This window comes from Apium graveolens, chromosome 8 (assembly GCF_009905375.1).
Source record: "Apium graveolens cultivar Ventura chromosome 8, ASM990537v1, whole genome shotgun sequence".
NCBI lineage: Eukaryota > Viridiplantae > Streptophyta > Magnoliopsida > Apiales > Apiaceae > Apium > Apium graveolens.
Genome location: NC_133654.1, coordinates 225655753 through 225727841, shown reverse-complemented (window position 1 = coordinate 225727841; position 72089 = coordinate 225655753). Strand labels below are relative to the sequence as shown.

The 72089-nt window shown below is 36.3% G+C and overlaps 3 protein-coding genes across 3 annotated transcripts; 2 read left to right on the top strand and 1 right to left on the bottom strand.

The window, feature by feature from the left end:
- The first annotated feature begins 18928 nt into the window (after positions 1 to 18928).
- LOC141679156 (ribonucleoside-diphosphate reductase small chain A) lies at positions 18929 to 24364 on the top strand. The gene is given in 10 exon segments (XM_074485664.1): positions 18929 to 19294; positions 19342 to 19415; positions 21169 to 21329; positions 22243 to 22308; positions 22389 to 22501; positions 23007 to 23072; positions 23181 to 23297; positions 23448 to 23610; positions 23694 to 23764; positions 24018 to 24364. Coding segments are annotated over 10 exon segments (1041 nt in total). The 5' UTR covers positions 18929 to 19199; the 3' UTR covers positions 24133 to 24364.
- A 3431-nt stretch (positions 24365 to 27795) lies between these two features.
- LOC141678975 (small polypeptide DEVIL 21-like) lies at positions 27796 to 28317 on the top strand. Its single transcript, XM_074485447.1, has one exon. It carries the CDS (start codon positions 28062 to 28064, stop codon positions 28251 to 28253), a length of 192 nt encoding a protein of 63 aa, XP_074341548.1. The 5' UTR covers positions 27796 to 28061; the 3' UTR covers positions 28254 to 28317.
- Positions 28318 to 30745: 2428 nt separating this feature from the next.
- Positions 30746 to 37753, bottom strand: LOC141678275 (DUF21 domain-containing protein At4g14240-like). Its single transcript, XM_074484554.1, has 13 exons — positions 37383 to 37753; positions 36059 to 36135; positions 35192 to 35275; positions 34975 to 35088; positions 34668 to 34751; positions 34443 to 34514; positions 34153 to 34220; positions 33289 to 33376; positions 32741 to 32814; positions 32293 to 32656; positions 32146 to 32192; positions 31958 to 32039; positions 30746 to 31133 (listed from the first exon to the last, which is right to left on the bottom strand). Exons 1-13 carry the CDS (start codon positions 37615 to 37617, stop codon positions 31035 to 31037), a joined length of 1488 nt encoding a protein of 495 aa, XP_074340655.1. The 5' UTR covers positions 37618 to 37753; the 3' UTR covers positions 30746 to 31034.
- Between the last annotated feature and the right edge of the window lie 34336 nt (positions 37754 to 72089).

Below are 72089 nucleotides of genomic sequence, written 5' to 3'. Positions count from 1 at the left end.
GTGCCCCACTTGGCAACATTATAATTACGTCATATTTCCTTTATCAACATTTCTATTCTTGAAAATTTCGAATATTTCCTTTCTCCTTGTAAAACCTCTAAGGTTATCCTTCAATCGTTCCTCCTGTATTCCCTAGATACAGGGCATATCACAATACCATTTACTAATAGTAGAACCATTGTCTATATACTTCTGCAAAATTTCTCCACTGATTCTTAAAGGTTGTTGTTACCTTAACCCTTTCCCAATCATACTGTCAAAACTCATACTGTCCCTATTAAGGGTGACATGCCAACCTTTATGCAGTCCCCTAGGATTCATTTTAAGTTACCAATGTTCTATCCTTAATTCCACCTTTAAAAGGTACCTGCATCCTTCCATGGATAAATCAAGTCATATATCCCTGATAAGGGTGTCTTATTCAATCATTCCCACCTCGATAGTATATGTCTAATTTCACAATAACATTTGTATTCAAAATGGGGTCAATCAATATGGCCTCCAAAAGATAACAACGGTTATCCGCTTGTCTTGCCTAATTTGGTAACGATAACAAGGATGTTCTGGAAGATATTGGTCATGTTCAATGTGAACTTCTTCTTAATAATTCCTCATTTACTTTTGTTGTTTATCTCAACAGTCACCTCAATGTTGGGATATCTTTCATACCTGGCGTCTCCCTTTCTGGGTATCATGCCACCGGTCTTACACTTCACATTCTTGAAGGTCACTTCCTTCATCCAATTTTCCTAGTTTCTTACTTCCTTGTCTCCTCAGTCTATCCGCGTCTCATTGTTTATCCTTCGAACTATCTCAATGTTTCCTCGAATCCTCCCAACTTAAAGGGGATAAAATATATGCATCTCTTATGCCTTCAACCGTCAACTTTAACTCATGGTGAATCACCCTCATCCTGACGATCATATACTTTTCTATTTCTATTAATAGGAGTCTTTAGGGTTTCCTCATACCCAACTCCCTTATCATTCCTCAAACTCTGTTGCCTTTTTATTCCTTTCCACTTCAATTCCTTTTTATTTTCCTTTCTCTTATCATTATTTCATGAACCAACACAACATAAGCATTGATTTCAAATATCCCGTCATTCTGGATTCGCGTCTTCAGAACGAATCTTAACGACTTTTACAACTTAAATTCACAATTCATCATACTCGTCTGCCTTTGTTCTGGCTCTAAAGCTTTTACACTCTCTCCATAACCTTGGGAATTACTTTCCCGAAAACAATTGGCTGAACTTTAATCAGTTTATCATAACCTCTGGCTCCGTGCCTTTCTTGGTCTTTCACCAGCGGGTGGTCTCTCTCTTAGGAGGGTAAGTGACAAAACAGTCTTTTGTGATTCGTCAATCATTTAGAATCTCAAATGATTCCTATATTTCCTTTAGCCAGGCTCTTGCCTCGGCTGGGTCAGCTTGTTCCATGGAACTCTGAGAGCTTAGCGACTTAAAGGTCCTGAAAGAATTTCTCACCGCACTGTCTCCTCAGGGTGGTGGTTGGGGATAATAGTCTAAGTTCTTTTTAGACAGGTCCATGAATTGCCGTATAGGAGTACCGTCTCGGGTCTCCTTTCCTTACTCGACTTTCTGTTTCCTTAGTATGAAATGTTTCATCCTACTCCCCATAATTGGGGTCATCTTTTAATTTAAAATCCTCATTTTCCACTCCATTATGTCATGGGTTCCTTCTATCTTGATGGCGACCTCCCTGATTATCACGTTCAGGGTTTTCTCTAAATCTTATTCCTCAAACTAGCTTTCATCTAAGATTTCATCTTTAAGCTCTTAAACCTTTGGAACCCAAATTCTATAGGAATACCTCATTATTCCCTTATCATCTTTCTCGATATTAATCTTTTATCTAATTGTTGGCTCTCTGCCTTTATTCATAACTTTTTCTGGTACAATATGATCTTTTCCAATAATTCGGGCTGTATTGCAATCTCAAACAGCTTTTCGGTACCGGCTCCGGTTACCTTCACTTCTATTTCCATTTTCTCAAAATCTCTTATAAACTCTCCAAAAGACATTATCATCTTGAGTCCCTCCTTTTTACTAAGGGCATCAGCCACCATATTGGCTTTCCCCGAATGATAAAGAATCTCCCAATCATTATTCTTGATTAGCTCTAACTGCCTCCTCTGGCATATGTTGAGCTCTTTCTGCGTGAAAATGTACTAGAGCACTTATGGCTTAGGTAATTCTCGCACTTCTCTCCATACAAGTAGTGCCTTCAATCCTTAGGGTAAAACTATTGCCACGAGCCTAAGCTCATGAGCGGGGATATCGAATTTCATATTACCTTAATTGGCTTGACATGTACGCGATTACCTTACCGTGCTGTATAAGCACGCACCCTAAGCCCTTGTGCGAAGCGTCACTACACTTCACAAAATCTCCTTTTCCATCCGGCAATGCCAGCATAGGGGCCATCACCAACCTCTGCTTCAGTTCTTGAAAGCTGTTCTTGCATTTCTCTGTCCATTCGAACTTCTCAGTCTTACGAGTAAGCCGCGTTAAAGGGGTTACTATCTTTACAAACTTGAACGAACCTCCGGTAGTGACCGGCCAATCCTACCTCTGGTAGTCGACCTAACCATGGTCATCAATTCATCAGTGGTCCTTTATCCAATCTTGTCAGGATCCTCCATGGGATCCTCCTCAACAACTATCCCTTCTAGGACAACATCCTCAACCACTACATCCTCAATATCAACATCATCCGGTCCTGCATTAGGACACTCTATCGGATCCACAATCCGATCTCCAATTAGTAATAAAACATCATCGCGCTGTTGCTCCTCAACCTCAGGGTTCGGAGTCCCGCTACCATATACGATAACGAACTACGCTCCTATCACGATATTTATAAGGGTTCCCATAAGGGTTTTAACTGTCAGTACTACGTTAGGTAGCCCGACTATGAACTTGGCAAGAGTTCTTATTATCTTTGTGAACTTATTATCTTAACGTCACATCATCTCTGAGGTTTATAACGCTTAGCTCTAATACCATTTCTGTAACACCCCCAGATCCGGGGTCGGGGATCCGGGTCGTCACGAGTTCCATTTCCCTTAACAACACCCAATCTTAATAAATAATCAACTACTCTGTACTTTGACCCCAAAATAAACACACACACCACAAGTTATAGACTCAGAGATGAATATCCAAAAATAATCACAAATCGTTTTATTCCACAATTATATGCCAATACACCTTAAACAGGTTTCTGAATAAATTTACATTTCTTTGCCATTATTACAATTCATAAATATACATAATCTGATACATCAAAAGTTGAAAGCCTAGCCTATTGGTAGTTCCTACCTCAGCTATGGCGGCATCAGTGCTTCTAGAAAATTGCGGAACGTCTCCTAACCTCTTGCGAATCGGAAGCTTGGTCTGGTTCATCTTGTCTATCTGATGTTGTGTGATGAAAGAAGAAAGCAAGGGTGAGCAGCAAGCCCACCAAAATAATATGTATAATGATTAATAGTATATGAGCCTACTCATAATACTCATGAAAGTCTTGGTCAAAAGAAATGAACCAAGTTGATATCTTAATGCGATGAAGTCGCAAAATATTCAGTATATATATACATATATACTTTTCAAAATATTGGAAGTCCTCTTCCATGCATAATACACATAACGTTCCAGTTTATAACTGTATAAAAATATCGTTGCAAGGTGATCTAATATATCTAACCTTGTCTCAACGTTTTTCTGAAAATCTTTGTCATACAAGATAATCATTTACTAGATATAAGTTTAAAAGATGAAGTTACAAGATACTCCAATATACTTATATCTTTTCCAAATACTACTTGAACTACCACCGTTCAAGTTATAAATAGTTCAAAAGTTCATCACATAGATGAGACTACAAGATAATACTTGAATAGATTCAACCTTTAAAATATCATCAAAATAAAATGAAGTTATGAGATACTTCATTTGATGCAAACATCATTTTGAAAACTTGACCCTGCCAACACTCAACAATCGCCCAACCGTAGCCTTTCTATCGAAGTGCTCTAGGTAGTGTTGCAGAAATATCCAATTGGATGATGAACTCATTACGGGAGTTTGCCGCGCCAGGAAGACCACTTACGATGATCAGTCGTAGTAGTGCAACCCCACCATTTTCTACATGTAGAGGAGAACCTGTCGGATTTACTTGTCAACCGAACACTGAACTCCTAAGGAATGGACCGCCTTAGCGGAACTTCCAGGCCATTTGGGCCAATATAATAAGGCTGGGCCGGCGCTACTCGGCCACTTACGCCACTCCTAGTTCAGATGAAATCCATGACTCTGAAACGTAAAGCTCGTCCCCACTTTCCCCAAGTAGAAACTTGTTGATACGGCTTCACCAAGAAGTCGTATCTAGTTGGAAAGGAGAACTCACAGATATTTCCCAAGCGATGCCTGTTAATGGATTAACTTGTTCCAAGAATTTTACTTCCCGAGTGTTGGGTAAGTAATCGATTCATTTAACAAAACAGCAACCTTGTTGCGAATATAAAACACACCACAGAGCCGGATCCCTCAGGTTTTGAGCGAGTATTTAAATCCCCTTCGAAAGGAGGATCTTAAATATAAAAATGAGTTTTGGGATCTGCTCTAACTTTTAAAAATCATTTTGAAGACTCGCAAAACATTTTTAAGAATGTTTGGAGTGATGCTGATTTAACAAAATAAATCAGTCCCAATATATTAGAAAATATCTGAATATTATTATTTAAATAATATTTCCATAAAGAATAATCTTTATAAAAATAATTGAAGTAGAAGTTTTGAAACTTATACTTGAAATGAATATTAAATAACCAAAGATATACCTATACGAAAGTACTATCTTTATTTGAATAATCAAAAGTGAGTTTGATTATCGACACCTTATTCTTTAATAAAATAAAGAATATATCTCAGCAAATAATCGGAGTCATAGATCCTCAAATGAATATTCAAATAATATTCAATAAATAAAATAAGCTGAGTCATAAGCCCTCGAATGAATATTATAAATAATATTCATTAAATAAAATAAAGGAGTCATACATCCTCAAATGAATATCCAAGTAATATTCAATATATAATATAAAGGAGTCATACGCCTTCGAATAATATTCGAAATAATATTCAATAATAAAATAAAGTTAAAGTTATCGAATAAACCTTATTCGATTAATAGTTTTGAAAACTATGACCATATATATATATAAGTATATATATATATATATTTATATTTATATCCATATATACAAAATCTACTCGGGATCCTCGACTCCCGGTTTTAGAAAATATTTCCACCTTTGGGTCCCTATACTAAGGGTATATGCAAATTACCGCTATCAGCATAGGTATTATCAACAATTATATATGGAAAGAATACGAAACAGGAATACATATATATTCCATATCAGCATGCTTCAATATATCGCAAAATTTGCTAATTTAACCATCATGCATCTATCACAAGATAATGCATATACAAGTGTATACATCACAACAACAGTATAACGGATAGAAAACTTGCCTGAGCGACTGGGGGTTACGAATGGCTCGGGACGAGTCTGGTAACCTATAAGCAACAAGTAAGTTGGAATTAAACCAAAGTCACTTTTAAATCTATACTTTAACTAACTTAGCCTCTAATGCTTGTTTTGCGCTCACTGATTCGCTTAAGTCACTAGGGTACCCTCGGCTCCACCATTTTTAATAATTTAACCTTTACGAGTTTTAAGGCGATTCCTTCGCGAGTGTCTTACTAACTGCCTAACACACTTACCATAAATGTTTCATACATTAATTAACCCTTTTTGGTCTTTAACCTATGTTTCAAAGTAAGGCGAGGGAAAAAGTTTCGTTCGCGAAACGCCGTTACTTGAAACGGTCGTTTCTCCTAAACCGTGCATCGGAATCGAACGAACTACATATCAAAACGAAGCTCGTAACATGAGCTATATAATCATGGCAGTGGTCATAATCTAGCAGGGGGTTCTCGGGTCCTAATGCTATGCACAAAAACAGTCCAAAGAAAATCGGACGTTACGACGGCTATGTTTACGCGATTTCCCAATTTTAAACCATACAAAACCAACCCCAAACCAACCTCAAATCCAACACACAACAAACATCCATCCTTATCACATCATAACAACCCCAACCAATTCAATTTAATCATTCATACTTATGCTTAAACTTAACTTTAATCATACTTAAGTTCCTTTAAATCAAAACCACAACAATTACCATTCCATTTCACTACCATTCCAAATCCCAAACTCTAAATCATAACAACAAACTACAATATCAACCCACTAATCAAAATCATCTTATAATATATAGGATTCTAGGGTTTGGAGATGGTATACCTTCCTTGAAGTGGTGGGTGGAGCTAGGAAGCCTTAAGAAGCTTTGAGAAGTCTTAAGAATGCTTGGATCTTCAAGAAAAACAAGAAAAAGTTCAAGTTAAAAACTTGAAAACACTATTCATTGTCTTCTTCTTTGATTAAATGAAGAAGATTGAGAAAGAATTAATGGCTTAAACTCATGATATAGTCCTAACTAAGCATGAAGATGATTAGGGAATTATCTTACCAATTTAGGAAGCTTGGATCTTTGATTTTGAAATTCTTGCCTTTAAAAAAACAAGAAAGCCGAGAGCAATGAAGAACTAAGGCCTTGGTTGCTTTTGATTTTTGATGAGAATGATTTTTACTTGGCTTGGTTGACTTGTTTTGTATTTGATTTAGTCAATTACTTTCTTGCCCTTGAAATTGTGTGGTTACAAAGCTACCACACCTCCTTCCTTCCCATGTCATGCTTATGTCATCCTCATGATGTCATCCTCCCTTCCTTGTCCTCTTTCTATTGGTTGGATGACATCATTCCCACTAATCCCTTTGATTAACTTCCTAATCGTTTGCCTAATGACCGCTGATCTGTTATACGGTTCGCTTAACTTTCGTTTTCGTTTATCGTTTGAGGGATCATACCCGGGATCTTATTACTTAGGTTCCCTTAACCTTTCTCAATATATTATATTCCTTTTATGATCCTCTCCTATAATCCTTTAATTTAAATCCTTTTTTATCCTGTTACCTTATACTCAATTCTCTCCGTATCTAGTGGATTTCCGGGAAAAATCAAAGTGTTCGGATTTGGATTCTGACGATCTTTACATACACTTATATCCCATATAAAGTACTAATAAAATCTCAGAATATCCATATCAGAACCCCTACATAGTGTGGCATGAAAAGTTTTCTCATTCAGCAAAAACACTATTCATAAGGGTTTCAAAAATTTTCCAAAAATTGGGGTTATTACACGAAGCCTTGTTGGCTGGATTAAGCTTGGCGAAGAACCTCAAACTAAAACATTTAAGGGTATTTATTGACTCCATGTTGGTAGTGAAACACTTCTCGGGTGCGAACAAATGGAGCCAATAACTCGAGCCTATGCATCCAAAGGGAGCCTGCGAGCCAATATAGACCTCTTGGACGAAGAAAGGGAGGCGGCCCATCAAAAATATATGAAATACCAGCTACAAGCCGCCCAATACTATGACTCGAGAGTGAAAAAGCGAAGCTTCTTTGTGCGTGATTTAGTACTAAGAGAACTAGCCACATTTATGCCCACTAAGCAAGGTAAGCTTTAGCCTAACTGGGAAGGCCTTTATGCAGTTTCCGAAGTGATAAGGCCAGGGACATATAAGTTGAAGACCATGACTGGGGAACCAATCAAAAATACTTGGCACGCTTCTAGACTCAGAAAGTATTTACAGTAAGCAGTTTGAAGCCCCTTTTTAGCTCATTTCAGTCTATTTAATTCTATCATTTAATTCCGTACTGTAATTTTAATTCCACAAATGAGAAACATGTATGAACAATCATTTTTTAATGAAAATTATGTGTTTCCAGTTTCCTTTTTAATTTAGAAATGAATGATAGATTCCTATTTATATATTGTGGAACTTGAATTACAACCTTCAGATAGGGGAAATAAACAGGCCAGTATAGTGTTTATCCGCAGGCATGCACTAGGCTTTTAATAATTTACTAAGGCCCAATATGAGACCGAAGAAGTAAAAGTTCTAAAATTTTATCAAGGCCAAATTTGAGGCCGAAGACGTAAAAGTTCTAAAATTTTACCAAGACCAATTTTGAGGCCGAAGACGTAAAAGTTCTAAAATTTTACCAAGGCCAAATTTGAGGTCGAAGACGTAAAAGTTCTAAAATTTTACCAAGGCCAAATTTGAGGCCGAAGATGTAGAAGTTCTAAAATTTCACCAAGGCCAAATGTGAGGCCGAATAAGTAAAATTTCTAAAATTTTACCAAGGCCAAATGTGAGGATGAAGAAGTAAAGGTTTTAATAATTTACCAAGGCCCAATGTGAGGCCAAAGAAGTAAAAGTTTTAATAATTTACCAAGGCCCAATATGAGGCCGAAGAAGTAAAAGTTCTAAAATTTAACCAAAGCCAATTTGAGGCCGAAGACGTAAAAGTTCTAAAATTTTACCAAGGCCAAATTTGAGGCCGAAGATGTAAAAGTTCTAAACTTTACTAAAGCCAAATTTGAGGCCGAAGAAGTAAAATTTCTAAAATTTTATCAAGGCCAAATTGGAGGCTGAAGGAGTAAAAGTTTTAAACATTTACTAAGGCCCCATAGGAAGCCGAAGAAGTAGAGAATTTTAAAAATTTACTAAGGCCCAATATGAGGCCGAAGAAGTAAAAAAGAAATACGGGAAATAATGACAAATTTAAATGGAAACGAAGATACACCAAGGGTAAATATTACATAAACAGCCTAAAGGCAATAAAATATCCAGCCCGAAGTAACAAATATGCAAGCCCGAAGGCATTTAGTTCGTATAAATTTTTAAAATAATTAAAAAATTTAGATCAGTCCGATATGTCTTTATCGGGGCCAGAATAAGCAAGAAGATGCTCATCAGCAGCAGCTTTCCTGACGGGGTCATCCATGCTTGGGTCAAGCAAGGCTTTATAATCCCAGCCCTGGTCGTGAGCCCGAACAACCGCCTCGTCGAACCCCATCTGGAAGCACCTCTCCTCGGTAACCTCCAGTTTCTTCTTTTCCTTCCAGAGGCTTTTCTTGCAGCTTTTAGTTGAATCTTCCTCCTGGTGACCTTCGTCTTCAGTTGGGAGAGCTCTTCTTCCAGGTTCTATCTGTCTTTTGACAAAGCTGAGGCCTGCCCCTCGGACACCTCAAGAGCCTTCGAAGCCCTCTTCAACTCCTCCTTCGCCTTGGTTGCCATGACCTCTGTCTGCTTAACCTCGTACATCCTCGCCTGCGCATCCTGGACTTTGTCAGCCACAGCAGCCGCCCAGGGAACAGCCTGAAGCAAAGTAGCAGAAGGGTGTTCAGTTAAACAAAAAATAAAAAAAGCATGAAATAAAAAGACTAAAGTAAAAGATAAACCATGGAGAGGCGAGCCATAAGCCCAGTACAGGTGTCCAACAGATCAACCATGGAATAAATCGGTTGGTCCTTCGGAAGCATCAGACCCCTGTATAGGTCAGCGTCGATCTCTCTGGCGGTGACAGGAGCTCTCGAGATAATATAATCGGAAGATAGCACACCTCACTTCGGAGTGTATGTTTTGATGACATGGCCATCGGGAGCCCGAAGCCATTTGCGAGGGTCAGGGGAAGCCTTAGAGGCCACCGGTCGATTCTCCCATGTCAGCTCTAGAGGAGGAGTGGGAGAATAGGGAGGCGAGATGATTGGCTCCCGAGTGTCAACATCCTCGGGGTGAGAAGAGCCAGCGGCCGCCCTCTCCAAGGCCAACTTCTCTTCGGCCTTCTTCCTTTTCCTCTCTAATATTGCTTGTCGGGTAGATACTGCAAAGAACAAAACAGACAAAGGAAATGTCAGACACCGAAGAAACATCAATAAATATATAGACGGAGAAAAAAAAATTGAAAAACATATAAGGAAAGGGTGTTACCACTACCTCATAGAGCGAAGAGCCAATCCTAGTCCTGACTACTAGTTAGCAGGACTTTGGCCATCTTCAGAGATACCAAGGCATTATAATTTGCTGCCTCTTCGGGTGACAGCTCCGGCATCACTAAACGGCTCGGTTCGACTTCGCACCAAACCCCGAACTCCTCCAGGTAAAGGCCGGAGATGTAGCACTAGTGTGTGTGGATCTTCTTATTGCTGGAGTTGGTGAAACACCAATCCCCACGTCCAGACCTATGGTCGATAGTGTAGAACCCCGCACTCTTCTCGTTCCGTCGAAAATCATAGTGGAACTAGAATAGACGGGAAGAGGGTTCGGTGTTTGCCGCCATGTAACAACAATGTAAGGTATTAATGTGGATGAATCCGTTTGATCCATCTGGGCAAGTACTATCTTCATTTGCCAAAAAATATTCTTTAGCAACTTCACAAGAGGAACCCGAAAGCTGCATTTAAAAGCAGCTTCTGATATCCCGATTGCACGGCCACCACAACTTGAAGGCACGGGAGGGCAATTGTAGATGTGATCCGAGCATTTTGGCTGGTAAAGGTGGTAATCCCCCTCGGGATCTGGTATTTAGCATAAAAGTCCTCTATATCTGAAGACTTTAACTGCGTCGAAATGTTCGCAGCTGGAAAGGAAGCAATATTGCTGAAGTGGGTCGGACCACTCGGTACCGAAGGCCCTCTGACATGTAACTGATCCATAACCCTACATCCGAAAAGGAGGAAAGATTAGGCGTGTACTCGGACCACATAAGCGAAGATAAAAGAAAAGATGGAATGAAGGCGGCCGAGTACAATAGGCCAGGATCGGTTCGGGAAGAGACGAAGCATTTTCTAGGGGACTCGAGGGATCGGCTCCCAAAGTGTATTACCGCCTTCTCCTGACATGACAAAGAAATACCGGTTTAGCGATTCTGGAGCATCCCGAAGGACACCCAAGACTCACAGTACACCTGCATTCCATCTTTAAATCCCAACGAGACCCTAAGTGAAAAAAAGAAGAAAGAAGAAAAGAAAAAGAAGAAGAAAAAACAGAATAAATCCCAAAGATAGTTCTACGGGCCGAAGAATTTTCTAGAAGATTGAACACTCCAAAGAACGTTCAAGACCCACAAACAGTCTGCTTTGACCTCCCCTAAAAACCCTAAAGCAAAATGCAGAAGAAAAGAAGAGAAAGGACAGAAAGACACATCCTGATAACCCCCTACACTACCACAGAGGATGCATGCAAAGCATATACCCAAAAAGAAAAAAAAAATATATATATATATAAAACATCACATTACATTAAGGTAAAGGGGGATCTGCTTACTTGTAATAAGGTAGTGTGGAGGCTGTTGAAGGAACTGTGATATCGCATTACCCGTAACTGGTTTCCTGGAAGTAATGCCTTTCTTTGTGTAGAGAGTTTTAAAGTCGCGGAGAAATGTAAAGTGAATAGTTGTAATAAAAGGAAGCTATATATAGGGGAAAAAGGGGAATGACCCTTGAGATCTCTGGTCCCAAAGACGTTGGTTTTGAAACCAACGGGTGAGATCCAACCGTTTGGAATTCAACGGTCAAGATGAGATTTACATGTTTCGAGACAGGACAACTGTCATTATTAAGACAGCTGTCATCATTAAGACAGGCGTAGTTTCCCAAGCGACTCTTACCACTGAAGATAGCTCGTGGGCCGAAGCGTTTGGACTTCACCTCATAAATCCATTCTTAGTCGAAGCCCAAGGACATATTGGAGGCCCACTACGTTAGGCCCATGTTCCAAGTTGGGCCGAAGTATAGATGGGCCAAAGATCTAGAGAAGCCCATTAACCAAGACGAAGAGGTCTCCTGTCCACAACGTCCACTATCCCCAAAAGGTGGAACAGGCCGAAGATAGTGGGGAAGGACGTTAACTCAGTCGGGAGGATATATACATAGAAGAGAGGTTCAGTTTTCATACACACAGACATCAGTACTCTCGTATTCTAAATTACGCACTCCTAAAACCGATTAACATATTCTCATACCGGAGGTGAATCGGGGGTATCATCCCTCGCATTTGCAAAGTCTCTTTGCAGGCCGAAGTCTACTTCTCTGGACGAAGAAAAGATCGGCAAAAATTAGGTTATAACAGATCCATTTTTTGTTGAGTATACAACAACGAAAGCAAAACCCAAAGCGAATAAACAAGAACAAGAAAATAAACGACAATCATAAAAGACAAAGATTTACGTGGTTCAAAAATTCCTACTCCACAAGCCGCACTAATTTTGTATTGATCTCTCACAATTTATTGTGTTATGATTTTACAATTACATGAGTATTTATAATAGAAGAAACTAGGCCTAAATTAAAATTATAGTCCAAATCTGAAAAGTAGACTAATCCATAAACTAATCTGAATCTGAATAGTCTATTTTTATGGGCTTAATTAATAGACTCCACAAAACCCAACAATCTCCCACTTGGAGTCTGTCCAATCTTCACTTCACTCTTGTAAGTCTAGTAAAATCAATTCTTCAATCAATAACTCTAACTAGTGCAGCGCCTTCTCATCAATCAATTCTAAAGGCTAGTTGAAGCTACGCAAAGCTTCAACTTTTCATTCGTAACCACCTTAGTCAACATATCAGCAGGATTCTTTGAACCATGGATTTTCTTCAAGGACAAAGTATCATTGCTTATCAACTCTCTTGTAAAGTGATATCTCAGTTGAATATGCTTCGTCCTAGCATGAAACACGGGATTCTTCGTAAGATGAATAGCACTCTGACTATCGCTATACAAAGCACTGTCCGTCTGTTTCTTGCCCAACTCCTCAAGAAAATTCTTCAACCAAATCATCTCCTTGCTAGCTTCAGAGATAGTCATATATTCTGCTTTTGTGGTTGAAAGAGCAAAACTCTTTTGAAGTTGAGACATCCAACTAATTACGGTGCCACCCAAAGTGAAAATATAACCCGTTGTACTTTTTCTTGTATCCAAACATCCACCCAAATCTGCATCAGAGAACCCTTCCAAGATAACATCTTTCTTACTGAAACATGGTGCAACCTTGGATGTGCCTTTCAAGTAGCGTAACAACCACTTGACTGCTTCCCAATGCTTTCTTCCTGGATTAAACATAAATCTGCTAACAATTCTCACTGCATGAGCAATGTCTGGCCTTGTACACACCATAATATATATTAAACTGCCAACTGCAGATGCATAAGGAACTTTAGCCATATCTTTCTTGCCTTCATTCGTTTTAGGTGATTGCTTCTTTGTGAGATTAAAGTGACTCGCCAACAGTGTACTTCTGGTCTTCACATCCTGGACACTGAATTTCTGCAACAATTTCTCAACATACTTCTCTTGAGATAATTTTAGAGTACAATCAGCTCTATCCCTTATGATTCTCATACCAAGTATTTGTTTTGCTACACCCATATCCTTCATCTCAAACTCCTCAGACATCTGTCTCTTTAACCTGTTGATTTCCCTCATGTTTGATCCTGCTATCAACATGTCATCAACATACAACAACAATATGATATAAGATGAATCAAACTGTTTAAAGTAACAACAATGATCCATAGCACTCCTCGTGTACCCATTCTTCATCATAAAGCTGTCAAAATTCAAGTACCATTGTCTCGGTGCTTGCTTTAAACCATACAAACTTTTTATAAGCTTGCAAACAAGGCTTTCTTTCCCAGCTACCTGAAATCCCTCTGGTTGAACCATGTAGATGTCTTCCTCAAGATCACCATGTAAGAACGCGGTCTTAACATCTAGTTGCTCTAGATGTAACTCCTCTGCAGCCACATTAATTAGCACAATTCTAACTATAGTCATCTTAACAACGGGAGAAAATATATCAGTATAGTCAATACCCTTTTTTTGTTGATAACCCTTGACTACTAACCTTTTCTTGTATCTCTTGCTTCCATCATGTTCTTCTTTGATCCTGAACACCCACTTATTCTGTAAAGCCTTTTTTCCTACTAGTAACTCTGTTAAAGACCAAGTCTCATTCTTCTCAAGAGAACTCATCTCCTCATCCATGGCTGATTTCCACTGAACTGAAACATCCACTTGTACTGCCTCTGAATAATACTGAGGCTCCCCGTCCTCGGTCAATAAATATAATATACTAAAGGAGAATATCATTGTGGTGGCCTCACACTTCTGCTAGATTTTCTTACCTCGGTCTGTGGAGTTACTGGAACTCTGTCATCAATATTCTCTGAACTCCCACTATTTCCTATAAGATCTGTTTCTGTAATATCTTCAAGCACTGCTTCCTCTTTCTCAGGTTGTTCCTTTGTAAACTCAGAATCGACTACAAGCTTATATATATACTGCATTCTCATTAAAAATAACATCTCTACTTCTAACAACCTTCTTAGTCAGTTCATCCCAGAAACGGTAACCCATATCATCTGAGCCATAACCAATGAAGATACACTTCTTTGCTTTCGGATCAAGCTTGTCCCTGTCGGAATCTTTAACATGCACATAAGAAACACAACCAAAAACTCGCAAGTGTAAAATATTTACCTCTTTTTTCCTGCCACTCTTCTTCAGGAATCTTAAACTCCAAAGGACTTAAAGGTCCTCTATTTATGAGATACGCAGTTGTGCTAACTGCATCAGCCCAAAACATCTTTGGCAACCCTGCATGTAATCTCATACTCTTGGCCCTCTCATTCAAGGTTCTATTCATGCGCTCTGCAACACCATTCTATTGTGGTGTCTCTGGAATAGTTTTAATCATTCTAATCCCAAATTCCGCGCAATAGCTTTTAAACTCATTACTGTTGTATTCACCTCCATTATCTGATATCAAACTCTTCACCTTTAAATCGATCTGATTTTCAACTTCAGTCTTCCACTTCTTGAAAGTAGCAAACACATCTGATTTATTCTTTAAAAAATAAACCCATACCTTTCTGGTGGAATCATCAATGAAAGTGACATAGTAGCGAGATCCACCCAATGACGCAACTGTTGTTGGACCATATACATCTGTATGAACTAACTCTAACTTCTTAGCCTTGGGGGTCCTCCCTGATTTTGCAAAAGTAACACGTTTCTGCTTTCCAAGAACACATGGCTCACAGAATCCAACCCACATTCTTCAACTCCGGAATCTTCCCCTTCGAAGTTAACAGCTTCATACCTTTTTCACTCATATGACCAAGCCTTTGGTGCCACAAAGTTGAAGACTCAATCTCATCAGCAACTGTATTTTCTTCATAGCTAGATTGTTCAACAATGTATAAAGTCCCATTTTTTCTCTCCACGAGCAATAACTAGATTCCCCTTTATAACCTCCCAATGTCCGTCTCCGAAAGTAACTCGATACCCTTCCTTATCTAACTGAACCACAGATAACAACATCTTCTTCAGTCCAGGAATGTACCTTACATCTTTCAACATCAAGCTAGTTCCCAAAGAGGTTCTGAGATTAATATCTCCCATGCCCGTAATATTCAAAGTCTCATCATCAGCAAGACGAACTTTACCAAAATTTCCAACTCTGAAATTTAACATTAAATCCTTGCAAGGGGTAGCATGGAATGATGCACCAAAATCCATAACCTATGATTCAACCGAACATTCAACACAACAAATCAAAGCATCGTCATCCTCCACTTCTTCAACTACGTTAGCTGAATTATCCTCTTTACTCTTTCCTTTTGGAGCCACGGGAGCCGTGCACTGATTCCTGAAGTGACCCTTCTTCTGACAATTCTAACAAATAATATCCTTGCGATCTTTGGATTGTCCCCTCTCCTGTGATTTCGATCTGCTATGCCCCTTATTCTGCCCCTTTTCGAACTTTCTGCCTCTACTCTCGGCACTCAGCAAGGAACCTGACGACTCTCCTGAGTTTATCCTACGAATATCTTCTCCAAGAATCGAATCTCGAACTCCATCAAAAGTCATATTACCGCTTCCAGATGAATTACTTATAGCAGTGACAAATCCCGACCAACTTTCTGGTAATGAGGATGCCAACAACAAGGCTTGTACTTCATCATCGAATTTAATATCCACCGATGCCAATCTTGCTAGGATGGAATTAAATTCGTTCACATGATCAGCAACACAATTGCCTTCATTCAATCTAGTGGCAACTAACAAGCAAATCAAATACACCTTATTTGAAGTAGACCGCATGTTTGCCAAATCCTTGATCAAACCATAAGTTGTCATTTCCTTGACGATATTGTAAGCAACGTTCTTCGCCAAAGTCAACCTGACAACCCCCAGAGCCTTCCTGTCCAAAAGCTTCCAGTCTTCATCCTTCATTGAAGTTGGTTTCTTCTCTTCCAGTGGTTCATGTAGTTTTTTCTGATACAAATAATCCTCAATTTGCATCTTCCAAAATCCATAATCTTTGCCATCAAATTTATCGATCTTTACCTTCCCGTCTTCTGCCATCGCTCCCACTCGCCTGAAAACCTAGGTTCTTGATACCAGTTGTTGAGTATACAACAACGAAAGCAAAACCTAAAGCAAATAAATAAGAACAAGAAAATAAACGATAATCATACAAGACAAAGATTTACGTGGTTTAGAAATTCCTACTCCACAAACCGCACTAATTTTGTATTGATCTCTCACAATTTGTTGTGTTATGATTTTACAATTACATGAGTATTTATAAGAGAAGAAACTAGGCCTAAATCAAAATTACAGTCCAAATATGAAAAGTAGACTAATCCATAAACTAATCTGAATCTGAATAGTCTATTTTCATGGGTTTAATTAATAGACTCCACAAAACCCAACATTTTTCCTGGTCTAAGACTCATCCGCAAGCTCTCTGAAATTGCTTAAGTTTTCAATGAAGCTTAGCAGCAAGCTCTTCCCTGGAAAACAAGTTGAATGCAGCTCATTATGGGCTGATTAAAGCATTTGAAGGAACTATAAGAGATTATCCTGGAATTAAATAATCTAAATGCTTTTAAAGTTCTTACAAATTTCCCTATAGCGTTCCCTTTGAAGAAGTAGAAGTTGTGCAGCAGATTCATAACATATCGTTGGTTTCTTATGATTGTTTATTTATAAACTGATCGAAATAAGGTTGCAATCTACTCAGCTATACTTGGTGCAATCAATTTTATACCCTAACTTGGCCTGTAGGAGCGGTACTAGAAGAACTTGTCAGCCTCGACCTTGAATTTGGACATGTCGCCCTTGTCGATTTTGTCCCAAACTATCTCCCAGAAGCAGGTGTCATACATGATTGATATGCATTCCATGAAGGTTTTTTTTTGCAGTAGATGATCAAACATTGAATGATCCCAAGGTCATGCTCATCCCAGTCGTAACCAGAAGACTATATCATGAGTTAAACTCCGGGAAACTACAACCTTGCAGGAGACTTCCAAGCCACTTGTAATATCTAGATTAGTTATATAATCGACATATCCCTGTTCTGTTAGTATGTTGTTAGTCCTTAGATTATCAGTTATTTAGTTAGGAATGAGTTTTTTATTCCCTCTTTTAAAAAAAAAGTTAAAACTATAAAAATAAAAGACTAAATTACACTTTGGGTACCCGAAAATTAATTAAATTTCAACAAAATGGCTAAATTATAATTTTAGCCACTTGTTTTGCTAAATTTTTATTTTTTTATAATGTGGGGGCTCCCGCCCAACACCGTTATAATCTCCGTCAATTTGATAACTGAGACAAGGGTATTATAGTCTATTAACATTTAAATATTTATGTTGTGTATATAATTCCATCCACCCATCAGATTAAGCATAATATCCCCAAATACAAACTCAACAAATATAAAACCTAATTGCGGATTGCTGGTGTTGAGGGTGTCGTTTCGATCGAGTTGGTTCTTAGTTTGTTCGGAGGAGTTGAATTGTGGGTTGGTGGAAGGTGTAGTAGATGACGAAAATTACTGGAGGAAATATTGAAAGCGGTGGTGATGGGAATGAAGAAGGCGGTGAAGGGATGACTGGCGGAACTATTTCCGGTGGTGGCTGCAAGGGGTTTGGGACTAAAGGTGGTTGAAAGGGGTTTGGAACTGTACGAGTTGGAAAAAATGTTTTTTGGTTTATCAAGTCACTGCTGGTTTTTGTATGAGTTGCTTGTTTTGGTGGGAGTATAGGTGGAAGATTTGGTAGTGTTGGGAGTATAGGTGGAAGATTTGCTGGTTTTTGTATGAGTTGCTTGTTTTGGTGGGAGTATAGGTGGAAGATTTGGTAGTGTTGGGAGTATAGGTGGAAGATTTGGTAGTTCACGTAAAGGAGGGAGCCTTGGGAGTATTGAAAGTGGTGTAAATTGGCATGTATCATCTATTGGAGGTATAATTGATGAAAGTGGATCTTGAAGTGGAGGAGGAAATGATGAAGGATCATTATTTACGGAATCCTTCAAGTTTCGTTGATGTTAGGTTTCTTGTTACAGATGTTTGGTTATGTCAGGGGTTTGAATGTGAGAAAACCCGCTGAGAAAATGCGGGTTCTTGCTTTTATTGATTTGAGATAAAATGAAGATGTTCTGGCGGTTGATGTCATTGCGCAGTTGGCATGACCAAGTTCACAGAGCATTTCTTGATGTTCTTGACATGTATAACGCTAGATTGGGATAATAGATTAGATGTTGGTGGAGATGAAGTGCAAGAAGAGGCAAAATGTATGTAATATGTGCATGTATAAGTAAGCTGGTGAATTTACTATATTACCCATCCCCTCAAATAATAATTAGTAACGGTGTTAATCACAGCCTAACAGAGTTGGGTGACAGCCCTCCTATTGTAAAAAAATAAAAAATTAGACAAGCAAGTGGCTAAAATTATAATTTAACCATCACCGTGCAATTTAATAATTCTTCGAGTACCTAAAATGCAATTTAGTCAAAATAAAATTACAAGAACTAAAATTAATTTAACCTATCATATACGCAGCACACCGCCTCATGTTGAGCCTAGACCCTGGGAATCAGAAAATGATCAAGACCTAACCTCATGCAACGGGACACAGTCACACAATTACACAAACCAACTGCAACAAATTAAAACACATACACAGCTGTTGAGGTATACATGTATCCAACTAACTTCTGTCAGTTTCTTACTCTGTTTTTGTAAGACTTTTTCTTAACAATTAGATTAGATAAACCCTTCATTCTTTACTTTGTATATTTTTGCAATTTCAAGAATTGTCACCAAGAAACAAAGATGAGTTCTGAGGATACGAAAGGGGTGCAGATTAAGGAAGAAGAAGAAGAAGAAGAAGAAGAAGAAGAACCAATATTAATGGAACAACCACTGAGGTTCTGTATGTTTCCTATTAAATAATATTAATGGAACAACCACTGAGGTTCTGTATGTTTCCTATTAAATATCCTCAACTATGGGAAATGTATAAGAAGGCTATGGCCAGTTTTTGGGCAGGTACAATCTCCCAATCTCTCTCTCTCTCTCTCTCTCTCTCTCTCTCTCTCTCTCTCAGTACTCCCTCCCCCTCTCTCCCTCTCCCTCCCTCTGGTTACAATTATATGGGTGGGTATGTTCGATTTTTGTAACACAACTTATAATATTTGCTTTGATACTTAATTTGGTTAGGCACCTAATATTAGTTGTATGCTGTGGAATTTCGATTAATTTGCCTAGTTTTAGTCGAGGTTCAAGGCTCTGCTTAATCTAGTTGTTTGTTAAGGTTTGTTAGTGCAATTCAATAACATAAGGCTCTTTAGGTTATAAACCAATGTTAAAGATTTGTTAGTACAATTCAAACACATTGGGCTGTTAGGTTTCAAAAACAATTTGTCTCCATCTTCTAATTGACAAAAAGATTCTAAAAAATTGTGATTGTGTCGTTACTCATTATTGCTTTTACAGTTTTACATTGAAAAACCTGGCCACTGCCTTGTTGCAATATGTACATATATTTATGACTCTACTCAGTACTGCAAAAACTTAAATTACATATGCTAATATATTCTTTGAACCAACTTCAAAAGTCTATGACTTGGTCTTTATAGCTTTCTTTAATATGTGTAGCTTGAGTGGCAACATTTGCTTGAAATGGGTTAAGACTGTGTTTTGTTTTGTTTTGTTTTGCTATTGTTTATTAACTTATTAAAGCATGCTTGTGTGACGAAGACATGGAACTTCTGGTTAGATGATCAAATGAATAGCAATATTATATTTATAATTAGAGTTATTTGCAAAAATGTATTCATGTGATTTGGTCCAAATTCATTTTTTACCTATACTTAATATAACTGCACTTTGCATCCCCTTACTATTTTCGGCGCGAGAAATTGCACCATTTTCGTTAATTTTGTTAAAAATTTCAGGGGTATTTTAGGAAATTAAAATGTTAAATTATTTTTAGATCTTTATTTAAGGTTTTTGACCCTCTAAACGATACATTCTGAAAAAAATTAAAGAACGAAAGTTGTAGGAAATGAAAAGATCTTCTCGAAATAAAAAGGTTCAAAATTGTAAAAAAAATTATAATTATATTTATTAAATTCATTAAGTATAGATTTAATTTAATTTTGGCTTCGTAAAATTTTTGAATTTTTTTTAATTTTACTGTTTTGAAAAGATTTTTCCGTTCTCTACAAATTCCGTTCTTTATTTTTTTTCGAAAAATATAATTTAGAGGGTCAAAAAGCTTAAATAATAATATAATTATAATTAAATATTTTAATTCCCTAAAATACCCCTGAGAATTTTACAAATTTAACGAAAGGGTGTAATTTGTCACACCAATAATAGTAAGGGGATGCAGAGTACAGTTATATAAAGTATAGGTAAAAAATGCATTTGGGCCAAACTAGGGGATGCATTTTGCAAATAACTCTTATAATTATATGATATATTGTTAGATTAAATGACTGCTGATGCTTTTATTAAGTTTAGTAGTAATGATATTAATGACAGCTGCATAGCCCATGGAACTGGAATTCAACATAACTGCAAATTTTATGTGTCAAAGTTTTTTATTGGGTGATCTGAATGCTAAAATTAACAGGGGAATCATCTTATTGTTTTCTTCATGAAGTTTATCAAATTTGTTTTTTAGCTGAAAATTTCGGTGGGTTAATAAACGTTTTTTTTCTTGCAAACCAGTTTAACGTTACAGAGTCCTTCTGTTTATTTATTTCCTGTGCTAATTTATATGTCTGGGCCTCAGCGGAGGAGGTTGATCTTTCTCTGGATGTGCAACACTGGGAAACTTTGTCCGCTTCAGAGAAACATTTTATAAGCCATATTTTGGCCTTTTTTGCTGCATCTGATGGGATTGTTCTAGAAAATTTGGCTGCAAGATTTTTGAATGATGTTCAAATACCTGAGGTGAACTGACAAGATTTGAGACATTGCAGCTATTAATATATTGAAGCATCTGATACCAGAATAAGATTTTATTACCATATTGTAATTACTGCAAAACCTTTAGTTTACCCTTAGATTATAAACTGTAAACATATATCTGAAGATAATTGCTACATTATTATGGACTCGTGGTGGAATATATATTGAGTTAGACCTAGTTGTAAAGTCTATTTGTCCAAACTAATTTGGCATTGTAAAATTTATTACGCATGTGGCTACAATTTCTTTTCTTTTTCCCTTGAGATATAGGTATATGAAATGGTAAATATATGCTCCCTCCATCTCATATTATATTTCATGTTTTGACTATTAGGGGGTCAAATTATCTAAACTTTGACTAATAATGAAGACAAATTTACGTTTTATTTTAAAAAATTGAAAAATACATTTTAAAGAGGATTAAATATATTTTCTAATGATACAAGTTATGAAATTTATTTAATTATATATCAACTGTAATTTGCAGTCAAAATATGATAAAGTTGACCGTAGACTAGTCAAAAGAGGACAGATAATATGAGATGGGGGGTATTATCAGTTCAAATGTAACAATGGTATAATGTTATAAGTTGATCAGTTGCTTGACAGTTGAGACTTAAGACTTGGATGTAGAAGTGAAAACCTGAAGTGAGTGACTTGATTTTTAAAATTTTTGTATAGGAAAAAATACGATAGCTGTTATCATCACTTAATACTAAATTTAGTATTTAACTGGTCAGCGTTTGCAACTGAATAAAAATTCTCTTATATGTGCAATTATAGGGATGGTGCTTCATAGATACAGATAGCAAATAGGTGGAGGTTATTGCATTACTGGCCGAAATCACTTAAAGTCTCCTTGCTGAATAGCATCAACTGTTGTTTCTCTTGACAGGCTCGAGCTTTCTATGGTTTTCAGATTGCAATGGAAAATATACATTCAGGTAGTAGCGCTTTGTAAGTATTTAATGTAATATTCTCCCCTCATGAGCTATCTGATTTTCAATATGATTGACTTGCCCTATTTGTAGAAATGTACAGCTTTTGGAAACGTATATTAAAGATTCAATGGAGAAGCATAGATTGTTTAATGCAATTGAAAGTATTCCATGTGTTGCTCAGAAAGCTCAGTGGGCCTTGAACTGGATTAAAAGGTATCAGCATAATTTTCTGATGGACTAGAATACGGTAGAAGGTTATATCAATTTTAGGAACTCATGCTGTATCTTAATTGTATTTTGGTCAGACCCTCCCACTAGAAGCAAATTGCAAAATAGAAATTTTGAGTTTGATATCCTAGCTGACCTGCTTATTCCAATAATTCCTGGGTTCCCCTTCCACTTTTCCCTCTATCATTGCTTGTGTAGTATAAGAAAATTTTGTCTTCAAATAGCAACATAGTAACCAAAATCGTATTCTGTTCTCATTCACTACATTGTAAGATCAGTTAGAAAAAGGGCCATTCCCACTCAAATTGGAAAACAAAATTTCTAGGCAAACAGTTTGGTGCAATGTCAGCAAAATCTCGTTTAATGCAAACTCTTGAACCAACTGAACATGGATTCTGTACATTGATTCTTTAGGCAGATAGTTTTTATTCTAATTGAATACACTATTTGGGAGCAACTGTTGTCAGCTAATAATAATATTCTCACATAGTTCTACGTCTTTTGTGGAGAGACTTGTTGCTTTTGCGTGCATTGAAGGAATTTTCTTTTCTGGAAGGTAAACTAGTTATCTGAGTCTTTTAGTCCGTTATGATACAGCAGTTATGCTTCTTTGTTTTCTCATGAAATTGCAACTTTCTAGTTATTGCCTTCTTAATCTTCTCAGCTTTTGTGCCATCTTTTGGCTGAAAAAGAGAGGATTGATGCCAGGTTTGGCATTCTCAAATGAACTTATTTCAAGAGATGAGGGTCTTCATTGTGACTTTGCTTGCAGTCTTTACAGGTTATTTTTCTTAAAAGCATAATATATGAGTTTGGATAGGAATTGAATAGCATCCTTCTATGTAATACACGTCTATCTAAACGTTAAAGCTTGCTGATGGTTGTGGCTAGAAAAAGTGAAAAGATTTTGATTTATACTGTTCTCATGTAGTTTACTGCGAAAGCGACTACGATCGCAAAAAGTTCATCAGATCGTTCATGAAGCTGTAGAAATAGAGTGTCAATTTGTTTGTGAGGCCCTTCCATGTGCTTTGATTGGCATGAATGCAACACTGATGAGCCAATATATAAAATTTGTCGCTGACAGATTGTTGGTAAGGCCTATCTGTTTCTCTGCCTTCAATTTATACTTTGGTTTATAATCAGCTAAAGGTGATAAATAATTACTCTTTTTCAGGTAGCTTTAGGGTGCGAGAGGGAATACAATGTAGAAAATCCCTTTGACTGGATGGAATTTATTACTTTACAGTAAGTATTCTATGGAAACCGATTATAAGTTTAAAGTGCTATTGGTTACTATAAGTTCAAAGTACTACTGAAGTGCAGTTTATCGCATTTGTCCTCATTCTCTGGGGAGGGACTTAATAATATATTGGATTTTGCAAAAAATTGCATAGCATCAATGTCCTTTGGCCTCCAAATCGTTTGTGAGAGCCACGATCATGGTTATTCTGACTGTTTAAAAGTCTAACGTGTCAATGTTTGTTTGCTTTCGTGACAGAGGAAAAGCCAACTTTTTCGAGAGAAGGGTGGGCGATTATCAGAAGGCATCCATTATGTCAAATTTACAAGATGGTACCAAGAGCTTTGTCTTCAAAATGGACGAAGACTTCTAATGGCCAAATTTGTTCTCTCTATCTGTTGGATAAATTAAAATTCTATTCTTGTGCTAACTATATATTTAGGGTAAGAGTTATCAGCCCTAAAATAGGGTAATAGTTATTAGGGTCAGTGTTAATACTTAATATCAGGTGACACTTTCTAGTAGGGAGTAGCAGTCTGTAATTAAAAAATGTAATAATGTTGATGTCAAATGCTACTTTTATTAAAACAATCATGGCCTTCTAATCGTCGATCACTTACTTTACAACTGAAGGCCAATATATGGTTTTTCAAGAGCTTGATGGGCTAGCTATGATTCTTGTATTGATTTCATTAGACAGAAAGATTTGAAATTTTTTTGTTTTAAAATGGTTAGAATGAGTTGTCAGGTAAATATGTTGTAATATGAGGCATATGCTGGGTTGGGAAGAAAGGCCCTGAATGTTTTCTGTACATATAAGCTTAGCTTGATTTTGAATGTTTTGTTAGTTACTGTTTTTTAATGAATGTTTTGTCATTTTTCAGCAAGAGCATTATGTATTATCTATGTACATTGCTTCTAGATAACTTGATAACTTGAAACTTTTCGAAAAATAGTGTATGCATTCTGCAGATGCATAATCAAATCATAATTATTATGAATGTGTGAATTTAAGACAAGTAAGATGAGATCGAGAAAAGGGCCGAATGTCACCGAAGTCTCCTGTCAAAAAAAAGTCACCGAAATTTGGTGGAAATTGGTAAGTATAAAGTGCTTGATGGCTTTCTAAGTGCTTACTTAAAGTTGCTGATTGCAAGACATTACCTTGCTAATTGTGATACCTTTCCAGGTTTAAGATAGAGCATATCTTGTTTGTTATTTGTAAACATCTTCTCGCATATCCTGTTTATTAGTTGTACTTATATTTGCATATTTTTGGTAATTATGAGGTTGTTTTTGAGCTCTATATAAAGCTCCCTTGTTAATGAAAAATATATTCCAGTACATTGCATACCCGTCATTGTTTTATATGGGGACAAAGGGTAAGTCAGTTGAAATTGTTGAAATCCTGGACGATGATGATGATTACATATCCATCACTGTTCCAGGCAACCCAACAAAACAACCCGCGTCCGGAGCCAACATAGAAGAGGCTATTTCAGTGAAAAGTTTGCTGGTTGCAGTTCTGTTTTTTGCAGGTATTGCTTACTTTTAAATACAAGTCATTCAGGCATGTTTGTAATTTGTAATATGACTCATTTTCGCATTACAATTCATCACACTTTTGTGTACTTCACATGTAGGATTATGGGAATGCTTCACAAAAAATGTGCTAAATGTGGTTGTAGGACAATGTGAATGCTTGAAAAGATGTGCTTAATCAACCATTGTTATATCCAGGATTCCAAGATTTCCACATCTATTTTTGTTTGATGCAATTGTATGTCAATATCACAGCCACTTTGCAAACTTGGTGCCTCCTTTGGCCATTTTGCGATCGTCATGGTAAATTCAGTGTGAATAGTTCCATTGTTTTTGGCCGATTTATATGGTTCCGTTTGATGCAGGTGTGGTAAACAATTCATTTACCCCTCGATCTCCTTCAGAAAGTCACCTTAGTAATGTAGCCTAAAAATGATAAGGGTGGTAATTAGTAGGAACAGCTAATGATTTTAGTACTTGATCTCTAGCAATTAACTTGAATGAAAGCATCGCCATGTTTTACGGTAAAGTAAAGTTGCATTATATGCAGTGTATTATCCATTGCAAGTATTCTATGCATGCCGATATCTATGTAAGTAGACGAAGTGAAAGATGCATTGAGGCTAAATTAAATACTCAGACATTGTCATAAGTTTTTTTTCTTAATGTCATCTGTTATGTTCTCAGTTTTTCTTAATGTCATCTGTTATGGTCTCAGTTTTTTATACTCAGACAATGATTTGATAATGGTAAAGTTAGAATTTAACCTTGAGCATTTCTTGGAACTTTTTTAAAATTTGTTTTAAATAGTTAACTTGATGGTGCCCGAGCCCATTGATACCCCTTTTAAAAAATTATAACCCCGTTCCATGGAATTCTATTGAGAGCTACGGATACCGAATGTCACCATGATTATTATGTCTACTTGATGAAATGAGTGTGGACAGCAAATATGCCAATATAACTCGACGCCTCTTAGTACATTATATTTGCTCAATTTGGACAAAGTTTAAACAACATTCAAAGTGCTTGAAATTTAGCAAAAGCGAATTTAAGTAGGAGAGAAGTTTGTAGATTCATAACATAACTATTCTGTTGTTTAATGCTGTAATAAAAATGTGTTTCAAATCTTCTGTTGTGTGTATTTAAAACTTTAGGCATCCTTTGTATCAACAACTCTGTAAGTACTGTTTTAGCAAAGTAACTATTGCTTGCGATAAATTAATACGCGGTTATTATTTGTCAACAGACACTCTGAAGTTTGAACAAGCACCTTTGTCTCTCTGCATACATGATTCATCATCTTGTTAGGGCAGAGGTGTTTGCTGCGTTGGTTACTGATTACAAGATAAAAACAAGTACTGACCATTCAATCAAATGAAGACCAAAAAAATTGACTTGTTCTCTTTCACAATGTCAGTGATAGGGATGAAATCATAATTGGCAGGATCATCATTCACTGTGTTATATATACTTTATCTGAGATTTGTTAATATGTCAGTTACTTGATGATGGAAATGGAATGTAAGAGCTGAATGATACTATAGCTCCACCAAAAAATCATTACAGGTTTCAAATAGACATAAAAGCAGTAGCAGAAAGTATGTTAAAAACTTAACATGTCTAATCATTTGGACTCCATGAAGCTAGCAAATTTTATACAAGTTTGAGAACTTGCTTCTAGTCTAACATGTCTCTGACACAAATCTGTGTCTTCAGCTTTAAACCACTGCAAATTTTTCTACAAATTTTTGTGCCGCCATCATTTAATTAGTTAAATGGATTTATAACAAGTCATGGTCTCTTTTGTTAATACTGCAGATGCTTGAAGTTTCCGTTTTAAATGCTTTTGTTTATGCTGTCTGCCATTAAAGTGTTTAAGTCTCCTTCACTGGGCTTCACTTCTTGTTTCTCCGCGGTGTAGCAGATATAGTCCTCTTGTTTGAGTTAGTGAAATCAGAACCCACCTCTCCCACATGCACTCTTGATTTCAGCTTGCTCTTTTAACTTCAATTATACATTACATTCCAAATCAAGAAGTCGCCATAGTATACTTTGGAACCCCTTCTCTTTAATGTCTGCCATGGTCTACCACTAAAGACCAACTCCGCGTTATGATAGATTGCGACTAACTCAGTCTATAGGGCCAAAACCCCATTTCGCCATATTAATTATAAACTAAGTTATTTATCAAACCTTTATAAATAGTGCATTAGAGGTCCACAGAGATTTAAAGAACAATTAAGATCTTATCCTTGGGTAATTAGGAGCCCTCCTTGTTTCACAGACATTTAATCAACAATTATATGAAAAATGAAATATCAAGTACTTGTGTTACTATAACACAGTCTATCATGTAAAGATCTTTATTATAAGTGGTCTTAGTTAGAACTCATGTATGGTTCTTGTTAATTTGGGTCACTTAAACAGGTTGTTTTGAAAAGTTGAGGACCACCATGCACCATATCCATGTTTGTGTGAGCGTGAGTGTTTCGAAAAAGAAATGAAAATGTGTCCAATAAAAGACTGTGATGTAGGGTTGTTGAGCATGGAAGATAAGGTTTATGTCTTGGATTTACGCAAGATTCAAACTTGGTTAGGAAATTAAGACTGACTAATTTGCATTGGAAGAGAGCCAAGTAGCACGCTTGCACGTGATAGTGATGCATAGTGAGGAAACAAATGGACCCTATGCCAAGGGATTAAACTCTAGTTGAGATTCTGTATTGCTTGTTGTTAAGACATATTACCTACACATAAATGTGTATATATATGGCTATTAAACCTGGTCTGCAGAAGTGGAATTGCAGTGCTGGTGGGCTAAATACAAGTATGGGAAGGTTGGTAAAGAGATTTGCAAAGTGGAAGAAATTTGTGAGACAACAGAAAGGAAAGCTTTATATTATGAGGGAGTGTATTTGTATGCTTTTATGCTGGGACAAGTACTCTTGAAGAAATTACTATCTGCGTCTGTCAGAGATATCCTAGAACCTGTTTTTGTTAAATATTTATCATCTTCCCTAAACTTTGATTTTTGTTAGTTGTACAGTTTGTAACAGCATAATATTAGTATATGAGAATTGTAAAGGTTCTGACTGAAACAGTAGATGAATAGTATTTGGAGCTATCAGGCAGCCTGGAAGCTTTTCTTTAGTTCTTAATATTGTATTATCTTAGAAGTTTAGTTTTTTGTCAGTTTTACAGTTTGTAACTGTGCTATATATTATATGAGAAATGTAGAGGTTCTAATTAAAAGAGGATACATGAACAGATTCTGATTTATTTTATATGTTGATGCTATATTGTCACAGTCTTTTCTTGAGGCAATGTAGAGCACAACCTACTCTTAAACCCTGATACATCGAATATTAAATATGATCACATATTTTGACCCTTAATATGAAAATTCCCTCCGATGGTACAAAATTTTTTGTTAAAAGTTTTATATTTCATTTCATAAATATTATTATAGAGATTAAAAAAATATATTATGCACTCCAATGATATAAAATTATTAGCTAAAATTTTAGTCAAAAGTTTTATGTGTCATTTCATAAATATTATTATAGAGATTATGTAAAAATATTATGCACTCCAATGATATAAAATTATTAGCTAAAATTTTAGTCAAACACCATATTTATTGAACACCTGTAGCTATGTGTCAAATCACCTGTTAGTGCATCTCTGGGATCCATCTGTTAGTTATAAAATCTAGCTGGCAGCTAAAAATTTCAGATGCAGATACTTAGATATCTGTTAGCAAAACTTTTAGATAACCAAGACATGAAAATCCATTATTTATATGAAATCCAGGTCATTTCCCTCCAAAATATATATTCATAATTTAATAGTTATAATATGTATTATAATATATATATATATGTATTACTTTTAAATATTATATTTTAGTTTTATTTGATGTTAAGTGTAAAATTATTTTATTATAAAAAAAAATCATTGTTTGTTTAAAAAATTCACTGTTAACTAAATTTATTAATTACTTTTATAACTATTTTAATGTAAATTATGTATTTATAAAAAAATACTTATAAACAATAATAAATAAAATTAGTAAATATTTTATAATATATATGTAATGTTTGTTAACTAGTTTTTCAGATGTATAGATTGTAACAATTATATCAAAAAAAATTATTAATTGTATATTTTTTTATTTGTATTAAATTAAAAAAATTTAAAAATATTGGTAATTCATTTACAACCTCTTTTTTTTCAAAAGATAGATATAAAATATGAATAAAACCATTAAAATTTAAAAATAACAATCAATAATATTTTTCAAATATGGCTAACCATTATAGTTAGTACCATTAAAGCAAAATTTCTTAAAAGATTCAACAAAATTTAGATAATATCTATTTTATCCTAATTTAACTAATGAAAATAACTAATCCCCTTGGAGATGCTCTTACCATATGAAATAAAATATTATACTTATAACAAATAGAAATAATAATAAAATATTATTTTTAAAATATAGTCAATTATTATAACTAAAGCTGAATTACAATCTCTTTACATGTTCAGTAAAATTTAAATAATCACTATTTTATATTATTTAACCAACCATTTTAGCTATTGAAAATGCTCTTATATTACACAAATTTTATAAGTGTAGGACATTAATTATGTCCCTGTGTTTTCAATATTCTTATGTATTAACAAAAAAAATGTTGTGATTCACATTGAATGAGATAGTTAAGTTGTGCTGCTCCCCAAATTTTTTGGAAGAGAAAAATATGGGATGAGAAGGCAAGAGAAATAAGAAATAAGCATTTTGGCGATCTTTTTTTCAAGGCTATAAAATCGGCAAGATCGTCTCTGGTGCAAAACCAGAAAGTAATCACATGTAGGTAGATATTGTTGCACAAGCTTTTGCCGAAATAGTACGGCCAAATATTTTGAAAGAGTGGTAGATACGAATCCCAATAGCTGGAGCCAGGTCTTTTCCCATCCTCATCACTATTAACTTGTTTCTTTGTGAATGTGGCTATTATCTATCGTTGAGGCACATCATACTCAGAGAAGTACATAAATGTCTACATATGATTTTACATTGTATGCACTTCTGTGGATGATGTTGTTTGTCTCTAATTATTTGCACCAAGTGGAAAGCTTATGTTATAAGCATGACAAACAAGTGTAACAATATAAAGTCCCTGATCTCTTGGTTTCCTATACAACGCGAGATTCCAGTATATGTGATTCATAAACTAATGCAGAAAAGTATTGCATGCGCATTGACAATATCGATTCCACGAGGAAGAAATCGCAGAGGAAGAGGTGTTTGCTCTGCGCAATACCTTGTATTTCAGACCAGCAAAAAGAACATGTAAGAAACAAGTAAAATCCGTTTACCAACACTGCATTCGAAAAACAAATGATATCATTTGTTAATAAAAAAAAATTGACGAAGGGAAGAACAAAAAAGACAAGTCCTTTGAGTACACTATATTCATACATCAAACATCTTTACTGTATAATGGACCTTTAAACTCTTGTGGTTGGGGGCAAGATTTAACAACTTCAGTTGGGAGTAAACACCCCAACTGCAGAGCGCATAGAACGCAGCCATTGTAATATTAAAACCACCTGGACCACAACATCCTCTTTAAACTGTGTCTACAGAAACTCTGAACCCAACTATAAAACTATAAAACATTTTCCTCCCAGAATTCATGACTACAACCTAAACTTCCAACACAATGCTCACTGTTTCTTACGAAGCAGAGGCTCAGCCAGACTTCCTTGTCCTGTTGAATTCGGATTGTCTTCGTTTACCTTCAACCCTTTCCTACTTTGCCCTCCCTGAAACAAACACGGAATTCAGATAAAACTGAGCCACAGTAAAATAGTAAAACACACAACCATTTAGAAAAATCTGTAAAAAAAAATACAAACACCAAGTTCATTTTGGTTCATTTGACAAAAGTAACAATGAAGAGTTCCTGCAACTAAATGCTGAGGAACAAAAATAGGAATGCCCACTAATTCCAGGTTCTTCCACTGACTACGGTGGTAGTAGATGAAATTATCAAATCACCACAGATATACTGAGGAACATAATATTACTGAGGAAGAAGGAATTCACCAAGGATCATACAAGGAACATCTATGAAAAAATGATAGAAATGTAGTGAGGCATTCTCGTAGTCAGTTTTAAAAATGTTTGTTAAAGGAGAGGTAGGAATGAAAACTCGAAACTATACAAATAAGCCACATAATAAATAGAACTCGGTTGCCTTCCAACAAGAAGAAAAGAAGAAGATATAAGCATATGATATTTAATTGACTAACAATTTTTAATTAGGTACATTACACGACAAACAATAAACTCCAACACATTCATTTCCATACCATATATGTTAATTCTTATGTTACCACACAATATATGTCAAGTAGTGATGCTAATATCAATGCATCATTTTAAATATAAATAAATGATTGACTAAGAGCTTATTAGTGCCTTTATATGCAAGTAACGATAATGGGTTGTATTTATTTTAGCAGATCCAGATGAAGTCCCATAGCAGATATTAAATCATAGACCACTTTGGTTTTACACAGGTAAAACATCTTCATAGTTGTATTAAAATTTAAGAAATTAATTAATTGCAATAATCTTTACTTACAGCTCCTTTAAGGGCATTCAACTTTCGAATTGAGGGGGCACGTGCCACCGAAGAAGCAGCTGCAGCTGCAGCGACCCGAATCCTACAAATAGAGATATTCCTTCAAATTTAATATATTTATGCTTTAATACAATGTCAAAATTGGTTCTCAGATTAGGTATTTTGCAATTTTGAAGTAATCCAATTACCTTTTATGTACATCAACATATTCATCTGTCTCATCCACAATCTCCTCCTGCATTTACAATATAGCATATCAAGAGTAAAAATGTGCTGCTGAAACTAATAGAAGCAGAGCTAGAAGAAGTGGAAAGTATATGGATAGTGATAGATACCTGGAGAAGTTCTTCAAATACATCTTCTAAAGTGATAATTCCGATAACTTCTCCATCCTCAATATCCTCACAAAAATTAGTGTTTCCAGTAGTACTTATATCACTATTTACAGCAATCTGCAAGTCATCATTCGCTGGTATTGCAGTTTTCTCAATATCAACAATAACGCTTTCCGACTTGTTCTTCTTGAATAGCAGGGAACTTGACTGAGAACTCGTTTCAGAAATTGTTCTATCAGTGATTTTTTCTTCATCCGCTGATGGAGGTTTCATGCTCTTTTTGGATTTTACAACAGCTGCCATATGACTGCTACCCTTTTGAAATTCATTCAGTATGTCATACAGAGGCATATCCGCAGGAACCCTGGACACATGCTCAGAATGTATACAAATTTAGTCACTGGTAAACAAAGAAATGCATTAGCATGATACAATCAAGTGATCTCACCGTGGTATTCTTCGGATAGAAACAGCACTGACTGGAGTCTCAGTTTCAGCCCTCACTGTAAGAAGACTTTTCACCTGATACATTTAACATGTAAAGATTAAGTAATATTGTAATCAATGAGAATGCAGAAGAGGCACTACAGCACATACTCTACTGTGCCACTCTTGAAAATATGAAATATTAGATATCTGAAGAAGGAAAAGTTGCTACATCTCATTCATCTTTGAACATGATTTTCATTTCCCAATTACGTATATTACTAAATCACTCACAAACAAAGTTCATGGACAAACTCTATGGAAAGAGTTAAATTGATAATCTGGTGAAATATTGAGGTATCTTGTGATAGGAGGAGACTAAAGAAGTAAAGTCCGAGTAAAAAGACATGTCCGAACTACTAAATTACATTGTAAACCTTTTCTGAGCAAACTTTACTCTCGGAAATGGTGTATATGAGAAAATTTCAGGAACGTCGTGCTCACGCACTTCCTCTTTCTCTTATTTGATAGGCAAGATACTGGTACTTACATTTAGGAAGATAAACATACCAGTAATAGTCCAATAATGTTCTTCGGGTTTCCAGAATAAACAGGAACACGGCTGTGGCCCCTAGCCAGAATTTTCCCCATTGCCTCCCTGTTATATCAAGTTGATGAGTAAACAGAAAAATCACGATAATCTGCTGTACGATTTCTTTCATTAATATTTCAGCACCCGTTATAGGAAAAGATTACATCAATCAATATGATAAAAACCTCCAACTTAAAGAATCGTGACAAGTAAAGAAAAAGTAGTGAAATAAGTTGCAGGTAGACTGATTCAGTTTCAATAGAAATGCACATTAATAAACAAATTTTTCTCCATTTTTTAGCCACTATACAAATGCACAGTATTTATCATATTATCTAGAATTACTTCAGTAATATAGCTTATAACAAGCACATCATTACTTTCAGCGAATTGATGGATGGAAACGAAAGCAACAATGTTGGTGAAACCATTATCTGTCCCTCTTTAAGAAAACTCTGAGGAATTAAAATTTGTGTTTCATAAACATATACATGGATATATTATATATACAGATGGACAGCTTAAAGCTATTTGTATAAGCAATCAGCCAGTACCAGTTTTACGTTTTGGTGAATATGATGAGAATGATATAATATGGCTAACATGTTCAGTAGACGAAGTTTTTCGTTACTGATGCAGAGTCCTAGACTAATTCTAAATAACTCTACAGGAACAGGCATTTAACAAGCTCAAATCGCAGTGATCTTTTTAAACACAACTAAAACCCGCAGATTTGAGTTAAATACCTTCCTAATCCATGCTTTTATTTTAAAACTGAGTTTACATAGTCGAACTGAACAAGTCAACTCAGTCGTAACTCGCATTAAATTTAATACACGTACCAGTCCAACTTTGAATTGACGTCCAAAGAAAATGTTGATTCAATTGGTGTCATAGCTTCCTGAGCAGTCTGTCACAAATATGATAAATTAACACTAAAATTCTGCAACTCCTTACAGATGTGCTGTTGTATAATAAATTACTACTTCATAAAAAAGTATAATAGGTGAAACATTTATCTATTTGAAGTGACGGAAAAATTGCAGCGTTTGGTGCCTTTGTGCTAGAGTTTATAATGTAAACTGGCCGGAGCTAACCATGATCAAGTGAATTTGAACTGGGTGATAATTACCTTCTCAGTTAAGTCTAGTGCACCACTAATAATGGTTGTCTCATCATGCGTAAGCTCACCTCCCTTACCTTCCTGAAATTTGATACATAGCACATTATGGCATGAAGAAAATTCAGCATTTAAGCACACTCGAAGAGTATACAATTTTTAAATTTCAATAACTGAACAAGTCTCTGAAATTTCGCTACATGCACGACTTAGTTCGGAAAAAAGAAATATACTTACATCCTTGCTGTGGATGGAAACAAGGGCTTTCAGTTGAGATCGCCGAAATAATGCTTCATTATGTCCTAACACACAATCAAGAATCTGGAACAAGAACACTGTTTAGTTAACATTAAAGAACTACCTTATCGGAACATAAGATGGACCAATATATTATAAACCAGCCCGAGAAAAATAAACTCATCTTGACAAATGAAGTTTATTAGATTACTTAATGTGTGTTTTTTTCTTTTTCTTATAGCACATAGTGGAAAGTAACCATCAAACAAAAAAGGAAAGAAACTATGTCCTATAAGTGGCCAATTACCTTCCCAATAGGGCAAGAAATTGGATAACAAATTAACATCAAAAACCGTACTAGCCAAACCAGGTTAGCACCTACAGCTAGTCCATATCTACTACATATTGCCTGTGGGATAACCTGACAAGTAAAATCAAATCATAAACAAAATCAAGCTCCATTAAAATCGAAAAGTATAAACATTGAAACTTGGTATAATATATAATGAAATATAGTAATTTACCTCTCCAAAGAATAGAACAAAAGTTACAGAGAGCAAGATCGCCACAGCCTGATTGAAAATCTTATCCAAGTACAGAGGCAAGGCCTACATTTTGTGATTCAATTATAAAATATTATCAGCGTATTATTTGTACGAGTGTCTATCCAGATGTAGAAAGAATAAATTCCCATCAAAAAATTAAAAAATTAAGAATACATGTAAATTCCAGCCAACTTCGAATTCAGACAAGTTTCTTATTTGTAGAAGGAAAGTTAAATTGCTGATATCTTCCTTTCCACGCAAGTGTGTTTGGGCTTGTTACTTTATATAAGTTTTTCAGTTCAAGGACAACTGTACATAAGTGACAGCGCACAAAATTTGTATGCGGCAACTGCGCATTGCGCTATCAAACCATTTATGCACTCTCTTCGAGATCAATTACATTCATTTCAAATCTATCATTTCCTGTGTAACAACCTAAAAGCCCGAATAACAACAATTTCTGAGCAATGACAAAAATTAAAACCTTCGATATAAATTGAACTTCTTGTTTAGAAACTCAAACCAATCTTTTATCAATTTGGTTTCACAGTTTCTCCAGCAATTCAGAATCTCAAATCTCTTGCTGATTTTGGTTACATATTCAAATGTAGTTTTACGTAAGCACATCCTCCAGTTAACTTTATGGTACTTTTTTCAATTTTTATTCTATCCATAATCCATAACAGGAAAACATCTATCTTTATATCTCAACTGTTTCAAAAATTCTACTTAGTTCTACTATTTGACAGAAAAACAAAAGTGTTATGTAATATAGGGAAAAGATATAACTGTATTTCAATATTTCCAACGAATTAACTAAAAACTGGAGATGCCATAGTCTCAGACCTCCATGGCTGCTGCATTACAGAGGAGCAACGTCACAAGGAGCTGGTGTTGCTTCTGAACAACTGGAAGGATTACAGCTGAAAAAAGAAATATATTAACAAGGATAACAGAAACGTGACAAAAAATTTTTATGTAACCATGCTAGTGACAGAAACACTTTCAATTGAAGTATTATACAGCATAGTTTTTTGTTATAATTGTATCTTCTAAAGTTCGTTAGAGCTTGATTAGAATCGAACACCCATATGTTTTTTAGTCGCATTACTTCATAGTCAAGCATATCAGGACACTACTACTAGCATGAAAGAAGCAAAGTTAATAAGGTAGGTGGTGTATTCAATTCAGAATCTAATGGATTAATAGTTTTTTTATGGATTTTAAATGATTTTTGCTAATTTTTGATGTAAAACTTTGTAGAGTTGATGTAGAGTCACCAACGGATTTAGGAACATTTCTTACAAATCCATCAAATGTCATAGATTTTATCGGGATTTCAAAACTTATAAAATGCACTAGCAAATCCACCATTTTATTAAATCCTCGAAATCTTTAATGAATTATTTTAATTCAACTTGAATACATATAGATTTTAAAACGGCATTTTGGAATCCTAATTAAAACTGAATGCCCTTGATTTCTAAATTCCAAAAAAAATCTTTTAAATCCCCATGAATACACCCCATAAGTTTGTTAATAGTTCCTCGACTAAATTCAAACACATAAAATCTTTCAAAAATCGCAGTCCAATCATGCTTCACCAACAATTATCATCTCAATTTTGTAACACAAGTCCCTAGTTTTACACTGAAAACACTACTAGTTTTTGCACAACCATCGTGCTCTTACAAATCAAGAAAGAAACATCTCTCATATTATCATAACCAACCTCAATACCAAACGAGAAACCGTAATACTAATTTTTCAAATCAGCACATACAACAAACACAAGACCTAAAAAAAACCATCACTTACAATAAATGTACCGTAATTCATCTACTCCGACACACAATATTCATTTCTACACAATCCTAGCAACTCCAAAAAACACACCAATACAAAATCAAACTCAAAATTAGGAACGAGATAAACTCGTCTCAAAACTAAACTTCGTAACTGACATTCATCAATCATAATCTACTCCGCACACTACACATATCAAAAACCACTCCATCTACAAATTGCACACTTAATCAACATCATAATTAACAAATTACACGTCATCATCAATCAACCAACAAACATATACACAATTAACACTTACAAACTAAAAACACGAATATATACACACAGATTGAGCAAAAGAGATACAGAATTAAATGAGTACCAGCTTGTTGTTTCTCCTTAGGAGTTCCACTACGCTGTAAAATCTCGAGCTCAACAAGACCGAGTGACATCAACCCCAAGGTAAGTCCGGACATAATTCCGGCGAATAGTACGAGCAAACACGATATTCCGGCGTACAAGTACCACAAAAACGTCCCGAATTCTATCGACGACGAGGACTCTCCGGTCAACTTCCGCGACATCGCCATTATCAACAGAAAATTCATCAGCTTCATCGTCTGTGTATGTGTAAATTGTAAGTGTTTGTGTGTGTATTTGACACACAGTGTGTGTGTGAATTGGTTTTGGTGTGATTTTTGGAGAGTGACGAGAGAAATGTATGTATGTTTGGTGAATGTGTGTGTGTATTTTTTGGATATAATAGGAGAGTGTGTAAATATACACGTGCTTTTGGTGTGTCTCGTTTTGTGTAGGCCCCCTTGTAACTTTTCAGGAATGTACGGTAATATTTTAGATGTCATTCTCTATTTTTTAGCAGGTAAATTGACCTGTACTTGACATTAAAAATTATTCATTTGTTGTTTACAAAAATTAAAAAAAAATTATTATAATAGATTATATGTAATTTCTAATGGGATATAAATTTATTTTTATTAAGTATATAATTCATAAAAATTTCAGTTAAATAATATAGTTTGAATAGTAAAAAGTCAAAATGAACCGGGACATTTAGGGACGAAAATAGTACAAAATATTTTGTTGTTTCGAGTCAGATTCGGCGTGGTTTTAAGTTATTCGTTATTGCCTAATCGGCATCAAAACTGTTTAGTTCTGATTACTAATTTTTATTCCTTATATATATTATTTAACGAATGTTAAATCCAGATGGCAACACCTATAATATTGTCCTGGGCGGTAAAATCTAGGTATATTATATCGTTATTTTTTTATTAATTAAATTATCAGAATATCGGGCTTCAGTTTTAGAGGTTTGAATTAAATAATGAAAAAATGGTTTTGAATGAAACATTAGACTTGGATGGAACAAGAATCATACAAGATATCCTTAATCAAATTAAACGGATCCTTGAAGTCAGATGATGACATATATTTTGTTCGAAAGTGAACTGGCAATCCTTATCTTTTCATGCTTATGCCAATTTTACATTTTTATTTAAGTTATTAGAATTATCTTTTTATTTTTTAAAAAAATCAATCTTAAAGAAACGGTTTTTCCTTGATATTAGAAATAACAGATAGTTGTTTTTAAACTATAATTAATGTATCAGTCTTATTAATAGTAATGGAGGCCCATCCGGGTGTTGGGACGAAAATGATAAGTGGCCCTTTTGGGTTGTAAACCCATCAGCCTCATTATCCACAAGAACCCAGTCCAACGGCTAAGTGGTTGACCAGGCCAAGGATCATGGGCTAAGTGATTTTTCCATTGCTTGAACTAGGGCCGAGCAAAACCGAATCGAAATCAAAAAATAGAACTAAAATTCAGTTTGGTTTAAGTTTTTAAAAAAATTTGGTGTCTTCCTATTGCTTTGAAAGCGGCTTGGAAGGAAGGGAAGGAAAGACTCTGTAACCAAAAGGCAAAGACATTGATCCTTCCAAGCGTCTTACCAGGGATCTAGGAAGATAGGATAGCCTTCAATCTCACTCATTTTCTTTCTTCTATCTCATTCATTTCCTTTATAGTTATAGGGGTGGGTAACATTCAAACTCGCTTTCTTTGCAGCTTTTTTTATTTTGATTATTTTTCGGTTTGAACCAAAATAAAAATCGGTTTGATTCGATTTTCAAAAAAAAATTCGGTTTAATCGGATAAATCGAAGTTTGCTTATCACTAGTTCAATACATAAATTATATATACATATCAAACATGTATAATAGCCTGTTCTCTTCTGCATAATAGTCTCGTGTCTACACCTCCACATTAAAGTTCATTTATATTATTAACACTTCCAAACTCATAGATATATACATGATTCACTAATCACTACCGTTGATCCCCATTTTGATCATACAAACTCGGATCTATAAACTAAGACATTCAAGTTCCAGACAATATTAGTACGCATATTTATAAATACCTAGGTTTGTTAGTCTGAGGTCCTGCTTTACTCGTTTTTTGAAATTAAGTTTTAGAGTCAACTATTTGTATTTTATTTAAGATTTTGTTAAAATTCGATTTTAAGTACAACTGAACCGAATTAATTGATTTTTTTCGGTTCGGTCCAGTTCGGTTTATTTATTAGTTTGGTTCGGTTTCGTTTGTAAATTTTTATCATTTCGGTTTTCGGTTATTTCAATCGAACCGAACCGACCAAATGCTCAGTCATAATCTGAATTGTTTCTGAAATCTTTTATATCCCTTTATTGCTTTGTTAAAAATTCAAAGGATGCGGGGGCACACCAATCTATATATATATATATCTATTATCAATGTGAATACATAGATTAATGCCTACATACATGCAAACATACATACAAGAAATCTATATTATTATATTAAAGACGAAACATTAAAAGTTTGGTTGTTTGTCCTTGGTCACTCAATCTAGAACCATCAGATTAAATTGATGAGAACCGTTAAATATAATATTAAATATTATTATTCAAGTAATATAAAATCGAATCCTACGAACAACATATTATTAAAATTATAATTTATAATATATAATGATAAAATTGACAGTTCATCGCATGGGTTATATACTAGTATATACTTATATACAGATTAACACATGCATACATACATATATATACACATACATACATACAATAAATATATACTTACATACAAATTAACACATGCATACATATATATATACACATACACACACAAATACATACATATGTACATCTATCTCTTCTATATATAATAGGAGAACATAGTGAAAATATTCATGAGATTTTTTATTCTCATTGAAATGACTATTTTACCCTTATATGTATTTTACCCTTATATGTGATACTTATTAGAAAACATATTTTTCTAGGTAACCGAACCTAGGTCTTACAATAATTTTGCAAGAGTTTTAACCACTGTGCTACTTAAATCATATGTGTTGTTAATCATACACATTATGTATCCTTGTGTGTCTTTAAACGAATAAATATTTGGTCTTTCAATTACTGACACTAACTAATAACTTATAATCATATTTTTCTTTTAAATTTGCTACTTTGTATCATATTATTATATAATATTTTTTTAATTAACATATATGTAATATTTCGTTAAATATACACGATATGAAGCATGGTTAATCAAATTGTAATCGAGTATTATACATTTATGATGGAATATATACAATAGATCAATAGATATAGTTTATCCTAATTTTTATTACTAATAACATATATTTAATTTAAATTAATTAATATATATAAATACACTAAATTATATTATTTAATTGGATCCATTCTGTGGTGGAATAAAAATTAGGGTCGTGATTGTAATTAATGCTAGAGTTGTTGAGCTTCGAGCTTTAATGGTTGTTCTCGCGTTGGGGACTGGATGTCCTCGCAAGATGCCTACGTATCTTTGTGTTGTAGAGAATTAAGCCAAAAATATAGTTCTGGGTTGTGAGGTAGAGCCCTTTATATAGATATAAAGTATGGGGTTACACTGGGGTAGGCAGACTTAGTGGAAAAGTCTTCTACTTAGATGGTAAGTACGACACTCCTAAACGGTGGATTCTGGATCCTTCCTAGAGGAGTCTATTTCCATGTTGGATACGACGTTGGTGTCATTATGGACCTTATTCTCAGGTCTGCTCGGCGGGCCTATCACGTGGCTGACTTCGGGTCGTTGGCTACACGACCCACTTTGGGTCATGGTCGTCTCAGCCTACTTAGATTATCAAAACTCATACTGGGGCGTGACGACCTACTTTGGGTTGTGGCGTAACATACTTGACCGGTCAACTTTAGGACACAATTAATTCAACTTGTCTTTACGAATTACTTTTCATCCATATCATTTGCCCCCTAACTTTCGGGAAAACTTCTTAAGTTTTCATGAAAGTTATAATGGCCTAATCGTGACTCGGGGGTAGTTTCTTCCCTTCTTGGGTTCGGTCATATTATGAAGTGTGGAGCGGCCTACACATTCATAATGAATTATTTATTGTTAAGTGATATTTCACTTTTTAGGCCTTTGTGTGGCTAATTGAATAGCATTTAATGCTAAATTGCCTTAATGGGGGCTATATGTCGGGTGTTGATCATCTCTTAACCTTTTCCAAGGTTAATTATAAGGTGAAAGCCACAAACATACCCTAATCGGGGCTAATTGACCTTAAATGAGGCTAATCGGCCCTAATCGGGGATAATTTCAGGCTAATAGTTGCTAACCAGGCTTAACATAGCCTAATTTTGAGATAACATATGCTAATTGGCCTTAATCGCGGATGATTATTGAGCGTAAGTTGCTAATTATCCTTAATATAGGCTAATTATAAGCTATATTACGCTAATTTTCCTTAATCGAGGCAAAATGGCCCTAATTGGGGTTAGCTTTTGCTAATCGGGCCTAATTAATCGGACCTAATTAAGGCTAATTAGTAAATCTGAAAATTTTGACCTTTTTGCAAAAAAATCAGGAAAAAAAATCGTCGTCGTCTAGGCGACGGTGGCTGAGGGAATCGGCCAAAGCCACTCGGCCAGGGGTGGCCATCATGCCCCCTTGGCTGAAAATTTTTCTTCCTTTTTCTTTCCGTCTCCATCCAGGCGACGGTGGCCAAGGGACTCCCTTGGAGGCCACTCGGCCTAGGGGTGCTTCATGCCCCCCAGCTCGGCTGGGGGTATGATCGGGGCCTCTTTTACTGATTTTTCGAAAAATCCTTATTCTTTTGTTATATGGTCATTCCTACTCGGCCGGGGCTCCTCTAGAGCCTCCTCGGCCAAGGTGACTACCCCGGCTGAAAAACCTTCAAATATAATCTTACTCTTCCGAGTTCACTCTTCTGGGAGCGCTCGGGGTGGCAACCACGGCTGAAAAGCCTTCAAATGTAATCTTACTATTTCGAGTCCACTCTTCCGAGAGTGTTCGGGGTGACTACCACGACTGAAAAGCCTTCAAATGTAATCTTACTCTTCCGAGTCCACTATTCCGAGAGCATTCGAGGTGACTACCATGGCTGAAAAGCCTTCAAATGTAATCTTACACTTCCGAGTCCACTCTTCTGGAAGCACTCGGGGTGGCAACCACGACTGAAAAGCCTTCAAATGTAACTTACTCGTCTGAGTCCACTTTTACGAAAGTGTCCGGGGTGACTACCACGGTTGAAAAGCCTTCAAATGTAATCTTACTTTTTCGAGTCCACTCTTCCGAGAGCGTTCAGGGTGACTACAATGGCTGAAAAGCCTTCAAATGTTTGAAATTAGTTTTCTTAGAAATTCAATTCCAAGTTTCCCAATTCATTTGCTTAATTAGGGAGATTAGTATCGTTAATCCTAATTAGAGACTAACCCTTGATATTAACTTTAATTAAGCGTACTCAAGACTTTAGCTATTACTCCCCCAAATTCTGCCCCGACGGAGCTTTTATTTGTTAGTTAGACGATTTTTCTATTTTCTTCAGGTAGTTTTAGTCGTCTGTAGGCATTTAACCTGTAAACAACCTACAAACGCGAACCATCCTGAGTGGTGACCTGCTTTAGCAGGTACCCCATTTTCTCATAAAAGGAGGGGGAAGCATTCATTATCATTCACTTCTCATTTCCTAACTTCTTAAATTCTCTCTAGTTTTATCTTCTTCAACTTTTTCAAGCTTTACTCAAACTCTTCTTGAAGATGTTTGGAGGACACAACGACCCTTCTTATGATGGCCTCGGCGGCAATGATGGTGGGAACAACATCCCTTATCGCTCCATTTCTGAGATGATTTCCCGTCGAACGAAGGCAAGTTCGCAATGAGGTATGCTTCTTAATTGTTTTATGTCTTTGAAATCTTGATCAACAACTTTTAGCTCATCAAATATGTTCCAATACTTAGTCGAGGAGTTCCCGTTCAGTGTTCATCTTGATGCTTTTAGCCACGTTAGTGAGCTCAAGAAGAAGGAGTCTAGGCACATCAAACAAACATATAGCTTCCCCCGTGGGATGAAAGTTCATATGGCCCGTGATAACGACCGAACTTGTCATTGAGCCCAACTCGTTTATGTGTATTCAGGAGCTCTATTCTTGCAGGACTAAGGTTTCCCGACCATCCTTTATCGTGGAGCTAATTTCAGAGATAAGAGCTCATCCTTTCCAACTCTACCTGAACGTTTGGACTTTGATTATTGTGTTCATAGTTAGATGCCATCAGTTGGAAATTCCTTTAAGCACCACCACCTTTAGGAGCATTTTCTTGTGTCTAGCTTTAACAATGTAGTTGATCATCCTGGCCTTATTTTAAAACTTACTATTCCCAAATTTTATGCCCGAGACGCTCTCATTAGTGACAAGGGCCGGACTCACCTTAGTCATGTTCTGACTGAGAGAGCGCTAGTTGAAGCTGGACTTAGTGGTCTTTCACTTGGGGGTATTTTAATTATTTATTCTTAAATTTGAACAAGTTTGTTCTTATACCAATATTTTTCTTATTTTATATCAGCTACTGATGTCTTGGACGTAGAGTTCACCAAGAAGGGGATCAAGCCCACACAGAGAATGCTTAATCAAGATGTTAAGGAAGCAAGCCATCTTCCTCCTAAGATTCCCGCTTTCTTAGAAGAGTCCTCTAGAGGAAAGAAGAGGGTCAAAGGATCTGATGGAAACAGAAAAACTCCTTTTAAGCCCGGTTGGGGAATATATATCCAGGACTCTATGGACGGGAGTCCAGAACTTGTTCTAGACTGGTCTAGGTGTGCCATCACAGCTCATGACTTGATTGAGGTCACCACCCCTAACAAGCTTTTAGAGGCGGATATGTTGGGGGCTCATGCCTTGTATCAGGTATGCTAAATTTATTTTTTAGCACGTTTAAACTATTCTAATATATTTTTAGGCTCTTCTTGAACTTACTCTGATTGGTCCAATTGGCTTTACTAACTCTCTGATGCTTACCCACTCTCTTTCAGGCCAATGCTCATTTCAACGCCTTAGATCTTCAAAGGAGCAATCTGATGACACATAACATTGACTTATAAAAATCAAATAATAAGTGGGAGAAAGAATCTAATGAGTGGGAGTCAAGGGCTATGGTGGCTGAGGACAGCAAAGATGCGCTTTAAAAGCAGCATGACAGCCTCGCAAGGAGGAAGAAGATGGAGTGTGATACAATGGTTAATCTTTACCATCAGACATATGATTTCCTTTAGCTGATAGACCAACATGATAATGAGATGCGTCCGGTGAACACGTCACTTGGTTGGAATTTGGCCGTTAATAAGGTCCATGGTGTTTATCCTGACGTTTTTCAGCCAGAAGACTTTCGTAGTCCTTAGGCTTCATCTGATACTACCATGTTGCTCATTTACCTGACTCGGGGCCAATCGTGGCTCCTCAATATTCCGTCACTAGCTCAAACCGCTCTAGCTCCAGGGGGAAAGCGTCTGTTCATGACAAAGTCAAAGGGAAAGCCCCTGCTCGAGGAAGCCCAAATGTGAAGGCGCCGTCCAAAGGTCCCTTGTATGGGAAGGTTCGTGAGCCCATTCAAGGAAAGAGGATTCAGAATGAGTGTTTCTCCTCTTCCTCTTTAGGGAGCTCTGGTAGCGAGACTAGTGAAGATGGGGATGACAGGGAGATCACCAAGACGGCGCAGACTGGGTGAGGAAGAAGAACAAGGCTCCTCTGAGGAGTAATTTCACGGCCTTGCATGACCTAGATTTCCGCTTGTGGCTTTGATTTAAGACTTATTTATTCGTGGCCATGTGTGGCCTTAAGATATCTCAGATTTGTTTCCTAATTGCCCTTCGGGATTGACATGTGATCCTTCGGGATCTTTTATCTTTTATGCAGTACTGGCCTGTTTATTTACTTGTCTTTTATTTTCGGTATTTGTCCTTTCATGGCTTATACTTATCCAATGCTCATACATAAATAATTGATAGATAAGATGATAAAGCAAACTTGCATAGATAGATATTATCCTGAAAAATGGGTTCAACCCTTACATAGAATAGAAATAGTTTCATCGACCTTATTACTACGCATATTACTAAGTACTAGAAACATAAGTTGCTTGTGCTAGACATGATAAACCCTTAGGTTTGATGCGTGCCAGGTTCGAGGGACCTCATATCCGCTCAAAGTTTCCAACTTGTAGGATCCCCGTTCTAGTGTCTTTTTGACCTTGTAAGGTCCTTCCCAATTCGGGGCTATCTTCCCTTTCTCTCCAACTCCTGATGCTTCAATCTTCCTCAAAACCAAGTCTCCTTGCTGGAAAAACCTGTCTTTAACCCTTCTATTATAGCAGATGGAGGCTCTTCTCTAATGTTCTGCATTATGGGCGTTGGCTTTGTCTCTGACTTTGTCAATAAAGTCGAGAGTGAGCCTCATGCCTTCTTCATTAGTCTCAGGTTCATATTTTTTAACCTTCGATGATCAGCGGGTGATCTCAAGAGGCACCACTACCTCGGTTCCGTAGGACAACATGAATAGGGTAGCTTCAGTTGTAACTTTGCAGGTAGTATGATATGCCCAGAGTATAGGTAGAAATTCATTCACCCAAGTGTTTCTCGAGCGTTCAACCCTCTTTTTAAGTCCATCACGGATGATCTGATTAGCGACCTCTATCTACCCCATTTTCTTGGGGATGGGCAACTGAGGTGAATCGGAGTTCTATATTGTTATCATTACAATACTCCTTAAATTCTTCATTATTGAACCGTTGCTCATTATCCGTAACGAGGATGCATGGGATTCCAAGGTGACATATCACATTCTCCCAGAAAAATTAAGAAATCTGCTTGGTGATTATCTTGGCCAGTGCCTTGGCCTTAATCCACTTATTGAAGTAGTCAATGGCGACCACGATGAACTTTATTTGTCCTGATTCTACAGAAAAAGGGACCTAGTATGTCCATTCCCCATCATGAAGGGGATGGGGGAGTCGAACAACAAGACCATGATTCTGGAATCTATCACACTTCTTCACATAAGCTTTTACATCGGCTAACATTGTTGGCCAGTAGAACCCCGGCTGGGTTATTTTATGAGTGAGGGCCCTGCCCCCAAGTGCTGTCCACAAATCCCTTCATGGGTTTCCTTCAGTGCCTCTTCTGCCTTGTGAGGTCTTAAGCACTTCATATGGGAACACAAAATACATTTTGTATAAAAGGCCTTCGATTATACCTCAACGCTCTCACTGATAACTTGTGTGCCTCTTGGGTATTGTCTGGGAGCCAACCTGTCTTAAGGTGGTTCTTGATGGATTCAGTCAGCTAGTCAATCCAATTGGTGTTATCAAGTTTATAACATGAATTGTCGGGGTCCTCATGACTTGGAAGTAGGTACTTCTTGGATAGTTCTTGATTTCAGATGAGGCGAACTTGGAAAGAGCATCGATTGTAGTGTTCTCCTATCTTGGAACATATTATGCGTATCATTCATCAAATTGAGTCAGTATTCCTTTCACGACACTTAGATACTTGACCATGGCATCATCTTTGGCCTCAAACTCCCCATTGACTTGGGCAACAACAAGCCTTGAATCTCCACATATTTTAAGATTCAGGGCTTTGCAAGACTAGGCATGCACCACTAGATTTTTTTTTTGGATGCTCCATCAAAATGGAGAACCTCATACTCCTTTAGAGTCAAGTCTTCTTCTTTATCCTTCTCTACTTCTTCTAGGGTTACTATCTCTTACCCCCGACTTCTTGGTCATTAATGGTGCATTCGACCACGAAGTCTGCTAATGCCTGAGCCTTGATGGTTGTCCTAGGCTTATACTTGATATCAAATTTTCCCAACTCAATTGCCCATTTTATTAGCCTTACACTCGCTTTAGGGTTGGGAAGAATGCTTTTCAAGGGTTGGTTCGTCAGGACTTCTACTTTCTGTGTCTGAAAGTACGGTCGTAGCTTCCTGGAGGTTGTTATGAGGGCGAGCGCAAACTTCTCGGTGGTGAAGTAGTTCAACTCAGCTCCGTTGTGCACTTTGCTTACATAGTAGATAGACTTTAGAACCTTTTGTTCATCCTTCACCAAAACAACACTCACGGCTTGCTCAGAGACCGCAAGGTACATGTAAAGGATGTTCTCTGGACTTGGTCTGGCCAACAATGGGGCTTTACTCATATACACCTTCTGTTGTTCAAAGGCCTCTTGGATTTCAGCAGTCCATTCAAAATTCTTCACCTTCTTCAAAGTTTTGAAAAAGGGTAGACACTTGTCTCCAGACTTCGAGATGAACCTCCTTAAGGCTGTGATTATCCCCGTCAATTTCTGAACATCTTTTATGGAGTAAGGTGGCTCCATGTCTAGGATAGCTTTTATTTTGTCAGGTTTTGCCTATATTCCTCTTTTCGAGACCATGTGACCCAAAAACTTTCCAGACCCAATGCCAAAGGCGCAATTGGAAGGGTTCAACATCATCTTATGGTGCCTCAGCACTTCGAATGACTCTCTGAGGTGATCAGTGTGATCGGTCTTGGCTAGGCTTTTGACCAATATGTCATCTGTTAGTCCCAAAATATCGTAGAAGGGGGGGTTGGATACGATACCTACAATCTTTTTCGATTCGTTATAAGTTCTTTGTTCAATTTACGGAATCAAAATAGAAACAAAACAATTTGAGGAATAATATTATTTTATTAATATAAACCTTGAGTTTGTTACACTATAATAAGTCAAATAATTCGCTACAATAAATTTAAAAGCATAACAGTATGTTTACAAGCTAATAAATTTGGTCTTCAATGAAGCTTCGTAAAATATACTTGGGAGCTGAGGAAGATAACTGAATGAATTAATTTCATTCTGCTTCTATTTATGTAGACTTTTAATTGTTTGGACATGTGGCTTAATTTCAGTAAAGTAAACAATTCAATTGTTTCTCCATCCACTAAAATTACCAACTTTAACTGGTAACAAGAGGGGGAATTATTTTCCTTTGTTTCCTTCTTACTTGTGCACACAGGGAACACAACCTTCCTTTGTTTATCTCCTAAGTTGCGAGTACAAGGGATTGATTTCCTTTTCCAAGTAACTCTAAGTTGCGCATAGAAGGGGAAGTCTTTTTGCCTTAGATAACTTCCTGAGTTGCGAGCACTAGTGACACTTTGACTTGGACAAATATTTTCCTTACTTGCGACCATAGGGGTAGGTTTTGTCTTAGTAGATTTTCTAACTTGCGACCTTAAGGAAGAATGGTTTTCTTAGAAATATCTTTTAGGTTGCGACCACATGGTAAAATATATTTCTTCGAAATATTTTGAATTGGACAATTTTTCAATCTCTTGAACCCCTTTATATTGTACCACCTTCAAATCTTCTACATGATCAAATTAATTCTATTCTGATGTGTTGATGCTTGGTGCACTGGTCTGGTTCACAAACAACTAGCACTTAATTGATTTAACTCAATCTCTTTGCAATACTGAGTTAATACAACTTTGTTGGTCATTCATTGCTTCCATCACTGAACCCCTGATATTTAATACTTCAAATCAATAAATTTCACTGACACTGAAAGTCCTTTGACATTTTATTCTTCACGAAGGCTTGATCATATTAATGAAATTCTTTTCATGACCTGGTTACAGACTTAGAGCATTAATTCCATTTTTTGATTATTTGTATTTATCCAGTCTTCATCTTCAGGGTTCATGTGCTTCACAGTTAATGTTATTTATCTGTTTGTATTTCATGTTGAGTTATATTTCATCGGTTACATATTACGTTACATTATCCATAAGATTTGAGCACAACAGCTTCCAGCAGCTATGTATTCAGCTTCAGTAGGTGATGTGGATACCGAGTGTTGCTTCCTTCTATGCCAGGATACCAACCTTCTTCCAAGAAACTGACAGCTTCCTAAAGTACTTTTCTGATCAATCTTACAACCAGAAAAATCTGAATCTGTATAGACAACAAGGTCAAAACATGTACCTTTAAGGTACCAAATACCAAGATTTGGCCTTAAGATACCTAAAAATCTGTTTAACAGCTATAAGATGAGATTCTTTATGATTAGCTCAAAATCTAGCACATAAGCATGTTGCAAATATAATATCTGGCCTACTTGCTGTAAGATATAATAATGAGCCTATCATACCTCCATAGCTTGTGATGTCAACCTTCTTACCGGTTTTATCCTGATCAAGCTTAGAGGCTGTTGGCATTGGAGTCTTTTCCGGAGTTGAATACTCCATATTGTACTTATTGAGAAGTTTTATGATATACTTGGATTGACAAATGAATGTACCATTTATGCTTTGACTCGCTTGTAATCCAAGAAATTAGTTCAACTCTCCCATCATGCTCATTCAATACTTACTCTGCATTAGCTTAAAAAATCTCTTGCAAAGATCATCATTATTAGAACCAAATATAATGTCGTCAACATATACTTGAACTAATATCATATCAGTTTTATGTATTTTATGAAACAGAGTTTTATCTACAACGCCTCCAGTAAAACCACTTTCAAGTAGAAATTTTGAGAGAGTGTTATACCATATCTTTGGTGCTTGCTTGAGTCCATAAAGAGCTTTGAATATAAATTATACAAAATCTACTAGATTTGGATCTTCAAAACCTGGAGTTTATTTCACATACACTTCTTCTTCGAACTCTTCATTCAGGAATGCACTTTTCACATCCGTTTGATAAACTTTGAAGTCTGAATGTGCTGTGAATGCCAGAAACATCCTGATTGCCTCAATCATTACTATTGGAGCATATGTTTCATCATAATCTATTTCCTCTACCTGAGAGTAACCTTTAGCTACCAGTCTAGCCTTGTTTCTCGTTATAATGCCATCTTCATCTAACTTTTTTTTGAATATTCACGTGGTTCCCATCACTGACTTGTCTTTTAGTCGGGGTACCAGCTTCCATACTTTCTTCCTCTCAAACTGGTTGAGATCTTCTTGCATAGAAATAATCCAATCTGGATCTTCAAGTGCCTCATCCACTTTCTTAGGTTCCATTTCTGAAAGAAACCCTTAAAAGTGACATTTATTATGTGTGACACGTCTAGTCCTCACTCCTGTTTCAGAATCATCAATAATCAAAGATGGTCTATATTCCATACTATTTGTCTAGGCAGATAAGATCTTGATGTTTCCCCTTGTTTAGTATTATGTTGAGTGTGAACTATAGTTCCTCTTCCTGCTCCCCCTGAGTTGCTGCTCCCCCATGGGAACGAAAGGATATTTATTTTATAGTCCAAAGAATCGGTATGTCATTGTTAGCACCAATGCAAGATTCTTGGAGGAGGACTATATAATGAATCACAAATCCATGAGTAGTGTCATTTTAGAGGAACTAGTGGGAGGGACAAATAATACCCATGAAGGTGTAGTACAAGTAGAAAAACCACAACATAATGTACAACCTGTCACTAATACCGCACCAGTGCCTCATCGTAGTGGGAGGGTTGTTCAACAGCCTGATAGATTCATGTTTTTGGGAGAGTCTTCAGACTTGGTCCCTGGTGAACATGATGACGATCCCCGTACATACGAAGAGGCAGTACAAGACAAAGATGCAGATCTTTGGCAAAAGGCGATGGAATCTGAGATAGAATAAATGTATTCTAATCAGGTCTGGGAGCTTGTGGAACCACCCAAAGGTATAAAACCTAATGGATGTAAGTGGATCTACAATAAAAAGAGGGGATTAGATAAAATGGTGAAAGCCTGGAAAGCAAGACTTGTTGCGAAACGGTATACTCAGAAAGAAGGTATCGATTATGAGGAAACCTTTTCACCGATAGTCATGCTTAAGTCAATCCGTATTCTTTTATCTATAGCAGCTCATCTCGATTATGAGATTTGGCAAATGGATGTCAAGACAGCTTTTCCTAATGGAAGTCTTGAAGAAACCATCTATATGCAGCAACCAAAAGGATTCATTAAGGAAGGCCAAGAGCATCTGGTATGTAAGCTTAAAAGGTCTATTTATGGACTTAAACAAGCTTCTAGAGACTGGAATATTCATTTTGATCAGGCAGTCCAGTCATATGGATTTAATCAAAGTCCAAGCGAATCGTGCGTGTATAAGAGAAGTGAAGGTAATGCAGTGGTTTTTCTAGTACTATATGTAGATGATATTTTACTCATTGGAAACAATATTGAGATGTTGTCATCAGTAAAGGCATAGTTGTTCAAACAATTTGACATGAAGGACTTAGGTGAAGCGGAATACATCCTTGGGATCAAAGTTATAAGGGATCGCAAGAAAAGGATGTTGAATTTATCTCAAGAGCCCTACATTGATGAAGTATTAGCTCGTTTTAACATGCAGAACTCCAAGAAAGGTTTTTTACCTTTTAAGCATGGAGTTGCTCTATCTAAGAAGCATTGTCATTCGACACCTAAGGATATAGAGAGCATGAAAGCAGTTCCTTATGCTTCAGCATGTGGAAGCTTAATGTATGCTATGTTATGTACGAGGCCTGACATCTGCTTTGTTGTAGGCATGGTTAGTAGATATCAGTCGAACCCAGGTCAGGAACATTGGAGTGCATTAAAAACTATACTCAAGTACCTGAGAAGGACTAAGGAGTATATGTTAATTTACAAGGCCTCAGATCTATTTCCTTTGGGATATACTGATTCAGATTTCCAATCAAATAGGGATAAGAGGAAATCAACCTCGGGATATATTTTTACTTTGGGAGGTGGAGCCGTTATATGGAGGAGTGTAAAGCAGAAATGCATTGCAGACTCCACCATGGAGGCCGAGTACGTGGCGGCCTCTGAGGCTGCCAAGGAGGCTGTAAGGTTCAGGAACTTCCTTTTGGACTTAGATGTGGTGTCTAATTTGCCTAGGAGCTTGACGGTGCATTGTGATAACATTGGTGCTGTGGCAAATTCAAAGGAACCGCGAGACCACAAAGCAGCTAAACATATTGAACGTAAATATCATCTCATACGAGGAATCGTAAAGCGAGGGGATATAGTTGTGGCTCACATATCATCAGAAGACAACCGAGCAGATCCTTTCACAAAGAGCTTGCCAACCAAGGTTTTTGACAAGCATGTGGAAGTGATAGGAGTCAGATGGATGGACACATAGATTTTTATGTAATAGTGTATTAAATAAACACTGATGTATACATAGAATATTTTGAGTATAAGTGGGAGATTGTTAGTGTATACTGAAAATATTTATTTGAAGTATGTACATTTATTTCTGGCCAGTTTATTTGAGAATCATTTGAATGTTTACATGTTGTCTAATATTATATATTGTGAACAATCTAGTATCAAATGGGATACAGAATATTAGATTGTTAAAAACGGTTATATAATATAATAAGGTTCACAGCACAGGTGGTGTTGGACAATCCACTGGTATGACTGTAGTATTATTTAGATTAGTTTATATTGACTAATAAATAATACTAGTATACTTTGTGTATATTGAACAGGATCAAATTTAGAATTGTTCCCTTAATACTGATTAAGAAGGAGAACTAAGATTCTATGTTATTATTAATGCTTAGGTTCTTAATCCGGAAATAGTAATTGACACGTGTATATTATTTACATGCTTTGATTTATATATGAAATAATTCTTTTGAATTATATCATTATATTTTGGGTGATGGAATTATATACATGGTGGATATTATTTATTGAAGGAATCCATGTCCTGATAATATTCGGGTTAATGATGTCCACTTGAAAGCTCAAAAAGATTTAATTATGTGAAACTCTGCAGGTGGAATTTATTCTGGCATAATTAAATAAAGGTTGAGTGGATGATCAAGGATAAAAGATATTAATTAAATAAATTATCAGTAATTTATTTAATTAATGGACATATGATATTTTAAACATGGGGAATTTAATAAGGAAATAATATTGGAACCGAATTAATTAAATTACGGTATTAGGAAAGGTAGTGTAAATATTAATTCTTTAGTGGATTGTATTTAATTACATTGGGCTAGGCTCAAGATGTAATTAGAAGGCCCAACCTAATTATCCATGGTCCCTATTGTAGCCTATATATATTCTTATTCTCTTCTTGCTTGGAATTGTGTGAAAACATATTGTAGCCACCAAGGAGCAAGAAGAGAGGATAACTTGAGAAGACGGAGGCCACACTTCGCTCAAGGGAATTTGGGAATACAATAGAAGAGCGTGGAATCAACCATTAACAAGGTAATCATTTTTTCGTAATCTTTATCGTAAAACGTAGTAACACCCTAAGTCCGTGGTTCCCAATAATTGGTATCAAGAGCCTGGTAATGGGTTCTACGTTTTATGATATAATGTCCATGTCGTAATTATATATGCGTGTATATAGTGTTTTGTTTGTACCGGTTTTGATGCAGGTTGTTAATCCACTATTATGGCCATGTATATTTTAATTATGTGTTTGGATCCCACGTGGTTTAATCGTGGTTAATTTTTGTTTTGGTTTCCACGTGGTTTAATCGTGGTTGTAATTTACACGAGGGTTGATCGTGTTAGAATAGATTTTACAAAATTAGTTTTGTATTAGATCTATTTTTTTTATAATTGTTCCGGGTATTTTGTAATAGTTATATGCGATCGGAAATCAATTCCGGTAGTTTTTTGTTCCGCTGTGCGATTACAAGGGGCTGCTGTTGATGTTTGGATCGAACAAAATCAAAACAAAACTCACAGAAAAGCAACAGGCGCTTGCGCTGCAGTCGCTGCGGCAGCTGGGGCTGCTGGGGCCGCTGTGGCAGCTGGGACTGCTGGGGCTGCTGGGGCCGCTGGGGCCGCTGCGGCAGCAGGGACTGCTGGGGCTGCTGGGGCTGGTGGGGGCTGCTGGGGCTGCTGGGGCTGCTGGGGCTGCTGGGGGCGTCGGGGCGCGCTTAGGGCAGATTTTTTTTTGAGATCTGGATTTTTTTTCAAGGGCCATAATTGTGGAAAATTTATTTTAATTTTTTCCATTAAATTTTAATTATTGCTTTAATTTATTGATTATGTGTGTCGTTAATTATATGTGTAATTCTTTTAAAATTACATGTTTAACTTAATTAGGAAGACATTGACATAAATTTTATTTATTGCTTTAATTAAATGTTATATGTTGCTAAAATTATGTGTGTATTTTGAATGCATGATTAGACATAATTATAACAACATAGGGCCCCATTTAATTTTAAAATTCCTCAATTTTAATAAAAAAAAATTCTAAGTGGGAGAGGGAATTAATATGAAATTAAATCCCATGGTCTCCATTATTGGTTGTAGGTAATTTAACATAAAGACGAATATAAATTATATATACGTCACCCATCGCGGCATGTAATTTATGGTGTTTAGAATGTTAAAGAAATTACTAGAACAAACTTCTTAAATTAATAAATTTTGAAAGGAATAAATACGGATTTTCTTTATTTCTGATTTGGGGCGATTTTGTCAAAAATGGGTTCATCGAACTTGTAAGGCTGTGGGTTTTAAGCGAGACCGATGTGACTCCTCCACTACCTGGAAATCAAACTATTGATAAATATTGAATTGAAGTATTATATTCAAGGAAAAATTACGAATATTGGAAGGTATACACGCCACCCATCGTGGCGTACCAAGTTCCATAGATTTCAAATAATTTAAGATTTGATGATGGTATACACTTAGCTATGAAAAATAATATAGTCCACCCCAACGTGGTATATTGTTTAGTAATAGGACCGAAGTAACATTTAAACAAAATTAGGTGGTATACATGTCACACATCATGGCGTACCAGAAGCTTATGGTGTTTATATGTTAGTGCATTAAATTTTAATAATTGTTAGAGGAATCCATAGATCTTAATAATTAATGCACCCTTATTTATGTGATGTTTTTATGCATGATTCTCAGGATAAAATGGGTTTTAATCCACTATTCACCATACTTAAGGATAACAAACTTACCGGACCTAACTATATTGAATGGAAACGAAATTTGGACATTGTGTTGACTGCTGAGGAGTACAAGTTTTGCACTTATGAACCCAAGCCTGAACAGCCTGCTGTTGATGCTCCTGAAGATGAGAAAGAGTATTATAAACGGTGGATTAAGGCTGATGAAATGTCACGATGTTACATTCTGGCAGCAATGTCGGGTGTTTTGCAGCATCAGCATCAGTCTATGGCCACTGCTTCGGATATGCTCTTTAATCTCAAGGAACTTTTTGGAGATCAGAATAGGGCTGCTAGGCAAGTAGCCATGAAGGCTTTAATGAACACTCAGATGGATGAAGGCACACCTGTAAGGGATCATGTTCTCAAGATGATGTCTCATCTGAATGAGATAGAGATCCTTGGTGCTGAACTTGACGGGGAAACCCAGATTGACATTATCCTTATGAGCTTGTCGAAGAGTTTTGAGCAGTTCCGCTTGAATTACAACATGAACAAGAGGCAGTATAGTCTCGCGGAACTGCTGACAGAACTTCAGGCAGCTGAAGGATTATTTCGGCAGAGTGTTCAAGTGAATGTGGTTGAGAAAGGTTCTTCCTCTAAGCCGAAAGGTATTAAGAAGAAGAAAAAGGCTCAGACACAGAAAGCTGTGAATGCAGTGGGAGTTCAGGGTGGTGTGAAAAAGCCTAAGGGAAAGTGCTTCAGATGCAAACAGTCAGGTCACTGGAAACAGGATTGTCCTCTTCCTAAGAAGACAAACAATACTGGTATGTCTCTTTCTCTAGTTACAGAAACATTTATAGCGGCTATATCTACGAGCACTTGGTGTGTAGATACAGGAGCCACTGATCATGTTTGTAATTCTATGCAGGGGTTCCAACTATCCAGAATGCTTAGAGATGGTGAGATATACGTGTTCATGGGAGATGCTATGAAAGTAGCAGTAGTTGCAGTAGGAGTTATTCATTTATCTTTTGGTTCTGATAGGATTTTGGTTTTGAACAATTGTCTTTATGTACCTTCTTTTAGAAGGAATTTAATTTCAGTTTCTAAACTTGTTTTGGATGGTTATAGTGTTTGTTTGGATTGTAATATTTCTATTATGATGAATAAATGAATTATATGTTCTGGTACATTGCAAGACAATTTGTATATAATTAATCCTAGTCAACCTGCACTGCAACTGCAATTTGGGGAATTGAACAACACATCTTCTAACTCTACTAAAAGAAAGGAACCTTCTAGTTTGAACCAAACATATCTTTGGCACTTGAGATTAGGTCATATTAACTTGAGGAGGATTCAAAGACTGGTAGTAGACGGGCCTTTAAGCTCATTGGCAGTGGAGCCATTTCCAGTTTGTGAATCCTGCTTGAAAGGTAAAATGACTAATAGGCCTTTCAAGGCAAAAGGGAATAGAGCCAAACAACTGTTAGAATTGGTTCACTCTGATTTATGTGGACCCATGAATATCCAAGAAAGAGGTGCTTATGAATATTTCATCACTTTCATTGATGATTATTCTAGATATGGGTACGTTTACTTGTTGCACCGTAAGTTTGAGTGCTTTGATAAGTTCAAAGAGTACAAAGCTAAAATGGAGAAGCGACTTAATAAAAGTATCAAGTCACTATGATCAGATCGTGGTGGCAAATACTTGCTTGGAGAATTTAGGGAATATTTATCAGAAAATGGGATAGAATCCAAGTTAACTGCACCAGGCACACCCCAGCAGAACGGTGTAGCAGAGAGAAGGAACCAGACTCTTTTAGAGAGTGTTAGATCGATGATGAGTTATTCGGATTTACCCAAGTCGTTTTGGGGACATGCCTTAGAGACAACAGCTAATCTTCTGAACTTAGTACCTTCAAAGTCGGTTCCTAAAACCCCCTTAGAATTGTGGACCGGGGATAAACCGAGTCTAAGACATATTTGAATATGGGGTTGTCCAGCATCTCGTACAGAAGTAAGGTTGTTTGTAGGCTACCCCATGGGAAAGAAAGGATATTTATTTTATAGTCCGAAGAATCGGTATGTCATTGTTAGTACCAATGCAAGATTCTTGGAGGAGGACTATATAATGAATCACAAATCCAGGAGTAGTGTCATTTTAGAGGAACTAGTGGGAGGGACAAATAATACCCATGAAGCTGTAGTACAAGTAGAACAACCACAACATAATGTACAACATGTCACTAATACCACACCAGTGCCTCGTCGTAGTGGGAGGGTTGTTCAACAGCCTGATAGATTCATATTTTTGGGAGAGTCTTCAGACTTGGTCCCTGGTGAACATGATGATGATCCCCGTACATACGAAGAGGCAGTACAAGACAAAGATACAGATCTTTGGCAAAAGGCGATGGAATCTGAGATTGAATCAATGTATTCTAATCAGGTCTGGGAGCTCGTGGAACCACCCAAAGGTATAAAACCTATTGGATGTAAGTGGATCTACAAGAAAAAAAGGGGATTAGATAAAATGGTGAAAGCCTGGAAAGCAAGACTTTTTGCGAAAGGGTATACTCAGAAAGAAGGTATCGATTATGAGGAAACCTTTTCACCGATAGTCATGCTTAAGTCAATCTGTATTCTTTTATCTATAGCAGCTCATCTCGATTATGAGATTTGGCAAATAGATGTCAAGACAGCTTTTCTTAATGGAAGTCTTGAAGAAACCATCTATATGCAGCAACCAAAAGGATTCATTAAGGAAGGCCAAGAGCATCTGGTATGTAAGCTTAAGAGGTCTATTTATGGACTTAAACAAGCTTCTAGAGACTGGAATATTCGTTTTGATCAGGCAGTCCAGTCATATGGATTTGATCAAAGTCCAAGCGAATCGTGCGTGTATAAGAGAAGTGAAGGTAATGCAGTGGTTTTTCTAGTACTATATGTAGATGATATTTTACTCATTGGAAACAATGTTGAGATGTTGTCATCAGTAAAGGCATGGTTGTTCAAACAATTTGACATGAAGGACTTAGGTGAAGCAGCATACATCCTTGGGATCAAAGTTATAAGGGATCGCAAGAAAAGGATGTTGGCTTTATCTCAAGAGCCCTACATTGATGAAGTATTAGCTCGTTTTAACATGCAGAACTCCAAGAAAGGTTTTTTACCTTTTAAGCATGGAGTTGCTCTATCTAAGAAGCAGTGTCCTTCGACACCTAAGGATATAGAGAGCATGAAAGCAGTTCCTTATGCTTCAGCATGTGGAAGCTTAATGTATGCTATGTTATGTACGAGGCCTGACATCTGCTTTGCTGTAGGCATGGTTAGTAGATATCAGTCGAACCCAGGTCAGGAACATTGGAGTGCAGTAAAAACTATACTCAAGTACCTGAGAAGGACTAAGGAGTATATGTTAATTTACAAGGCCTCAGATCTATTTCCTTTGGGATATACTGATTCAGGATTTCCAATCAGATAGGGATAAGAGGAAATCAACCTCGGGATATGTTTTTACTTTGGGAGGTTGAGCCGTTATATGGAGGAGTGTAAAGCAGAAATGCATTGCAGACTCCACCATGGAGGTCGAGTACGTGGCGGCCTCTGAGGCTGCCAAGGAAGCTGTATGGTTCAGGAACTTCCTTTTGGACTTAGATGTGGTGCCTAATTTTCCTAGGAGCTTGACGGTGTATTGTGATAACACTGGTGCTGTGGCAAATTCAAAGGAACCGCGAGACCACAAAGCAGCTAAACATATTGAACATAAGTATCATCTCATACGAGGAATCGTAAAGCGAGGGGATATAGTTGTGGCTCACATATCATCAGAAGACAACCGAGCAGATCCTTTCACAAAGAGCTTGCCAACCAAGGTTTTTGACAAGCATGTGGAAGCGATAGGAGTCAGATGGATGGACACATAGATTTTTATGTAATAGTGGATTAAATAAACACTGATGTACACATAGAATATTTTGAGTATAAGTGGGAGATTGTTAGTGTATACTGAAAATATTTATTTGAAGTATGTACATTTATTTCTGGCCAGTTTATTTGAGAATCATTTGAATGTTTACATGTTGTCTAATATTATATATTGTGAACAATCTAGTATCAAATGGGATACAGAATATTAGATTGTTAAAAACGGTTATATAATATAATAAGGTTCACAGCACAGGTGGTGTTGGAAAATCCACTGGTATGACTGTAGTATTATTTAGATTAGTTTATATTGACTAATAAATAATACTAGTATACTTTGTGTATATTGAACAAGATCAAATTTAGAATTGTTCCCTTAATACTGATTAAGAAGGAGAACTAAGATTCTATGTTATTATTAATGCTTAGGTTCTTAATCCGGAAATAGTAATTGACACGTGTATATTATTTACATGCTTTGATTTATATATGAAATAATTCTTTTGAATTATATCATTATATTTTGGGTGATGGAATTATATACATGGTGGATATTATTTATTGAAGGAATCTATGTCCTGATAATATTCGGGATAATGATGTCCCCTTGAAAGCTCAAAAAGATTTAATTATGTGAAACCCTGCAGGTGGAATTTATTCTGGCATAATTAAATAAAGGTTGAGTGGATGATCAAGGATAAAAGATATTAATTAAATAAATTATCAGTAATTTATTTAATTAATGGACATATGATATTTTAAACATGGGGAATTTAATAAGCAAATAATATTGGAACCGAATTAATTAAATTACGGTATTAGGAAAGGTAGTGCAAATATTAATTCTTTAGTGGATTGAATTAATATTTAATTACATTGGGCTAGGCTCAAGATGTAATTAGAAGGCCCAACCTAATTATCCATGGTCCCTATTGTAGCCTATATATATTCTTATTCTCTTCTTGCTTGGAATTGTGTGAAAACATATTGTAGCCACCAAGGAGCAAGAAGAGAGGATAACTTGAGAAGTCGGAGGTCACACTTCGCTCAAGGGAATTTGGGAATACAATAGAAGAGCGTGGAATCAACCATTAACAAGGTAATCCTTTTTTCGTAATCTTTATCGTAAAATGTAGTAACACCCTAAGTCTATGGTTCCCAACAACTTTATCCTTTGATTGTAAGAACAACACCCATGTATACTTTGAGTAGTCATCGACTATCACTAAAACATATCTTTTCCTTGATAGTGACAATACATTAACTGGACCAAATAAATCCATGTGAATTAACTAAGAGGTTCATTTATGATTGTCATTTCCTTGCTTCTGTGTGATGCTTTCTTTGACTTTCCTTTTTCACATGCTTCACAGAGTCCTTCTTGACAGATATCTATTTGTGGTAAACCTCTCACCAACTCCCTCTTTACCAATGAGTTCATTATCTTGAAATTCAAGTGTGGGAGCTTCTTTTTCCATAGCCAACTTTGTTCTTATGAAGCTTTGTTGTAGAAACACCTCATTACTCCATCACATGTAGGACTCAAGTCAGCTACAAACAGATTATCTTTTCTAACTCCATTGAAAGCAAGCTTCTCATATTTCATGTGTGTGATCAAACACCTTTTCTGGTCTGAAGTCAATATTGTATCCTTTATCACAAAATTGAATGACACACATAATATTATGCTTTAACCCTTTCATAAGAGAGGTATTTTTAATAATTACATTCCCAGTTTCCAAATTGCCATATCCCGTATTAAATCCTTTATTATCATCTCCAAAGGTATCTATAGGGCCATCTTTCTCAATCACACCTGTGAGCAGGGACTTTTCACCTGTCATGTGTCTAGAACACCCGTTGTCCAAAATCCACATGATCTTTTTCTTTCGAACCTTACCTTGTAAACATATATTAATTAAGAAGACTTTGGTACCCAAGATTGATTGGGTCCTAAAGGTTTAGGGGTATAAACAGGATCAACATCTGATGTAACCTTAACAGGTTTATCTTTCACTTTGACTGTCTCCTTCTCAGTGTTAGTCTCAACATTTTTGTCAAACTTAGAGACATGAGTTACTACAGTGTTCGTCTGCGTCTGCTCATTACTTATGCTTGTCTTTGTGTCAGTGCAAGTGATATTAGTTGCATGAAAAGCTTTAAAATATTCAGACATGGTAAGAAAAGCACATGACATACAACCAACTACGCCATAGGGCTCAGGGAAACTAGGCATGGCAGGCATACTAGAAGATGCATCAGATTCTACTTTAACTTTTGTGCATGCATGTGTAAGGTGTGTAGCAGAGTTGAAATTATTACATAATTTTCTAGATGCAGATGAAGAAGGTGCAAAATTAGTTTTCTTATTCACACCTACCTTGCCATTCATGTTCTTCTTAGACTTAACCTTAACACTCTCATCAGTCTTAGAGTCATCTATGGTGTCTGATTTCTTGAGTGTGTTTGGTCCTTGTTTATCCATCCTGTTACCTTGGCCAGTTTTGGGTTTTGCCTTACTAACTAAAACCTTAGGAGTCTTAGGGGATACCTCTTCCTTCTCTCTCTCTCTTTATCATCGGCAATCAATTCCTCATTGATTAACAAACTTACTTCATCCAAAGGTTCTGAAATAAATTCAGTGAACTGTGGAGATACAACATCCTTAATAATATATGGTACCTTTTCTAAGACAAAGATATTTATCTTTGATACACCAACATGTTTCTTACCAGCTAACTTAGAATATTCAATTCCTATGTATGTCTTAGACTTAAACCTATGATTATCCATTATCTCCTTCTGAGTCACAGCTGCATTCTTGAACGCCTGTAACTTCTTTTCTAAATCAGCAATTTGGGTTCTAAGAATGGCTTCTATGTCTGAGTTGCACCTAACCTTATTCTCTAGGTATTCATTCTTCTGCTTAAGGTCTTCTAAGCCAACTATAAGCAATTCTAGTTCTTCATTTCAAGAGGTCAAACTCTCAGCTCTAAGAACTAACTTATCATTTTCAAGTTTATATACAAGCATGCTTGTATGCACATTATACAATTCTAAAGTAAGTTCATGCACAGTAGATTTATATTCAGATTCAGACATATCAATATTGGTAAGTTAAGGAACCTGAGATGATTGTGGTGATTCCTCTGCAATGTCTGCCATAAGAGCTAGATTCACATACTCTTCATCTTCATCCGAATTAGTATTATCCCAATTTTTCCTTCAGCAATATATGATCTTCCTTTTTCCTTTACCACATATGCATTCAGCTTTTGTTTTAGCTTTTCATTCCATCTCTTCAGATCATTGTAAGTTTCTTTCTTTTCATATGAATCATTTCCCTTTGTTCCCTTGGGCTTTCTGCGTTCAGATGCAAAGTGACCCAATTCATTACAGTCGTAATGTAATAACCCCAATTTTTGGAATTTTTGAAACCCTTATGAATAATGTTTTGCTGATTATGCTGATTAAGAAAACTTTTCATGCCACACTATGAAGGGGTTCTTTTATGGATATTCTGAGATTTTATTGGTACTCTATATGATATATAAGTGTATGTAAAGATCGTCAGAATCCAAATTTGAACCTTTTGATTTTTCCCGAAAATCCACCAGATATCGAAAGAATTGAGTATAAGGTAACAGGATAAAAAAGGATTTAAATTCAAGGATTTTAATAGAGGATCATAAAAGGAATATAATGTATTGGGAAAGGTTAAGGGAACCTAAGTAATGAGATCCCGGGTATGATCCCTCAAACGATAAACGAAAACGAAAGTTAAACGAACCGTATAACAGATCAGCGGTCATTAGCCAAATAATTAAAAGCTAATCAAAGAGATTAGTGAGGATGATGTCATCAAACCAATGAGAAGAGGACAAAGGAGGGAGGATGACATCATATGGTGACATAAGCATGACCAAGCAAGTGTGTTGTTGGTTGAATTAGAACAACACAAAAATTACCATGGTAAAAAGGTAATAATACAAAAACAAAACAAATCAAAAATCAACCAACCAAGCCAACAATTCATTTTCACCAAAAACACAACATTTTCTCACCTTTCTTCTTCCATGCTCTCGGTTTTTTCTTCTTTTCCAAAGCAAGAAAATCAAAAATCAAGTTCCAAGCATTGTTAAATCACAAGGTAATTATCTAAGACTCCTTATGCATAGTTATGGATATCCTATAAGTTTGAGCTCCTAAATCATTCACAATCTCTTCCTAAAAATCATGGAAGAAGATGGTGAATAGTGTTTTTCAAGAACTAAAATTTTTGTTCTTGAAGTTTTGTTTAGTTTAAGCTTGGATAAGGACTTTAAGGGTGATTCCAAGTCATTCTCTTGATTCTCCACTCTCCAAGGAAGGTATAACCCCTCCAAACCCTAACTTTATTTGAGTAATTAGGTTTAGTTTTGTTTATTTTAATTCATGGGAGGCTTGCTTGTTGTGAATGTAGAGATTAGTTAGTTTTGTGAAGTTTTGGGGTGGTAATTCTTGGATTATTGATTAATGAACTTAAGTGTAGTTAAATTCAAGTTTAAGAATAAGTATAAATTGTTAATGTAGAGTTTTTGGGTCTGTTATGATGTAGTATGGATGGAGTTTTGATTGGGTTGTGATTGTGGATTGATTGTGGGTTGAATTGGAGTGTTTTAAATTTGGGTAATCGCGTAAACATAGCCGTCGTAATGTCCGATTTACTTTAGGCTGTTTTTGTTCTTAACATTAGGACCCGTTAACTCACTGCTAGGTTTTGACCATTGCAATGATTAGATATTTCATGTTACGAGCTTCGTTTTGATATGTAGTTCATTTGATTCCGATGTACGGTTTAGGAGAAACAGTCGTTTTAAGTAACGACGTTTCGCGAACGAATCATTACCCCTCGCCTTACTTTGAAACATAGTTTAAAGATCTAAAATGACTAATTGTAGTATGAAACATTTATGTAAAGTGTATTAGGCAGTTGGTAAGACACTCGCGAAAGAATCGCCTTAAAACTCGTAATGGTTAATTTATTAAAAATGGGGGAGCCGAGGGTACTCGAGCGACTTAAGAGAATCATTAAGCGCAAAGCAAGCGTTAGAGTCTAAATTGGTTAAAGTATAGATTTATAAGCGACTTTGGTTTAATTCCAACTTATATGTTGTTTATAGGTTACCAGACTCGTCCCAAGCCATTTATAACCCCCAGTCGCTCAGGCAAGTTTTCTATTCGTTATATAGTTGTTGTGATGTATATATTTGTACATGCATTTTCTAGTGATAGATGCATAATGGTTATTTAGCAAATTCTTGCGATATATTGTAGCATGTGATATGGTATATATGCATGCCTGTTTCGTATTCTTGATACATATATCTGTTGATTCAGTTGATAATACCTATGCTAGAGATAAGCGGTAATTTGCATATACCCTTAGTATAGGGGACCCAAAGGTGAACTTTTTCTAAAATCGGGAGTCGAGACTCCCGAGTATAATATATATTTATATATATATATATATATATGAATAGTTTTTAAAACTATGAATCCAATAAGGTTTATTCGATAACTTTATTTTATTAATGAATATTATTTTGAATATTCATTCGAGGGCTTATGACCCCGTTTATTTCATTATTGATTATTATTTTGAATATTCATTCGAGGGCTTATGACTCCATTTATTTTATTAATGAATATTATTTTGAATATTCATTTGAGGACTTATGACTCCGATTATTTACTAAATAATATTCTTTATTTTATTAAAGAATAATGTGTCGATAATCAAACTTACTTTTGATTATTCAAATAAGGATATTACTTTCGTATAAGTACATCTTTGATTATTTAAGATTCATTTCAAGTATAAGTTTTACAACTTCTGTAACACCCCCAAATCCGGGGTCGGGGATCCGGGTTGTCACGAGTTCCATTTCCCTTAATATCACCCAATCTTAATACACAATCAACTACTCTGTACTGTGACCCCACAATGAACACACACACCACAAGTTATAGTCTCAGAGATGAATATCCAAAAATAATCACAAGTCGTTTTATTCCACAATTATATGTCAATACACCTTAAAAAGGTTTCTGAATAAATTTACATTTCTTTGCCATTATTACAATTCATAAATATACATAAATCTGGTACATCAAAAGTTGAAAGCCTAGCCTATTGGTAGCTCCTACCTCAGCTATAGCGACATCAACGCCTATAGAAAACTGCGGAACGTTTCCTATCCGCTCGCGAATCGGGAGCTTGGTCCTGTTCATCTTGTCTATCTGATGTTGTGTGATGAAAGAAGAAAGCAAGGGTGAGCAGCAAGCCCACCAAAATAATATGTATAATGATTAACAATATATGAGCATTCTCATAGTACTCATGAAAGTCTTGGTCAAGAAGAAATGAACCAAGCTGAAATCTTAACGCGATGAAGTCGCAAAATATTCAGTATATATATATATATACTTTTCAAAATATTGGAAGTCCTCTTCCATGCATAATATACACAGAGTTCCAGTGTATAACTGTATAAAAATATCGTTGCAAGGAGATCTCATATATCTAACCTTGTCTCAACGTTTTTCTGAAAATCTTTGTCATACATAAGATAATAATTTACTAGATATAAGTTTAAAAGATGAAGTTACAAGATACTCCAATATACTTATATCTTTTCCAAATACTACTTGAACTACCGCCATTCAAGTTATAATTAGTTTCAAAAGTTCATCACATTGATGAGACTACAAGATAAGACTTGAATAGATTCAATCTTTGAAATATTTTGAAGGAAATGAAGTTATGATATACTTCATTAAGTCCCGATATATATATATACACCTATATATATACATACGTTTCCTGAAAACCTCTGTCATGTAAAGTATGAACAGAATTGCAATATCCAATAAATTTGGAAAGGAAAGAATTTTGGCATAAACCTGATATCTTGCTGATCAGGCAAAGATACCAATAAGTAACCTTTTCTACTAGTAGATGGATGAATCCCCCACCGGTCATCACCCTGGCCACATAAGGACCTTGTGCTGGACCGCCACCCGGCCTCTTACGCGTTGATGGACTGCCACCCAGCCACTTACACTTTGATAGACCGTACCCCGGCCTGTCGCTTATGCCGACTCAATTAGATGGACTTACTTCCCGAATGTTGGGCAAGTAATCAAATTGATTTCTCAAAACAGCAACCACGTTGCGAATGTAAAATACACCACAGAGCCGGATCCCCCAGGTTTTGAGCGAGTATTTAAATCCCCTTTGAAAGGAAGATCTTAAATATAAAAATAAGTTTTGGGGTCCACTCTACTTTAAAAATCATTTTGAAGACTCGAAAATATTTTTAAGAATGTTTGGAGTACTGCTGATTTATTAAAATAAATCAGTCCCGATATATTAGAAAATATCTGAATATTATTATTTAAATAATATTCTCATAAAGATAATCCTTATAAAAATAATCGAAGTAGAAGTTTTAAAACTTATACTTGAAATGGATATTAAATAACCAAAGATATACTCATATGAAAGTACTATCTTTATTTGAATAATCGAAAATAAGTTTGATTATCGACACCTTATTCTTTAATAAAATAAAGAATATATCTCAGCAAATAATCGGAGTCATAGATCCTCAAATGAATATTCAAATAATATTAAATAATAAAATAAAGGAGTCATAAGTCCTCGGATGAATATTCGAAATAATATTCAATAATAAAATAAAGTTATCGAATAAACCTTATTCGATTAATAGTTTTGAAAACTATAACCATATATATAAATATATATATATATAATCTACTCGGGATCCTCGACTCCCGGTTTTAGAAAATGTTTTCACCTTTGGGTCCCTATACTAAGGGTATATGCAAATTACCGTTATTCTCTAGCATAGGTATTATCAACTGAACCAACAGATATATATGGCAAGAATACGAAACAGGCATGCATATGTACCATATCACATGCTACAATATATCGCAAGAATTTCCTAATATAACCGTCATGCATCTATTACAAGATAATGCATATACAAGTATATACATCACAACAACAGTATAACGGATAGAAAACTTGCCTGAGCAACTGGGGGTTACGAATGGCTCGGGACGAGTCTGGTAACCTATAAGCAACAAGTAAGTTGGAATTAAAACAAAGTCACTTGTAAATCTATACTCTACCAACTCAGACTGTAACGCTCGTTTTGCGCTTACTGATTCTCTTAAGTCACTCGAGTACCCTCGGCTCCACCATTTTTAATAATTTAACCATTACGAGTTTTAAGGCGATTCTTCCGCAAGTGTCTTACCAACTGCCTATTACACCTTACATAAATGTTTCATACTTCAATTAGTCCATTAAGGTCTTTAACCTATGTTTCAAAGTAAGGCGAGGGGTAATGTTTCGTTCGCGAAATGTAGTTACTTAAAACGGCCGTGTCTCCTAAACCGTTCATCGGAATCAAACGAACCACATATCAAAACGAAGCTCGTAACATGAACTATCTAAACATGGCAATGGTCAAAACCTAGCAGTGAGTTCAAGGGTTCTGATTTTAAGAACAAAAAATTAGTCTACGGTAAATCGGGCATTACGACAGCTATGTTTACGCGATTTCCCAAATTTATACCATTCCAAATCCACCACAATTCAACCCCAATTCACAACCCAATCAAAACTCCATCCAAACTACATCATAACAGCACCAACACTCAACATTAACAATTTATACTTATTCCCCACATGAACTAAAAGCTTTACTTAGGTTCTTTAACTAATTATCAAGATTTACAACTCCAAAAATACCACCAAACCAACTAATCTCTACAAACTCAACCAAACTTTAAACAAACAAGCATCATGCTTCACATATACTATATCAAACATATTCATTCCTAATTACTCAAAACTAAAGCTAGGGTTTGTAGTTTATACCTTCCTTGGAGAGTGGAGAATCAAGAGAATGGCTTGGAATCACCCTTAAAGTCCTTATCCAAGCTTAATCTAAACAAAACTTCAAGAACACAAATTTTAGTTCTTGAAAAACACTATTCACCATCTTCTTCCATGATTTATAGAAAAAGATTGGCTTGGAATTAGAAGCTTAAACTTATAGGGAGTATGTAACTATCCATGGGGAAGCTTAGATAAATACCTTGCTAAATAGTAAGTGGTGGAGCTTGGATCTTCATTTTTTAAGAAAAGAAGCCGAGAGCTTCATGAAGAAAATGGGGGGTTTGTGTTTTTTTGATGAAAATGAAATGTTTTGGCTTGGTTGGTGGCTTTTGATTTGTTTTGTTTTCTTACCCTTTTTACCATGGTAACTTTTGTGTGGCTCACAATCATCCAACAATTCCTTCCCTTATGTCATGCTTATGTCACCTTGCACATGTCATAATGCTTCCACTTGTCCACACCTTGTGGTTTGATGATGTCACAATCCTTGGCTTCTTGTACAAGCTTGTCTCTTGGTCACTTATTTGTTTTACGCTTCGCTTATCTTTCGTTCTCGTTTATCGATTGAGGGATCATACCTGGGATCTTATTACTTGGGTTCCCCTAAACCTTTCTCAATACATTATATTCCTTTTATGATCCTCTCTTATAATCCTTTAATTTAAATCCTTTTTATCCTGTTACCTTATACTCAATTCTTTCCGTATCTAATGGATTTCCGGGAAAAATCAAAGTGTTCGGAATTGGATTCTGACGATCTTTACATACACTTATATGCCATATAGAGTACTAATACAATCTCAGAATATCCATAACAGAACCCCTACATAGTGTGGCATGAAAAGTTTTTTCCTATTCAGCAAAAACACTATTCATAAGGGTTTCAAAAATTTTCCAAAAATTGGGGTTATTACAACTTCTACTTCAATTATTTTTATAAAGATTATTCTTTATGGGAATATTATTTAAATAATAATATTCAGATATTTTCTAATATATTGGGACTGATTTATTTTATTAAATCAGCATCACTCCAAACATTCTTAAAAATGTTTTGCGAGTCTTCAAAATGATTTTAAAAGTTAGAGCGGATCCCAAAACTCATTTTTTTATATTTAAGATCCTTCTTTCGAAGGGGATTTAAATACTCGCTCAAAACCTGAGGGATCCGGCTCTGTGGTATGTTTCATATTCGCAACAAGGTTGCTGTCTTGATAAAAGAGTTTTTGATTACTTACCCAATACTCGGGAAGTAAAATTCTTGGAACAAGTTAATCCATTAACAGGCATCGCCTGGGAAATATCGGTGAGTTTTCCTTTCCAACTATATACGACTTCTTGGTGGAGCCGTATCAATAAGTTTCTACTTGGGGAAAGTGGGGAGGAGCTTTACGTTTCAGAGTCATGGATTTCATCTGAACTAGGAGTGGCGTAAGTGGTCGAGTAGCGCCGGCCCAGCCCTATTTTATTGGCCCAAATGACCCGGAAGTTCCGCTAAGACGGTCCATTCCTTAGGAGTTCAGTGTTCGGTTGACAAGTAAATCTGACAGGTTCTCCTCTACATGTAGAAAATGGTGGGGTTGCACTACTACGACTGATCATCGTAAGTGGTCTTCCTGGCGCGGCAAACTCCCGTAATGAGTTCATCATCCAATTGGATATTTCTGCAACACTACCCAGAACACTTCGATAGAAAGGCTACGGTTGGGCGATTGTTGAGTGTTGGCAGGGTCAAGTTTTCAAAATGATGTTTGCATCAAATGAAGTACCTCATAACTTCATTTTATTTTGATGATATTTTAAAGATTGATTTTATACAAAGTTTTGTCTTGTAGCTTAATCTATGGGATGAACTATTTATACATTGAACGGTGGTAGTTCAAGTAGTATTCGGAAAAGATATAAGTATATTAGAGTATCTTGTAACTTCATCTTTTAAACTTATATCTAGTTAATGATTGTCTTATGAATGACAAAGGTTTCAGAAAAACGTTGAGACAAGGTTAGATATATGAGATCACCTTGCAACGATATTTTTATACAATTATACACTGGAACTCTGTGTGTATTATGCATGGAAGAGGACTTCCAAGCTTTTGAAAAGTATATATGTAGATATACTGAATATTTTGCGACTTGGTCGCGTTAAGATATCAGCTTGGTTCATTTCTTCTTGACCAAGACTTTCATGAGTACTATGAGAATGCTCATATATTGTTAATTATTATACATATTATTTCAGTGGGCTTGTTGTTCACCCTTGCTTTCTTTTTTCATCACACAACATCAGATAGACAAGATGAACAGGACGAAGCTTCCAATTCGCAAGCGGTTAGAAAATGTTCCGCAGTTTTCTGGAAGCATTGATGCCGCCGTAGCTGAGGTAGGAGCTACAAATAGGCTAGGTTTTCAACTATGGATGAACCAGACTTATGTATAATATGAATTGTAATAATGGCAAAGAAATGTAAATTTATTCAGAACCTTCTTGAGATGTAATGGCTTATTATGTGGAATAAAATGACTTGTGTTAGTTTTTGGGTATTCATCTCTGAGACTATAACTTGTGGTGTATGTGTTTATTGTGGGGTCACAGTGCAGAGTAGTTGATTGTTTATTAAGATTGGGTGTTATTAAGGGAAATGGAACTCGTGACAACCCGGATCCCCGACCCCGGATTTGGGGGTGTTACAGAAATGGTATCAGAGCTAAGCGTTATAAACCTCAGAGATGATGTGGCATTATGATAATAAGTTCACTAAGATAATAAGAACTCTTGCCCAGTTCATAGTCGGGCTACCTAATGTAGTACTGACAGTTAAAACCCTTATGAGAACCCTTATAAATATCGTGATAGTAATATAGTTCGTTCTCGTATAGGGAAGCAGGGCACCGAACCCTGAGGTTCAGGAGCATCAGCATGAGGATGTTTCATTACATGTTGGAGATCAAATTGTGAATCTGATAGAGTACCCTAACGAGGGACCGGATGAGATTCATATTGAGAATGTTGCAGTTGAGGATGTTATCCCAGAAGGGATTGTTGCCGAGGAGGATCTCGTGGAGGATCCTGACGAGAATGAAGAGAGGATCGCTGAGGAATTGATGACCGTAGTCAGGGCGACTACCAGAGCAAGAATGGCCGCAAGGGTGGAACTAGAGGATGAAGAGTTACCAAGGGCACAAAGGTTAATGAGGGCAGAAGGAGTGGGGCCTTCCATGACACCAATTATACCAGTATCAGACCCTCTTCCCGAGGTTCCTGAAGACATCCATGAGGTTCCACCAATTCATATTCCCTCCCCTGTACAGAGCCCAGCACCTACTGAGGAAATGCCACCTTTATCTCCTGCACTATTGTCACCTGATACCGTGCTTGGTTATCCATTTGGATCCCCTGGGCCTGCACCACCTGCACCCCATGGACTGCTAGATGCAACCACTCAGGCTTCTCTTATCGCCGATTATTACATGACTTTGGGTGGCCTGTCTGAGGCCCGTAATGTTAGGAGTGATCTGTTGGATCGACTTACTGCACCAAGGATTGAGGGCGGGGTACTTCCGGCAGGATTAGCTCATAGCATGGAAAGGATTGAGGCTACCCCCCGTGTTACATCTAGAGGCCATCTTGAGGGTCAGATTGATCCAGCTCTACTTGTAACTATCTTAGACCTCATCACCTCTGTGATGGAGCAGGTTAGGGATGTCGTGCGTGCCCGCATTTCTTGATCCATGGTGGTGTGCAGAGCCAGAGCGATCAGACAAGGGTTTCATGTAGCACCGCTTTTGGAGGATTAGCCTAAGTTATGAATGATTAGTTTTAATGACTAGATGATTATCTATGGTAGTACTTTTGGGATAGAAGCGATCAGATCACATGATGTAATTCT

Coding starts and splice junctions, on each gene's coding strand:
- LOC141678975 (XM_074485447.1), top strand. CDS start 28,062: ATGTGTATATATATGGCTATTAAACCTGGTCTGCAGAAGTGGAATTGC.
- LOC141678275 (XM_074484554.1), bottom strand. CDS start 37,617: ATGAAGCTGATGAATTTTCTGTTGATAATGGCGATGTCGCGGAAGTTG. Junction 34,752..34,974: donor TTTCTTGCCCTATTGGGAAG/GTAATTGGCCAC, acceptor TTCTTGTTCCAG/ATTCTTGATTGTGTGTTAGG. Junction 32,193..32,292: donor TATTTGAAGAACTTCTCCAG/GTATCTATCACT, acceptor TTGTAAATGCAG/GAGGAGATTGTGGATGAGAC.